This window comes from Humulus lupulus, chromosome 7 (genome assembly GCF_963169125.1).
Source record: "Humulus lupulus chromosome 7, drHumLupu1.1, whole genome shotgun sequence".
Taxonomy (NCBI): domain Eukaryota; kingdom Viridiplantae; phylum Streptophyta; class Magnoliopsida; order Rosales; family Cannabaceae; genus Humulus; species Humulus lupulus.
In genome coordinates this window covers 165,340,380-165,412,468 of record NC_084799.1, presented here as the reverse complement: position 1 = coordinate 165,412,468, position 72,089 = coordinate 165,340,380, and the positions used below count along the sequence as shown (strand labels likewise).

Below are 72,089 nucleotides of genomic sequence, written 5' to 3'. Positions count from 1 at the left end.
ATTGTTTCTTACTTGGGTCCTGTGGCATTCGAGCGTATATCGAGGATCCTGGCCTATCCACAAGCAAGCAGGCCAATAGTCTCTTCATTGAGAGAAACCTTCACTTATATGGGTAGTTGGCTCCTAGTCAGATAGTTTCCTTGTGCTCTGTCTTGTTCATGCTTTCTGATCCTGAGGGTGCAGATAACGAGACGACGATGAAGACTATCGCTATTCTAAGGATGATTTGATGGATACAGAGGACGAGGTCGAGGTGGACTCAGATGATTACTCATGCTTAAGGTCCTCAACTAATAGGGGTATGGAGGAGACATATGATGGATGTGCCGATGACATTACCCCTCAAATCCCATCATCAGCAACAGGTGACGAGTTTGTCTTCATCGCTCCTACGCCTTCTTCCTCTATCCAAAGAGAAACTTTGTCCTGCCTTCTTTTGATGTTACTCTCTTGCCTTCGGGGGTGCACTTGGGATGGGTATCCCCAGGCACCTCACTTCCGAAAGGAGGTGACACGTCACCCTTCCACCCCCGCACTTATATTGATGGGTCAGGACCCTCTCGATCCCCTTCTCTGTCTAGGCACAGATTTATAGGTGTGTGCACTTTGCCTCATCAGACCTATACCTCCACCTCTTGAGAGCATCCTCTGGCGATCCAGTATGGAGAGACCATGAGCCACCACACGGGGAGGATTCCTAAGGTTGAATGGAAATCCATGTACGATGTTTCAGACACCGATTTGGGCGAGGCTTATTTGTGAGCTTCTATTCAGGTATGCGTCGAGACACTCACTATATGACTTTCATTTTTATTAGCACCCATTTGTTGACATTTTTTTTTATTTTCTTATTTTTAATCAGGCTTCCATCTTGGGACATCGTTTCGCTGCCTCAAGTTCTTCCTCGATGCATCGCTCGCAGTCCGAGCTTGAGGTGGCGATGAGGGGCCTTTCCTTGGCTAGGATATAGACTGAGATGACTGCGCGGGTTAGTGAATTGAATAGCCAGCTTGATGAAGCTTTTCACAAGAGGGACGCTATGATAGATAAGGCTACCATCAAGTCCCACAATGAGAAAATCGTTGTTCTTGAAACCGAGCTAGTGAAAGCCGAGAATATCATAGTAGAATAAACATTGCATGTTGTTTGGAGGACCGAACCTGACATTAACCTATGTCCCTTTAAAGACCATGCCGCTGAGAAGGATGATGAATGGAGAAGTGAGGTGGGAATCCATAGGTTCTTCTTCGAGGTTTTTCTCTCGTCTTCCTAGAAGAGATGTCGCGTGACCCTTTCCCTTTTTATCTTAAGCTCTTTGATTTATGATTTTTGGTCATGTATGAAAATTTCAAAGTCCGCTATCATGTGTGAAACTTTTATGTTTGGGAAATGTGGATGTCAATATTCCACACCAAGGGTGAATATAGAAAATTTGTAAAGGCGCATAGCATGTAGTCCCAACGTGACACTCTCCCAAGGTAGTATTGGGGGACCTTGGGTTGAATGGTGAGACCTTCGCCCCTCGCAACACTGGTTGCATCTTCGCAAGGTCTCGGGCATGTCCCCATCTCGTACGTAGCGAGACCCTAATCTCATGCCAGGGGTTGCACCTCGGGTCTGGGTGGCACCTCACGTCGGCAAGGGATGTAGCGCCAGACGGATGGACTCACGCCCAGGGGGCACCTCATGGCCAAGTGGTGCCTCGCGCTAGCAGAAAGAACTCGTACCAAGGTGGCATGCGCTAGGAGAGAGCTGCATGCCCAAGGAGAGCCTTGCGCCAGCTGAGGGGCCTCGCACCCAGGAGGTGCCTCGCGCTCAGGTACCTTTAAACAACTTGGGTCTAGATTGTTTTACCCAAGTTAAGAATATTATTTTAAATAATATTATAGTTGTTGGAGTTTATTTCCATGAGTTATTGCTAGCCAAATTATGACTTGTGTGATTAAAAGTCAAGATAAGACTTTTGGTCTTGGACCGACACAAAAATCCTAAACGGGTAAAAATCTTGAAAAATAAAATGAAGAACTATGAAAAAAATATTTTGGGCATAAAATACATTCATAAAAATTTAAGTTTGGTAAAAAAAAATAATAAACCTAAGAGGAAATGTAAATTTTAGGGCATTTTGTGTTAAATGCTTACTTTTTTCCGAATTGTAGAATTTTATTCCATAAATGGACCTTAGGTTAAATTGTATTGTGTGATTAATTAAATTAACTGTGAGAGACATTTAATTTAATTATTATGTGTTATATTTTATTTTTTTAAAAGCTTTATATGAGTTAAAAATGTTATAGAGATTTATTTTTGGATTTTTGGAAAAAGACATTCTTAAGGAAATGTTTATTAACCTTTTATAATATATATATATATATATACATACAAACTAATACAAGAGTGGCCGGCCATAAGGAGTTAAAATGGTGTGGTTCAAATAAATTTAATCTTTTAATCACATCTCATTAATGTTAATGACACCAATGTGACGTAAAGTAAAAACACTCGTGTTTAGATTTTTTTTAGTTGATATACTCTTCCATTTACCTCTCCCAAACTGCCCACTCTCTCTACTCTCACTATCATCTTCTTCAAAAATTTCCTCTAAAGTTTCTCACCATTTTAAAACTACCAAGAACATTAAGAAAACTTGGAATCTTAAGCTTTGGTCTTGGAAGAGTTTTTCCCTAAGGTAAACATTTCAAAAACTTGACTTTTGTGAAGTTTTTAATAATAGATCCTTCAATAATGAACTATATGTGTTCTTGGGGGGTTGGTTTAAGGATTTGAAAGAGTATTTGAAGGTGATAAAGCTAGTAGAAAAATAAAAAACCCAAGCAAGAACAACAAGAGGTCAAAAGTTTACTTTTTATGGTTGTTTTTGTATAGTTTTATTTTTAAGCATTATTTTGTGTATTTAATGCTTAAAGTTTCTTATTGGTGATGTAATAAGGCTATGGTAGTTTCTTCATAATTTTTATTATGCTTGTATGTTTATTTTAGAAAATTGGGACCCAAAATCCCCAAGGGTTTTGTTGAAAATCCTAAAACAAAAATACAAGGTTTGAGCCGTGATTTGAAAGGGGTCAAGCATCCACTATATACTTGTAACACCCTACTACCTTAGAGTCGTTACTAAGTGAGTTTAAAATGTGCAATTAGCTTACTAAATGAGGTTTTAATAATAAAAGTGTGATTAAATAGAAATCTAGGCTGTAATCATTGAAAATCCCTTAATTCATTGAAAATTTTAAGTGTCTTACATTTGGGATCCCAAAACTTTGTTTATAAAATATTTACAACTCAGAACAAGTTTATAAGTAATTAACCACCAAAATTAGGGTTTATACAGCCATTTCTCAAAAATACCCCCAACCAAAGTAGTTGGGCAGGCCAAACATGTACGCGCCGCCCCCATGCTCTCCGTACTCATGGCTGGTTGACTTTCTCTATGCCCATACCTGCAACACAGAGCACCCGTGAGCCGAAGCCCAGCAAGAAAACTCATACAGAAAATAACATACGCATAACATATAACCATTATGTCAGATAATCCACAGACAAACAGATAGTCTATAAGATTTAAACACAAATACGACCATGCCGTCCCAGAAGCGTTACCAAAGCCTGGGTTCTCGGTCCACACCGTAAGGATATCCCATGTATCCATTGGGGTCTCACGCTAACCACAAGCACTCCATGTGCTAAGTGATATTCCCGGCCCCACTTCCGTTCTCGGCCTTTGCCGTTCTCGGCCCTTCGCCGTTCTTGGCTCCTTTGCCGTTCATTCTGCTATAACCACATATAGCATTCTCAAACAATAATCAGACATATAATAATTCATTTAAAGCTACACCCTAACAATAATACAAACTAGGGCCGTGCCCTGCAACAACACTATGGGCCCATGCCCTGTTCTACGGGTGTTACAGTTTTCTTACCTGTATCCTGAGCTTTTCGATGCACCAAGGTCACAAGTACGGTCCTCTATCCCGAGCCTCTCCGAAATCCTAGTCACAACACATATAAAACAATTTTAATACTAACCAATCCCAAAACCACTTCCCGGAGCCAATCCCGTACTCTCGGGACCTTTAATTCCCTAAAACAATGTGTTGGAACCATTCCCCGAGCCCCCGGGAAAAAGCCCTAAAAATGCAAAATTTGACTGTCAAAAATAGCCTAGGGCCGCGGCACTCCCATCAAGGGATGCGGCGCCCAGAAGAATTTCCCTGATCCTTATGCAAGCCTGCGCCGCGTCACCAAAGAACAGGGCCGCGGCGCCCCTACGCGAACCCAGATTTCTGGATTTTCCCCTGCATTTTTCCCGAGCCAAAACAACTCCAATTCAACCCAAACAAGTACCTAAGCCCCAAAATCAATTTAAAACCCCAATTGAACCCTTTAACAACCTATAAACATAAAAAACAAACTCAATTACACAATCACACTCAAAATCCATTCTTGAGTTTCAGATTTTAGAAGTTCAAACCATGGCTTTTAAAACATAATCCAAAGCCTAAAAACTGCAAACCATACTTCTAAAATCTTAAACCACACTAGGTACGAAATTTAAACATGCTAAGGATTCATACCTCAATCAAAACTCAGCTTGAACTCTTCTCAATTCCAGCTTCAAGCCTCTTTCCTTTTGATTATCCTAACTGAATCTCCAAGTAAAACCAACCATATTTCCTTTAGGTTCCCACACCTAATCTCTGTAAATTCAAGCTTTATTTCAACAAAAACAGAGCACAAATTCTTACCTTTGATCAATCCTTGCTCAAATTCGAATTTGGTTGCCTCAAACTCCCTTAATTCTCTCCTAGGTTTCAAGAATTCAGTTTTCCTCTTCTTCTCCTCTTTTCCTCTAGCTTTTCCCCCAATTTTAGCAAAAACCAATTTCTAACTAAGTGTTATACGTGAATCCTTCAGCTGAAGCTATCTATCCCTTGCCAAATGACTATTCTACCCTCCCATAAATATCATTTCCTAACTAAACCTAAAGGGCACTTTTGTCATTTCATCTCTATTACAATTCTACCATTTTCCCATCACAACTTGTTACTCTCAGCAGTTACTAATGGTTACTCAAGTTACTCAATTACCAGTAACCATTAACTCACAAAAACTCAATTTACAAAATCCCCAAAATACCCCTAGGCTCCTCCCGAGCCGGGTATTTAATCCCGTTGTGACTTTTAAACTAATTAGCTCCCTAGGACCGTCTCGATACGTGCATCACAGTAATATCACCACTCACACGTGGTATCAATCACATAATTCAATTATTACAATTATGCCCTCAACGGGCTAAAATTACCAATTTACTCTTATTATGCAAACGGGGTCCACATGCATATTTATACCACCTAAACATGCATTCTAATCACATACTCATTTAAATTCATATATTATCATGTTAGTTCACGTATTGCCCTCCAGGCACACTAATCCAGGTCCTAGACCTTATTAGCAAATTGGGGTGTTACAATTATCCCCTCCTTACAAGAATTTCGTCTTCGAAATTACCTGAACAACTCGGGATGCCGCTCCCGCATATCAGACTCAAGCTCCCACGTCACCTCTTCAACCTTTTTGTTCCTCCATAACACTTTAACCAAGGCGATAGTCTTGCTCCGAAAGACTTTGTCCTTCCTATCAAGGATCTGAGCAGGCTTTTCCTCGTATGATAAATCCTGATCTAACTCCAAGTTCTCATAACTCAGCACATGAGTAGTATCTGATACATATTTCCAGAGCATGGATACATGAAACACATCATGAACTCCTGATAGAGCTGGAGGCATTGCTAACCTGTAAGCCACCTCTCCTGTAACGCCCTGGTTAACCCAGAACAGTTACGGTGAACGGTGAACCGGAAATTTGACTCGCTACCCGAGTCCTTTGGTTAAAAACGTGATCTAAGTGTTGTTATCAGGTTAAGGTGAAAACCAATAAAAAGGAAATGGTACATTTCACTAAGTAAATAAACTGCTCATGAGCCTTTTCAAAATGTTTACAAGTAGTTTGTAATACAAAAGAGTCGCTACTGTTTCAAATTTACAATTCCCGCCGGCCTAAGCGGCAAAAATAGGGTAAACCCCTAGTCCCTCTGAGAACTCCTTGACCGTGGCGGTCAAGCGGCCCTGTATGTACATCACATCGCCCAAGCTCTCCACTTAGGGTTAGTTAAGCTTCTCCTTTCCTTTACCTGCACCATATAGCACCCATGAGCCAAGGCCCAGCAAGAAAACACAATAAATCATGATATAATATCAACAACGATCATAATAACCATTAAGGACTATCAATCCAGCAAGTAGGTGACAATAGCCAAAAGTCACAATAATGAGCGTCGCTCCCTCCAGCCATGTGACGATAGGGTCACCAGGGCTTAACTGATAAGTGATTCTCTCATAAGTTGATCAGAACAGGTGTATGGTGATTAGTCACCAACATAACCTTCCTCACGACTCTAGAGTCGAAACTATGGACAACGTCCCTTAGCCATGTGACAAACGGTCACCGGGGTCATATACCTTGGCTATAATCATCTGGTCGTAGACCAGGCAAACGCTTATAAGTTCCTCGACCCTAGGGTCGGTCTAGCATTAATGCCATAGAGCCATTCAATGCATGATTCTCGACTTTAGAGTCGGTCCCTGACTAGTCAGTGTCTTAAACAGGTAATCAGTGCTCAATAGCATTTATTATGAAATCCATATCCACATTTATCAACCAACATGCCTCAAATATCAAACCATGCATGTCATATACCTATACAGGGTGCAACTGTATTCATACACTATTTTCTTACCTCAAGTTCGAGCGAGAAGTATGATAAAGACGACCCCTGAGAACGATCGACCTTTTAGTTCCTTAGCGGTTACCTAATCACAACCAATTATAACCTCCATTAATGAGAATCCACAATAATAGGGTCTTAACCTAAGCACCACCCTCGGGACCTCGAAACATGCCCACACGGTGAGTAGATTCGATCCCGGGCCTTAAGGATTGAAACCCCAAGTAAAAAACCCTTAAAAAACACTCAAAACGGGACTTAGAAGGAACAGGGTAGCGCTACAGTGCTCAACCCCTAGCGCCACAGCGCTATACACAGAACCGCCCAAGTGCCAGAAACCCTCCTGAGGAGCGCTGTAGCGCCCTAAGGTGGGCGCTATAGCGCTACCTCCAGACCCAAACTCCCCTGAACCGACCTTCTTCAACTCCTTCGATTCTAACTCGATCTCCAAGCTTCCAAATCCTATTCTTGATGCCAAAAGAACCCAAAAACCATTCTAACACACCCCAAACATCACAAGCATGAGAACCCTAGCCAAAACTCCCAACAAGATCATGAATTCACCCTAGAAATCTCAGCTACAAAACAAAACCAAAACAGGCCAAACCAGAGAAAGCCATGGTTAGAAACTTACCCAAAGCTTGGCTTAGGATGCTCTTCAATGGTGGAACACACTCCCAAACTCCCAAGGCTTGCTTCCCAAGCTTGAATCCTCAAAATTGATTCAAAAACCACAAAGAAAAGATGAAGAGAAGAAGATACGGGAGAGCTCTTTTTGCATACTCTGTTTTCCACTACTTTCTTCAGCTAACAAAGGATATATCTATCCTAGGGGTGAAATGTCCATTTTACCCCCAGGCCATTTAATACTTTCTAAAGGCTCCCAAGGGTATATTTGGTACTTTCCTCCTATCTCGTTAATCATAATTAATGCTCTCCAATTCCCGCTATTCTCAATAATCTCAAACACCAATAATTCACAACCTGTTACCCTTTATTACCCGGTAACGCTCTAATCATCAAAACCACCCCGAGACTCAACCCAAGCCCCGGCACTTAAACCTGTTGTGACTAAACCGCTAATCAATATTCTACGATCGTCTCACATCGAACAGCTCGAACAAACCCACATCATAATGTGGTCTCAACACATATCATCAGCATGCATACAATTAACATTATATTATAATATAATTCTCATAAACATGCATAAACACATTTAATGGCATAATTAAACAATTATGGCCCTCCCGGCCTACTAATCTGACCATTAAACCATATTAGGGAATCTGGGGCATTACATCTCCAACTCGCTCCAAAACCTCAAAGGGGCCAACAAACCTGGGACTCAGCTTGCCCCGAACACAGAATCGTTTCACCCCTCTCAGGGGTGAAACCCTGAGGAATACATGATCACCGACCTGAAACTCTACACTCCTGCGTCTCAGATCTGAGTAACTCTTCTGACGACTCTGGGAGGCGAGCATACGAGCTCTAATCTTCTCAATTGCCTCATTAGTCCTTTGTACCATCTCTGGACCCAGATATCTTCCCTCATCTGTCTCATCCCAGTGTATCGTTGACTTGCACTTTCTCCCATACAGCATCTCATACGGAGCCACTCCGATAGTCGCCTGATAGCTATTATTGTACGAAAACTCAATCAATGGGAGATACTTACTCCAAGATCCCCCAAAGTCCAACACACAGGCTCGTAACATATCCTCCAATATCTGAATCGTCCTCTCAGACTGCCCATCAGTCTGAGGATGATAATTGGTACTGAACCGTAGCTGTGTGCCCATTGCCTTCTACAGGCTCTCCCAAAACTTGGAGGTGAAGGTGGGGTCCCTGTCAGAGACTATCGACCTCAGAGCCCCATGAAGTCGAACAATTTCCTTCACATAAAGCTCAGCATACTGCTCCACAGTATAAGTTGTTCTCACAGGTAAAAAGTGGGCGGACTTAGTATACCTGTCTACAATCACCCACAACGAATCATGCTAACCCACGGTCTTCGGCAATCCAACCACAAAGTCCATGGTGATATCTTCCCATTTCCACTTAGGAATCCCTAGAGGCTGCAATAACCCTGCTGGCCTCTGATGTTCCGCCTTAATTTGCTGACAAGTTAGGCACCTTGCCACATAGTTTACCACATCCCTCTTCATGCCTGTCCACCAATACAAAACTCTCAAATCTTGGTACATCTTCGTAGTACCTGGGTGTAAAGAGTAGGGAGTGGTATGAGACTCATCCAGAATCTCTCGCCGAATATCTGGATCAATCGGAACACAAATCCGTCCCTTGTACTTCAATAAGCCCATCTCTAAGATAAAACATTTTCCCTACGTTCAACTAACTGGGGATCCCTTCCATGTGCTTCCTTAATCCTCTCTAGGAGCGTTGAGTGAAGAGTTATGTTGGCTAACCTACCAACCACTAACTCTATACCTGCCCTAGTCATCTCCTCAGCTAGTCTGTCTGATACCTGCCTCGAACTAAACAACTGTCTTGGGCTCTTCTGGCTTAATGCATCAGCCACTACATTAGCCTTCCCAGGATGATATAGGATATCACAGTCATAATCCTTTACCAACTTTAGCCACTGCCTTTGGCGCATATTCAGGTCCTTCTGGGTAAATAAATGGTTTAAACTTTTGTGATCCGTGTATATCTCGCACCTTTCACCATACACGTAATGTCTCCAAACCTTAAGTGCGAATACCACCGCAGCCAATTCCAGATCATGCGTGGGATATCTTTGTTCATACTCATTTAGTTGCCTTGATGCATAAGCTATCACTTTCCCAGCTTGCATCAACACACATCCCAAACCCTGTCTAGAAGCGTCACAATAAACCACAAACTTCTCATTGTCTGTCGGCAGGCTCAACACTGGTGCAGTAATTAATCGTCGTTTCAACTCCTTGAAACTGTTCTCACACCGATCTGTCCACACATACTTGGTCTTTGTAACGACCCAAATTCGCTAATAAGGCTTAAGGGCCTTGATTAGCGTGCCAGGAGGGCAAGATGGGATTTATGTGTGATTTTATGAGTTAAATGCATGGTTATGATTTAAAGCATGTTATTTGGCTATTTGTTTATCTGAGATGCATGACTATGTATATTAGTATGCATGTAGGCCCGGATCGTGTTAGAAGGGCGTAATTGTAATTTTGGCCATGTTGGGCATAACTGTATTGATATGTGAATTGTACCACGTGAGTGTGGTGTTATTATTGTGATGCACGTGTCGAGAGGGTCCTAGAGAGCTAGTTAACTTAAGAGTCACAACAGGATTTCTATACCCGGCTCGGGAGGAGCCCAGGGGTACCTCGGGAATTTTATGGCTAAGTTGAGATTTAGTGGGTAATGGTTATTGGAGATTTAGTAACCTGGGTAACCATTAGTTACTGCTGAGAGTAACAAGTTAGGTGAAAGAAATGGTAGAATTGCAATATAGGAGAAAGGACTAGAGTGCCCTTGAGGTGTAGTTAGCAAAGGGTTTTGATGAAGGGGTAAAATGGTCATTTGGCTGGGAAATTGATATATTGCAGCTGGGTATTAAGGGGTACACGGTTTGGGGGCTTGGTCAATTGATGCTTTGATAAATTGAAGAAAAGAAAAAGGAGAGGGAAAAAGCTAGGGCATGAAGAAGAAGAAGGGAGCTGAAACTTGAAGACTTAGGGGATGAACCAAGGAAGCTTAAGGTTGGATTCTTCATTCAAGGTAAGGTTCTATGCAATTTTAAGATTTGTTTCTGTTGTGGTTTAGGAATTTGAAGCATGATTTAAGCTTTTCAAGCTTTGGTTTATGTTTTTGGTTTATGGGTTTAGATTTCTTAAGTTGAGATCAAATGGGTGGATTTTGAGTATGATTGTGTTATTGAGTTGGGTTATGATGTTTATGGGTTGATGTATGGTCTATTTGAAGTTTGAAATTGGTTTTGGGGTTTAGGTAATTGTTTGGGATGATTTGGAGGGGTTTAAGTTCGGGAAAAACGCAAGAGAAAACCCAGAAAATCTGGGTTCGCGTATGAGCGCCGCGGCGCGTATGAGCGCCGCGGCGCGATGTTGCATCAGGAGAGGGGCAAGTCGCTGGGCGCCGCGGCCCTTGAGGGGAGCGCCGCGGCCCTAGGCCATTTTGGCAGGCAAAAATTCTGGTTTTTAGGGCTTTTGCCCGAGGACTAGGGGGATGGTTCCAATGTATTGTTTTAGGGAATTAGAGGTCCCGAGAGTGCGGAATTGGTCCCGGGAAGTGTTTCTGGGTTGGTTAGTATTGAAGGATGTTTTATGTGTGTTGTGACTAGGCTATTGGAGAGGCTCGTGCTAGAGGACCGTGCTCGCGGCTTTAGTGCATCAGGAAGCTCGGAGTACAGGTAAGAAAACTATAACACCCGTAGGATAGGGCATGGGCCCATAGTGTGATTGCGGGGCACGGCCCTATATTGCATGATGAGATGATTTCAGGGCACGACCCTATATTGCATTACATGTTAGGGTGCAGATTTAAATAAATTGGTATTTGTTTGAATGTTGCTTGGTTTGTGCTATATATGATTATAATGAAATGTACGGCATGGCCGAGGGCGGCAAGGCCGAGAACGGCAGCGGGGCCGGAAGTAACACTTAGCACATGGGATGCTTATAGTCAGGGTAGGGCCCGGTGGATACATGTGATATCCTTACGGTGAGGACCGATACCCCAGGCTTTGGTAAGGCTTCTGGGGCGGCATGGCCGTGTTTGCTTAGTCAAATGGTTGACTTACTTATCTGTGGATTATCTGATATGATTAACTGTATATTTTGCATATGTTATAAAATACATGAGTTTTCTTGCTGGGCTTTGGCTCACGGGTGCTCCGTGTTGCAGGTAAGGGCAAAGGCTGAGTCAACCAACCATGAGTACGGAGAGCGTGAAGCGACGCGTACATGTTTGGCCTGCCCGACTGCTTTGGTTGGGGGTTTATTTGAAAATGGCTGTAATAATCTATGATTTTTAGAACTGATCAACTGTAAACTCATTTCAAGATGTAAATAGTTTTCAAACCTTATTTTGGGATCCCAATTGTTTAATACTAGAAGTTTTTATTAAGTCAACGCATTTTCAATGATTACAGCCTTAACTTTTATTAGTCACACTTTTGTTTCAAAACCTTGGTAAGTGAGTTCATTGCACTGTTTTGTCTTAAAACTCACTTAGTAACGGCTCTAAGGAAGTAGGGCGTTACAGTCTTCTTTCTTGTCAACTCTGTCAATGGAGTAGCAATTCTGGAGAACCCCTCCACAAATCGTCGGTAGTAACCCGCCAAACCGAGAAAACTTCTGACTTCAGGAACACTACTCGGTCTAGGCCAATCCCTCACTGCCTCTATCTTACTCGGGTCAACCAGTATCCCCTCCTTACTAACAATATGACCCAGAAATGTAACTTGCGGTAACCAGAACTCGAACTTGCTAAACTTAGCATATAACTTATGCTCCCTCAATCGCTGCAATACCAGGTGCAGATGATGCTCATGCTCTGTCTCTGACTGGGAGTATACCAGTATATCATCGATAAACACAATCACAAACTTATCCAGGTAGTCCTTGAAAATTCTATTCATCATATCCATGAAAGCTGCTGGGGCATTGGTTAATCCAAAGGACATAACCAGAAATTCATAATGCCCATACCTTGTCCGAAAAGCAGTCTTTGGTATGTCCTCCTCCTTAATCCTCAACTGATGATAGCCTGACCGGAGATCAATCTTCGAAAACACCGTACTCCCTTATAGCTGATCAAATAAATCATCAATCCTAGGCAGTGGATACTTATTCTTAATGGTCAGCTTATTCAACTCTCTGTAATCAATGCACATCCTAAGTGACCCATCCTTCTTCTTAACAAATAGCACTGGAGCACCCCATGGTGAGAAACTCAGTCTAATGAACCCCAAATCCAGTAGCTCCTGTAACTGAATCTTCAATTCTTTTAACTCTGCCGGAGCCATTCTATAGGGTGCCCTGGAAACTGGCTCCACCCCCGGTGCCAACTCTATGACGAACTCAATCTGTCGCTGTGGCGGCAACCCCAGCAAGTCCACTGGAAATAAGTCTGGAAACTCACATACCAGTCTGGTTTCATTCGGTCCCATTGTCACCACCTTAGAGGTATCTACAACACTCACTAGGTATCCTATGCAACCTTCCTGCATCAAGTTTCTAGCCTTTAGTGTTGAGATCATAGGCACTCGCGGTCCATTCACTGTCCCCACAAACACAAAGGGTACCTCGCCTTCTGATTCAAAAATCACCATCCGCCGCTTGCAATCAATCGTTGCTCCATACCTCGTTAACCAATCCATCCCTAATATCATGTCAAATTCATCCATGTTTAATTCAATCAAATCAACAAACAATTCTCTACCATCTATCTCTACTGGTAATGCTCTAACCCACCTCCTAGAGACTACCAGTTCCCCTGTTGGCAACAAAGTTTGAAAACCCCTAGCATACACAATACTACGTCTACAAATCTGGTCTATCACCCTAGTAGATACAAATGAGTGGGTAGCCCCTGAGTCAATCAATGCAGTATACAAGGAACCAGTGCTAGAGATCTGACCTGTCACAACTGAGGGACTAGCCTCCGCCTCAGTCTGAGTCAAAGCGAATACCCTGGCAGGAGCGAGACTGTCTCCCTGCTTTGGCTCCTCTTTCTTAGCTTATGGGCAGTCTTTCTTCAGATGGTTGGCACTCCCATAGATAAAACATGCCCTAATCTGGCACTCACCCTGATGTCGTCGCCTACACCGAGGACACACTGGAAAACTCCTCCAGTTATCACCTCCGCCCTGACGACCACCAATAGAACCTCGTACCCTCCTATCAGAACTTGGAGGAACAAATGAATCTGGAACCCTTCTTTTCTACTCACTGGGGCCACTGCCCTGACTAGACCCAGCAAAAGGAGGCACCGTCCTCCTGGCATCGTGCCTAGCAGCGCTGTCCTTCCATATCTGATCCTCAGCCCTCTCTGCAGTAAGGGCCTTATCCACTGCTTGAGCACAAGTAGTAGTCTCTGGAATCAATGTAATATTCACATCACGGGCGATCATCACATTCAACCCCCATATGAATCTATCTCTCTTGGCCGCATCCGTTGGTGCTAAGTCTGGTGCAAACTTCGCCAGTCTTTCAAATCTCAGGGCATACTCAATAACTGATAACCTGTTCTGAGTCAGGTTGATAAACCCATCAACCTTCGCAGCTCGAACTGCTATGCTGTAGTATTTCTCATTAAATATACTCTTAAATTCTTCCCATGTCATGGTTGTAACATTCCTCCGCTGACTCACTACATCCCACAAGACGCGGGCATCCTCCCTAAGCATGTAGCTAGCACAAGCTACCCTTTCATTTCCTTCAACCCTCATGAAATCTAGGATCAAGGAAATCATATTCATCCACTGCTCGGCTCGCAGTGGGTTTGATCCACCCTCAAAGGTGGGAGGTTGCTGCTTTCTGAATCTTTCATACAAGGGTTCCCACCTGTTCTCAACCACAGGCTGAATCGATACTGGCGCTACATTCTGCTGAATTGGTAACCCTGTGACCTGTGAAGGGGCCTGTTGCCTCATCTGACGAAGTTCTTCCTCTGTTCTATGCAATCTAGCCTCCATTTCAGCTAATATATGTTGCCAGTTCTGTGGGGCAGGTGGAGGGTCCTGACCTTGATTGTCATCCTCGGCCCGACTGCCGCGGAGTCTAGATGATTGCCGAGGCATTACAACTATATGCCTGTAATCAGTGACACCGCTCATTAGGCATGATAACAAGATCCAATTCCACCTCTCAATCTCAACAATAAACCAAGATCAACAATCCAAATAACATGCATATAGCATATAGCACACAACAAGCCTTGCCCTGACATCATGCATATGTTATTTCACTCATCCTGCTCTTTATAAAATAAGCAGGCGAACAAGGCATTAAAACACATATTCAAGCATATTAATCAACCATACCAATCAACCCTGAGTCGAGCTTTTCAATGGCAGCGTGCATACATGTTTGGTCAATCTCCAAAACCAATAAACCTTGGCTGGCTCTGATACCAAGTTGTAACACCCTACTACCTCAGAGCCATTACTAAGTGAGTTTAAAATGTTCAATTAGCTCGCTAAACGAGGTTTTAATAATAAAAGTGTGATTAAATAGAAATCTAGGCTGTAATCATTGAAAATCCCTTAATTCATTGAAAATTTCAAGTGTCTTACATTTGGGATCGCAAAACTTGGTTTATAAAATATTTACAACTCAAAACAAGTTTATAAGTAATTAACCACCAAAATTAGGGTTTATACAGCCATTTCTCAAAAATTCCCCCAACCAAAGCAGTCGGGTAGGCCAAACATGTACGCGCTGCCCCCACGCTCTCCGTACTCATGGCTGGTTGACTTTCTCTTTGCCCTTACCTGCAACACAGAGCACCCGTGAGCCAAAGCCCAGCAAGAAAACTCATACAGCAAATAACATACGCATAACATATAATCATTATGTCAGATAATCAACAGACAAACAAATTGTCTATAAGATTTAAACACAAATACGGCCATGCTGTCCTAGAAGCGTTACCAAAGCCTAGGTTCTCGGTCCACACCGTAAGGATATCCCATGTATCCATTGGGGTCTCACCCTAACCACAAGCACTCTATGTGATAAGTGATAATCCCGGCCCCACTGCCTTTCTCGGCCTTTGCCGTTCTCGACCCTTTGCCGTTCCCGGCTCCTTTGCCGTTCATTCTGCTATAACCACATATAGTATTCTCAAACAACAATCAGGCATATAATACTTCATTTTAAGCTACACCCTAACAATAATACAATCTAGGGTCGTGCCCTACAACAACACTATGGGCCCATGCCCTGCTCTACGGGTGTTACAGTTTTCTTACCTGTATCCCGAGCTTTTCGATGCACCAAGGTCACAAGTACGGTCCTCTATCCCGAGCCTCTCCGAAATCCTAGTCATAACACATATAAAACACTTTTAATACTAACCAATCCCAAAACCACTTCACGGAGCCAATCCTGTACTCTCGGGACCTCTAATTCCCTAAAACAATGTGTTGGAACCATCCCCCGAGCCCTCGGGCAAAAGCCCTAAAAATGCAAAAGCCTAGGGCCGCGACACTCCCATCAAGGGCCGCGGCGCCCAGAAGCATTTCCCTGATCTTGATGCAAGCCTGCGCCGCGGCACCATAGAACAGGGCCGCGGCGCCCCTACGCAAACCCATATTTCAGGGTTTTCCCCTGAATTTTTCCTTAGCCAAAAACTACTCCAATTCAACCCAAACAAGTACCTAAGCCCCAAAATCAATTTAAAACCCCAATTGAACCCTTTAACAACCTATAAACATAAAAAACAAACTCAATTACACAATCACACTCAAGATCCATTCTTGAGTTTCAAATTTCAGAAGTTCAAACCATGGCTTTTAAAACATAATCCAAAGCCTAAAAACTGCAAACCATACTTATAAAATCTTAAACCACACTAGGTACGAAATTTAAACATGCTAAGGATTCATACCTCAATCAATACTCAACTTGAACTTTTCTCAATTCCAGCTTCAAGCCTCTTTCCTTTTGATTATCCTAACTGAATTTCCAAGTAAAACCAGCCATATTTCCTTTCGGTTCCCACACCTAATCTCTGTAAATTCAAGCTTAATTTCAACAAAAACAGAGCACAAATTCTTACCTTTGATCAATCCTTGCTCAAATTCAAATTTGGTTGCCTCAAACTCCCTTCATTCTCTCCTAGGTTTCAAGAATTCAGTTTTCTTCTTCTTCTCCTCTTTTCCTCTATCTTTTCCCCCAATTTCAACATAAACCACTTTCTAACTAAGTGTTATACGTGAATCCTTCAGTTGAAGCTGTCTATCCCTTGCCAAATGACTATTCTACCCTTCCATAAATATCCTTTCCTAACTAAACCTCAAGGGAACTTTTGTAATTTCATCTCTATTACAATTCTATCATTTTCCCATCACAACTTGTTACTCTCAGCAATTACTAATGGTTACTCAAGTTACTCAATTACCAGTAACCATTAACTCACAAAAACTCAATTTACAAAATCCCCAAAATACCCCTAGGCTCCTCCCGAGTCGGGTATTCAATCCCATTGCGACTTTTAAACTAATTAGCTCCCTAGGACTGTCTCGATATGTTGTAAAGAACGCCCTAGACTAATACTTACAAAACATTCGCATAACATGATTTATAAAAGAATACCATCCATTATTAAAGTCTCAGGGGGACTTATTTAAAATCATGCAAGTTGGCGCCATAAGTTTAAAATAAAACATAGGTTTTTATGCAAAGTTCAAAGAAAAAACCAAATAATTTAAATACAGAGTCCCACTGATAATTTTAGGAAAGTCTCTTAAAAACAAAACATAATTTAAATGGCGTTCTACGTTGATCGTTTTATCGTCCATAGGATTGCCCCACGCCATACACCCCATGATGAAAGAACTCCTCACGTCACCACGTGTGCCATAGAGAAAACCTATTTGCTACCTGGAAGGAAAGTAAGGGGGTGAGCTAAAAGCCCAGTAAGGAAGTACAAGCAAATAAGCAAGTAAGAAAACAACAAACAACCAAACACTAACGTTCATCTAACACATCATGGTATATCATAACATAATCGTAACATTTCATCACATCATAACATAAACGTAACGTTTCATCATATCATAACATAAATGTGACATATCATCATATCATAACATAAATGTGACATATCATCATATCATAACATAAATGTGACATATCATCATATCATAACATAAATGTGACATATCATCATATCACAAACATACAGCATACATGATGAGCATGGAACGCTAGTTGTTCATGTCACCCTATGAGGTAAACAGGAGATCACTGGTCCTTGAATAACCTCGGCGCGTCCGCCCTAGGAGTCACGTCTCAATGTCCTTAGTAACTCGTTCGATGTATCTGACATCGAAATCTGTTTGATGTATCTAACATCGTATTCTATTTGATGTATCTAACATCCATACACATATCACATTCAACAGATCATCACATTAAGGCATTCATAATTTCATAACAGTTCATTCATATAACAGCCTTACCATTCATAGCATAAAATCATAAAATCTATCTAACTTCCTTACCTCAGGTCCAAGCTAAGAATTTCACAATCTTTCAACGAGCCTATATCATAATCAAAATAACGTTTCTTAGGTTCATAAAATTACTATTTTGCCCTTCCATACAACTCATGTGTGCATGGGCCATGCACTCATGATAATAGTTACACTAAACATGCAATTATTGCCAAAAAGAATAATGCTCGTTCTACCCATTTTACTAACATGATTGTTTTATAAAAATCTCATAGTTAAATAATAATCATGATTTTGGACGTAAAAGTTGATTTGCATGTAACATGCATACGTGGGAACATTGCGTAATAAAGACGTTTTCAAAAACGATAATTCTACATTTCTTTTATTATTTTAAAATCAATAGACATATTACATGCTTTATTTTTCTTAAAATTTCTAAGTTGATTAAATTTCTCAAAACTTTATTTTATTTTATAAATTTATTTTATTTTAGCTCAAAATAAAATATGTGACATTTTCATTAAATAAGTATTAATTTACCAAGAATTACCCAACAAGCTTGGATTTAATTAAAATACCTATTTTAATATGTTTCTTTAGAAAAATATATTTTATCATTGTGTTACAAAAATGATGTGAAAAATATATTTTAAGTGTGGAAAAATACATTTTGATTTAATTTATTTAAGACTTAGTTTTTAAGTAGCAAAAATCCATATGTGACAATTTAATAACATTTGTTAACCTTTTTAAAACAAACTTTCAGCCACCATTTATTTTATTCAAAAATCACAAATAAATAGAGTCTAAATATTTTTCTCAATCAAAATAAAGAAAAATCATTATTTAACAAAATATGCATTCATACCATTAAAATATCATTTTTCAATATTACCATAACTTAGGAAAAATAATTTATTCCAAAAATTACTCAAATTCATTTTTAGTGAAACTTACTTCATATTTTATTACAAAATTCCAGCAACTATTATCATCATTAAAAATCACCATATTCAAGTTTATAAACCCATATTTTCCCAAAATTCAATAAAAATTCTGTAGGAAATTAATTGAGTAAAATATCATAACATGAGACTTAAAATCCTCTTTTAATTTCATAAAAATTAACATATTCATCAAGAACATTATTTATGCATGCAACTCATCTTTTTATCAACTTTTACCCAATTATTTACAAAAAAAAACAGCAAGCTTAATTCTTTATAAAACTCAACTTTTGTCTCAAAAATTACATAAAATCATACATGCTTAAAATCTCATTATACTCTTATAATATGCATGATTCTAATATCACTAACATATTCACATGAATCCTTTTAAAAACCATTTGTTGCAATTCCATGAAAACCAACAAAACACTATCAATAAAATAACATATAGTAATTTATAAGCACCATATTCACATATGCCTTATATTAACCTAACATGTTTCTATCATTATTTCATGCATCTTATAATTTAATCATTCAAAATATAACATGCATCTAACAAAATTTCATGATCAAGATATCAAGATTGCCACTTATTCTCTTACCCATATAACATAGGTCCTAAAACATGGATCTAATATATTGTAAATCACACAACATATCAAGAACACCCTTGGGTGTACCTAGGCCGAAATCACCAAACATGCACTCATAGATTATTACAATTTTTTATGCATAGCAAAATCAACATCACAACCCTTAAACACAAATCATACTCTCACAAAATCCAAATCCTATACATCAATCCTACCAAAATCAACCATTAGCACCATTAACAAAACCTCATATACAACCCACCCAAAAACAATATAAGGGCTAAGAAAAGGCCATTACCTCTCTTGATTGTAAAATCAAGAACACAAAAGATCAATACCCAAACTCCACACCCTTGTTCAAGCCTAGGGTTTTTATGGGAAAGCCACCATGAGGAGAAGGAAGAACCCAAACACACACAAGAAAATAACACAAATCAATAACATATTATCAAATAAAGAGATTATGCAAAAGAGAAAACGAGAAGACATACTCTAGGGGGTTCCTCTTCACCTTCTCCTTCCTTCTTCCTTTCTTTCTTTCTTCCTCTCTCTCTCTCTCTCTCTACACGCCACTCTCTCTCTCTCTCTCTCTAGGTCACGGCAGCCACACACAAGAGCAATGGCTCTTCTCTCCTTTCATAACCCTTTTATCAAAAATCCTCCCATAAAGTCTCCCCTAACACAATAAGGTAAGTTTCCATTTCCCTTTTATTTTTCTTAATTTCTCTTTATTTTAAAAAGATATAAAGGAATAAAAATATGATCATGCCTATCCCCAAAATGATTATGGTCTTCAATTTTTGATTTTTACCATCTTAAGGAAATTATTCCTTTCCCACTAGGTCACACGCCCAACTCCCTATTTCCCTTTTCTTTTCTTTTTTTTTTTTATAAATAAATTAACCCAAATAAAATCTAAAATAAGGAAACATAAAATGTGTAGAAAATCTACACATGTGCACCATGCTACCATGCACTAGCACACACTAAATCACTAGGGTGCATTACTATCTACCATGCACCTTAGTGCATTCCACCATAGCTCACATAATTACCTCAATTGTCACACTTAATTAAAATGTAACACTAATAGTAAAATAACATGTTACACAATTATTCACTTATTAAATTAATTAACCAAAACATTTCTAACAATTAAATAAAATAACACACAATCAAATAAAACAAATAATCAACCAAATAAAATAACAACACTTAAATAAAACAATTCATCACACTTAACATTTAAATCAAATAAATCACAAAAATTTAAATAATCTAAAAATTTTTTTTTGGTGCACTACATATGTGCATCACAGTAATATCACCACTCACACGTGGTATTAATCACATAATTCAATTATTACAATTTTGCCCTCAACGGGCTAAAATTACCAATTTACCCCTATCATGCAAATGGGGTCCACATGCATATTTATACCACCTAAACATGCATTCTAATCACATACTCATTTAATTATCATGTTAGTTCACGTATTGCCCTCCAGGTACACTAATCCAGGTCCTAAACCTTATTAGCAAATTGGGGTGTTACAATTATCCCCTCCTTACAAGAATTTCGTCCTCGAAATTACCTGAACAACTCGGGATGCCGCTCCCGCATATCAGACTCAAGCTCCCACATCACCTCTTCAACCTTGATGTTCCTCCATAACACTTTAACCAAGGCAATAGTGTAACGACCCGGATTTTCAAGACTCGATAATGCGGAAATATAAATGTTTTCATTTAACAAAATGTCTCAAAAACCCATAGAAAAAAAAACTTTTTAAAAAGTCGTATGGCCATACTTAACATTTAATTACAAACATGTTTTATAAAGATTAGAGTGAGCCTAGTTTAGGAAAATTACACAACATTTCCAAAAATAAAAAGGCTTCCCAAAAGGTCGGTCCACATGTACATTTGCAAGGAAGACTCCAGCGCTCACTGCTCTGCCTTGCCCTTGCACTGACCTACAACATGAAACAACTAGGTAAGCGAAAACGCTTAGTAAGATCAACTTTCAAACAAAGCATGTAGAGAATTAGGGTTCCGGACCCATCCGGACCCTAAACAATCAATTTCAAGAACGCTAAAGCGTCCTGGCAAACTTATGGTCATGCCTGATAACCAATGATAAATTAATTCGTAACTAGATAAAAATCCTGCACTCAGAAAATCTCAGAACAAGCAGATATATTATATCACAACTATATCTTACCAACAATTATATCCCTGCACTCAGAAAATCCCAGAGCAAGCAGATATATTATATCACCAAATAATTCGAGACCAACGCTCGACAATTTCCAACAATTCATGCGTAACGCGCCCTCCAACATAATTGCTAATCTGTAAAAGAGAACTGAGTCCCCACACTAAGATCTAGCCAATAAATATTCTCATCAAGGGTAACTATCGTGTTACCTAGGGCATCGCTACATATTCAAGAGTGTAATCCAATTTACACGATTTTATGGAGACTTCTATGTTAATCAGTGGTGCTGGTGAGCAGCTGCCCCTAGGGTGTTCAACCTCACTCTATCTTGGCAACCCCTAGTATCTCTAGGCACTCTCACGGAATGGCCAATATTCACGGCTGCTATCCGGGAATAACTTATCAGAGCACTTGCTCGGATTCTAACCGTCCAATGATTAAGTAAGCATGAGGGCCCCTAGGTCCCATTTATCTTGGCGCCCCTAGGTTTAACCAACTTATCCTCATCTCATGGCCACTCGTCTCGGTAATGAACCGGACATAAATAAAATCAAGCAGTGTGACGGGGATCAACCGTCTAGGATATGACGGACTTCTACCGTTCATATTTTCTAAATCAGCACTCACTAGACTAACGTCTCTAAGCAACTTTCTATGACAGCCTATGTATATGCATGTATCCCTATACTAACATATAAGACAATAATCATTTCATGTTGCAGCCATACAATATAAGTTGACTTACTTGGAGTCCTTAGCGCTCAGCAAGTTTTCACCCTCCAACGTTCAGTCCAGTTACGCTTAGCCAATACTGTAGTTATCCATACAGTATACTCGGATTAATTATGGCACTCATAATTCATTATTATTATTTTGGGCAGTTTGGTCATTTTAATAAAAGTCATTTGTAAGGATTTACAATCCTTATTTGGTTTTAAACCTATTAAGGAAAGTTATACAAAATATTCGAGACTAAACCCTAAGTCTCGGGGAGACCTATCCTAAGGTCTCGATACCTAGGCTCGGGTATCACAATGGTATTTCCCACAATCCGCTAAAAATCTTATTCTTTCAAGGTATCGCTATTAACCCGCACTTTCGACTAGTCGGTTAAAATATGTAAGATTTTAGCCGGTATTATATCCAGAAAATACAAATAAATTCCTTAATTATTTTTAAAGAAAATAAACTCTTTAAATTTTCCTTTTATTTTTCTTAAGGTTTTAATATCTAAAAACCGTTTTAAGAAAATTGCCTAATTTGTCTTAATTAGGAAAACCGTTATAAATTTCTCATCTTGACTAATTAATTTTCCAAAAGCAATTAATCAATTTTACTTACTAGGAAAATAATTTATTTAATTATTTTCTCAAAATATAGGGTTTTAAACCCTCTTTTAATTTATTAACTATTAATAAATTAAATCTCTTATTTTTAGAAAGAATAAAAACTCTTTAATAAAAATAATTCATTTAAACTCAAAGGGTAAATTTTAGTGAAAATATGATTTCAAGACTTACCATTTTATATCTTGAAATAAGCAAAATTTTACTTTTTACCTTATGTTCCAAAATCTCATTTTTACACTAAGTGTGAAAAACCTATTTTTCACATTTTTAACTACATACTTCGTTAGTTCATAACTTGAAATTTACTTACCCAATTGTTACCAAAATTTCCCAATTCCATTTTTGTTATGCCATTTAGGCCTTTGTAAAATCTTAGGTCAAAATGAGCATTTTTGATTGGTGAAATCATTTTCCAACAATGAGGTAAAAATGACCTTATTTTCAAGTCCTTATTTTTTCCAAACTTTGACAGTTAATAACTTTCAAACCGTTCAATATTTTCTTACCAAATTTTACAGTGGAATAATATGTTATGCCAGTAATATGTCCACAAAATTTTAGAAAAAACTGGGTTCATTTGCCCTATACAGTGGCTGTCCAAACTTGGTTCCGAAAATAAGAATACGAAAAAACAGTTTTTTACCTCAACTTTGAAATAGCATAACTTACTCATTTCTAAACATTTTTTTGTGTTTCAAAAGCTCAATTTTATGTACTCAATCTCAACAACATCACAGTACAATTAAATTTTACAAAACCAATATACAGTGGCTGCTTGACCCATTGGAAGTCACAGCTCAAAACATGTTTTGTTTTAGGGTATCCTACAAAACCCTTGGGGGTTTTGGTTCCCATTTTCAAAAATCAATACACATGCATCATAAAAATTATTAAACAACTACCATAACCTTATTACATCACCAACAAGAAACTTTAAGCATTAGATATACAAAATAATGCTTAAAACTAAAAACCCTACAACCAAAATCATCAAAAGTAAACTTTTTACCTCTTTGGTGTTCTTGCTTAAGGTTTGGACCTTCCTATTAGCTTTGGCTCCTCCAAAACCTTTCAAAAACCCTAACCAACTTCCCCCAACAACATAGTTAATTAGCTATTTGAAACTCTAAGCTTAAAACTTTACAAAAGCCTAGATTAGTGAAGGTTTACCTTAGGGAAAATACTTCCTAGACCAAGACTTAGCCTCCAAGTTTTCCTTGGTGTTCTTGAGGTTGAATATTGAGAGAACACTTTGAATGGTCTTAAAAAATCAGATGAGAGTGAATGAGAGAGGGAGAGTGGTCGGATTTGGGGGTTAGAATGGCTCACACAACTCTTCAAAATATCACAAAACACTTGAGTGCTTTTCTACCCACTTGCCCACTTGACTTCTTAATTAAAATGGGAGTTAAACTTTATAGAATTGGGTTCACACCACTCTAAAACACCACATGGCTGGCCACCCTTTGCCATATATGATCATTTCATTATTTTTAAATTTTTTTTATTATTATTAAAGGTTAATAAAGGTTTCATAAAAAGAAAAGTCCAAATTGGCTTTTGACACCTTTTTTTTTCACTCTTATTAAGTTTTAATCACCAAACTTAACATTAATTAATTAAATTAAATGTCTCTCACATTTAATTTAATTAATCACATAGTAAAATTTAACCTAAGGTCCATTCATGGAATAAAATTCCCCATTTCGGTAAAATTAGGCATTTAACACAAAATGCCCTAAAATTTCCATTTTCTTTTAGGTTTATTATTTTTGACCAAACTTTAACTTTTATGAATGTATTTTATGCCCAAAATATAATTTCCATGATTTTTCATTTTATTTTCCGAGATTTTTACCCGATCAGGGTTTTTGTGTCGGTCCAGGACCGAAAGTCTTATCTTGACTTTTAAAATCACAAAATTCATATTTTGGCTAGTAATAACTCATGGAATACTTACAAACAAAATATAATATTATTTAAAATAATATTCTTAACCCGGGGGAAAAATCCCGACCCGAGTCGTTTAAAGGTACCCGAAAATGCAGGACGTTACAAATAGTCTTACTCCGCAAGACTTTGTCCTTCCTATCAAGGATCTGAACAGGCTTTTCCTCGTATGATAAATCCTGATCTAACTCCAAGTTCTCATAACTCAGGACATGAGTAGTATTTGATACATATTTCCGGAGCATGGATACATGAAACACGTCATGAACCCCTGATAGAGCTGGAGGCATTGCTAACCTGTAAGCCACCTCTCCAACTCGCTCCAAAACCTCAAAGGGGCCAACAAACCTGGGACTCAGCATGCCCTGAACACCGAATCGTTTCACCCCTCTCAGGGGTGAACCCTGAGGAATACATGACCACTAACCTGAAACTCTACACTCCTGCGTCTCAGATCTGAGTAACTCTTCTGACGACTCTGGGAGGTGAGCATACGAGCTCTAATCTTCTCAATTGCCTCATTAGTCCTTTGTACCATCTCTGGACCCAGATATCTTCCCTCACCTATCTCATCCTAGTGTATCGGTGACCTGCACTTTCTCCCATACAGCATCTCATACGGAGCCACTCCGATAGTCGCCTGATAGCTATTATTGTATGAAAACTCAATCAATGGGAGATACTTACTCCAAGATCCCCCAAAGTCCAACACACATGCTCGTAACATATCCTCCAATATCTGAATCGTCCTCTCAGACTGCCCATCAGTCTGAGGATGATAAGCAGTACTGAACCGTAGCTGTGTGCCCATTGCCTTCTGCAGGCTCTCCCAAAACTTGGAGGTGAAGGTGGGGTCCCTGTCGGAGACTATCAACCTCGGAGCCCCATGAAGTCGAATAATTTCCTTCACATAAAGCTCAGCATACTGCTCCACAGTATAAGTTGTTCTCACAGGTAAAAAGTGGGTGGACGAAGTATACCTGTCTACAATCACCCACATCGAATCATGCTGACCCACGGTCTTCGGCAATCCAACCACAAAGTCCATGGTGATATCTTCCCAATTCCACTCAGGAATCCCTAGAGGCTGCAATAACCCTGCTGGCCTCTGATGTTCCGCCTTAATTTGCTGACAAGTTAGGCACCTTGCCACATAGTCTACCACATCCCTCTTCATGCTTGTCCACCAATACAAAACTCTCAAATCTTGGTACATCTTCGTAGTACCTGGGTGTAAAGAGTAGGGAGTGGTATGAGACTCATCCAGAATCTCTCGCCGAATATCTGGATCAATCACCCTTATCATGCAAACGGGGTCCACATGCATATTTATACCACATAAACATGCATTCTAATCACATACTCATTTAAATTCATATATTATCATGTTAGTTCACGTATTGCCCTACAGGCACACTAATCCAGGTCCTAAACCTTATTAGCAAATTGGGGTGTTACAATACTGATTTTGTAAAAATAAATTTACTGTGATGTTTTTGAGAAGGATTACATGAGTTTGAACTTTTGAAACACTAAAAAACGTTTAGAAATGGGTGAGTTATGCTATTTCAATGTTTAGATAAAAAATGTTTTTTTTCTTATTTTTAATTTCGGGTCCAAGTTTGGACAACTACTGTATAAGGCTAATGAAACTAGTTTTTTTCTAAGGTTTGGTGAATATATTCTTGGCATACCCTAGTATGCCTATGTAATATTTGGTAACAAAGTACTGAATAGTTTTAGAGTTATTAAGTACCAAATTTTGGAAAAAAATAAGGACTTGAAAATAATGTCATTTTTACCTCAATGTTTGAAAATTGTTTTCACCAATAAAAGATGCTCATATTAACGTAATATTTTACATAGACCTAAATGGCATACCAAAGATGGAATTGGAAAATTTTTGTAATAATTGGATAAGTAAATTTCAAGTTATGACCTAACAAAGTATGTAGTTAAAAATGTGAAAAATGAGGTTTTCACACTCAGTGCAAAAATGGGATTTTGGAACTGAAGATAAAAGTACATTTGTGCATATAGCAAGATAAAAACTTGGTAAGTCTTATAAAATTTTTGACCTTTAATACCACTTTAAGATTAGTGAGAATTATTATTATTATTAAAGAATTTTTATTCTTTCTAAAAATAAAAGATTTAATTTATTAATAAGTTAATAAATTAAATGAGGGTTTAAAACTCTATATTTTGAGAAAATAATTAAGTAAATTATTTTTCTAGGAAGTACACTTGATTAATTGACTTCGAAGAATTTAGTAGTCAAGATAAGAAATTTAGTAGTTTTTTGTAATTAAGTCAACATTAGGCTATTTTCTTAAAACAATTTTTAGAGATTAAAACCTTAAGAAAAATAAAAGGAAAACTAAGAGATTATTTTTCTTGAAAAATAAGTGAGTAATTTAATTAGTATTTTCTAGATATAATATTGGAAACAATCTTTATATATTTAACTGACTTGTTAAAAGCATGGGTTAATAGCGAAGCTTTTAAAGAATAATATTTTTAGCGTATTATGGGAAATACAATTGAGATACCTAAGCCTAGGTATTGAGACCATAGGATATGTCTCCTCGAGACTTAGGGTTTAGTCTCAAATTTTTGGGTACGAATTTTTTGAATGGGTTTCAAACCAAATAAGGATATGTAATCCTTACAAATGATCTTGAAAATGACCAAACTTCCCAAAATAACAATAATGAATTATGAAGTGCCATAATTAATTAGAGTATACTGTACGAATAATTACAGCATTGGCTAAGTATAACAGGACTATACGTTGGAGGGGGAAATCCTGCTAAAAGCTAAGGACTCCAAGTAAGTCAACTTCTATTGTGTGACTACAACATGAAACAACTAGTGTAATGTATGCTAGTTTAGAGACAAATGCACATGTATACACTTCCGTAGAAAGTTTTCATAGAGACGTTAGTCTAGTAGGTGCTGATTCAGATATGCTAGACGGCAGATCCCCGTCACATTGCTTGTTTGATTTTATTATGTCCAGTTCACTACCGCGATGAGTGGCCAATAGGTGGGGATTGCTGGTTTAAACCTAGGGGGCACCACAAGAATGGGACGTAAGGGCCCTCATTCTTACTTAATCATTGAACGGTTAGAACCCGAGCAAGTGCTCTGATAAGTTATTCCTGGATAATAGCCGTGAATATTGGCCATTCAGTGAGAGTGCCTAGAGATACTAGGGGTTGCCAAGTTTGAGTGAGGTTGAAGACCCTAGGGGAAACTTCTCTCCAGTACCACTGATTAACATAGAAGTCTCTGTAAGCTTGTGTGTTGACCCTCAATCTGTCCAACGACACAGAGTTAGAATAACGGCAAAGAAATAAGAAGGCAATCAAGAATGGAATCAAATGGTGAAGAAATGACACAAGTGATTTATAGTGGTTCGGCCCCAACTGGGTGATAAAAACCTACGTCCACTTAGAGATATTATTGATGTTGAATCCTAATGCCGTGATCAAATAACTAGGGTTCTTGAGTTTCACAAGCCTTAGGAGAATTACAATGTTTCGGTGGATAATCGCAATATGCTCTGTCTATGAGTATTCAGAGAAAAGGTTCAAAAGTTCCCTCCTTGAGCCTTCTCTTTCATATTTATAGGCTCAAGGGGGTTACATGGGCCAATGGGCCTTAATTATCCTTAATATTAGCGTATCGAGGTAATAAAGAGAAAATAATAAATGTAGTTATTACAATATTACATATCACTAAAGGAAAAAAACCAAAGCATGCTACCAGGCTGGTCGCATCTAATCGTGAGATGTGATGAAGCAACAAGGAACTGGTCAATAGTCGAACAACACCTCTCTACTTTGACACTGCCACGTGGAAACCGCGTGTAATAAATTCTTGCCACGTCATCAGGAGCCATTTTTGGGTAAACATTTGCCCCCCAAGTTTATTTTACTGCGACCAACATAAAGTAAACTTAGGAAACTAACCCTTCGCGTACCCCACCAAATCTGTCAGAGCCGTCCATCCTTCTCAAAAAAGGAAACCAATTATGTCTTTTTAGTTTCCCAAAAAGTTGTCTGACAGCTATCGTGCTTCCCCATGCCTTGAAAAGTTAATCCCATCATTACCTCTTTTACAACGCCACGATCAATATAAATAACTCCTCCTTTTTACACTTCTCTTTTCCTCAAGAACTTCTGAAGAACAAAGCAAAACAGACCCAGAAAAGATCCCCAATCCAAGGTGTGCCTGCCCAATCGCTTGAATCAATGCTCCAAACTTTTATACAAGTAAGTTTTCTGACCGATTCTTTTCTGTTACGCTGTGCGGATTTCCCTTTATTTTAGATTTATGAGTTTCTAAGTTCTTGAAAAATCATTTTGGGGTAAATTGGTATGTTGATCTGTGCTTAAGATGGTGGGAAAATAACACCTTGCTGGTGTTAGGAATCAGTTTGGTAGTCAGGATAATCGATTTAGGGCGCAAAATCGAAGTAAAAATTTGATTTTTAAGCATGTAGAAAAACTGGGTTTTTCCCGCTCCTTCGGAGTTGAAAAAGTTTCTTCTAAAAAAAAACTTTTTACTTCTATTTTTTGATCCGTTTTTCAAACAGTTCGCATAAGACTTATTGTTTTTGTCAGAATGTTGCTGGTCGTATAAAAGCTTAACTATTATACACGAGCAACATTATTCCAACACTTAACACCTCCTGGTCTTTTGGGCCGTAGATTCTCATCTCCCCTTCTCTGTTTGCAGATTTTCATGAAAGATCCATGGGGAGGTGAGAGGCCAATTCACGATGACCTGCTCGCTCAGTTGCTCTTGGATGAAGAAAAGTCATCGCTACTCATCCCGGAGATTCCATTTTCTCGTACTTCAACCAATAGACCTCAAACCAGTCCATCAATTATGGGTAGAGTCAAATCCACGGCCCAGAAAAAGAGAACGACCAGACCCTCTCCAAACCGGCCCGCTCCTCAAGCTGGAATTCCCTTGAGCAGTGGTCGAGGCAAAAACTTGCAACTCGAAATCCAAAGATAGACCCATCCCGGCAGCATCCTCCGACCATCCGTCGAATGGTATGTTGCTCCTCCTAGCCAAATCACAGCTAGGATGGTAAGCAACTACCTTAGAAAGTATGGACTTTCTGGGGTGACTTTATTCTTACCCACCACCGACCAGCGGGCAAACCTGCCCGGAGGCGCCTTCAGCGCCTGGTCGAGGTATCACATTGAGGCTGGGGCAATCCTGCCTCTCCATCCTTTCTTCCAAGGAGTGGCCAATTATTTTGGGGTCGCTCCTTTCCAAATAATACCAAACGGGTATAGAATGCTTTCCACACTCTGTATCCTTTATACCCATAAAAAGTGGCCTATTCCTACGCCACACGAGGTCAACTACCTGTTCGACCTCAAATCTAACCCCAACCAGGACAACACGAGGTTTTTTCTTTTTTACCACCAGGAATCGACCCGCACGTTCCTGAGTGAGACCACCTTCAAATCTAATGTGGGGAAGTACCACCAAGAGTACTTCTTAACTACCGACTTGGTTGCCAACAACCTAGCCTTCACCCAAGGAGGTAATTTCTTTGTTCTCTGGTCGTTTATTTCGTTTTGTTTTATCTGCGTCATCCTTAGAACATTAGCACTCTTCAGGTCCATGGCTGTGACCAGCTCCTACTCCGAACATGGTGATTTGAGCTGCTCTATTAGCTAGCATGACTGACGTAGAAAAAAGCGTCAAGCAGCTGGTCAATGAAGCCAACCTAAGGCTGGTCGGGCTTCTGGCATCTCACCAGGACGTGAGGGAGTCAACGGCTGGGAGTGCCACTAGCGAGGAAATTCCCGAGCAGCATTCGGACGTGTCGCAACCTCCAAGGAGGAGGGCAACTGGGGTGACTATCAGGGAACCCTCCAGCACCCCATGAACAGATGCTCCCCTTGCCCCTTCGGGAAAAGGAAAAAAGAAGGTTTCCAAACCCCCAGCACCCACCAAAGAGTTTTCAGATGAGAACAATATTATCTTCTCACTATTAGACAGTTTGCCCATTCCCTGTCATTTATTTGACGGGGAAGGCAACTTTACATACACTCCAAATTTAAATTCAGAATTCTTCCAGGCAGAGAATGAGTGTAACACTAGTAAAGTAAATAGTGTAGCGACCAGTAATTATAGCACAGGTACTTTACTTATAATTTCCTTGTTTTCCTTTTTAGCTCCATCTATACATATTGTCTCACTACTCGCAATGTTTCCTGACATGCAGATATGTCGTCTGGAGACATGTTCAATCATTACACTGCATCTGCTGCTCCCTCGAGCAGGAAGAAGGAGAGCAAGCGACACCGCGGAGAAAGCAGCAAGGCTCCCTCGACCAAGAAGGCCCAAACTGAGGATCTCCCAACAACTGTTGCTCCTTCGAAAGAAACAATGCCCCCTTCGGCACCACTCAACCAGAAGTCCCCTCCTGCACCAGCCGACCAACACTCTACCCCTCCAACGCCAATCGACCAGACACCCCAAGGCCAACTGGAAGATGCCCTGACCAGTACTGTGGTTGGCTCAGCCAGAGAGAGAATATACAAACTCTCGAAGCACAAACGAAGCCAAGAGGCCATTGTCGGCACAAGCTCCATGGAGGTCGACCAGATCATAAACTGAGGGCTGAATGAGATAGCCAGTGTAAGCTGCTTTCTATTGCTGAGTGACTTTACTTTGTCATTTTCTTTTATCATCTGATCTCGTTATCTGATCATAGGGATTGTTGACTATAATCGCTGACTGGCGCCGTACGGGGACTTTGGTCACCCAAACCAAAGACTCCGACACCAAGCACAATGAGGCGATGAAGGTGCTCGAGGGGAAAAATGCTGAGCTGCTCGAGGCAAACACAGAACTGCTAAAAAAGAACACCGACATGATCGAGCAAAACTCCCAGTTGACCGAAGAGCTGTGGGAGTTCCGAACTACCCTGGCCAAATATAATGAAGACAAAGAAAAGTTTAGGGAGTTTGCTAAACTTAACTACCAGGAGGCCAAATAGCTTGAAGTCGATCTGATCGCAAGCAGAAAGGAGACTGAGGAGCTGGAGGGGCATGTCAAGGAGCTTGAGGAGACTAACGCCAGCAACTTGGTGAAATATAGGGAAGCCACCCACCTTTGCTTCTACGAGTTCTGGAAGCACAACCGTGGGGCCAACTTCAACTACCTTTCCGAGCACCTGAGGCGAACTCAATTAGCTTGGTGCACTGCTCGCCTGGAGGAAGAAGAAAGAGCCAAGATTCCTGCCTCCCCAGAAATCTCCTTAGCAACGGGGATTGATGGCACGGAAAATGAAGCCGGAATCACCGTCGACCAGAACACTCCTCAGAACACTCCCCAAGACCCTCCTACCTCATAGTCTTTTTATTTTTCTTTCTTTATCTTTTAGATACACGACCTGTGGGTCGTGATGTAAAGACAATGTTTAACTTTTATTGCTGCAAGGGCAGCTTTTTCCCTTTTAACATACAATTACATCCGAGCAGCATCTCACGGTGTAAAGGAATCGTTTTTGATATTATAATATATTTACACTTTATTATAACATCTGTCCGAATGACCGAACTTAGCGTAGTACTTTGGTTTGATTTAACAAAATACAAAATTTTGAAAAATACTCTAAGTACCGTAGCATGCTTTCACTTATTTTGCTCATGTGTTTACATACCTTTCGATCTGATTTGCTTACTAGATACCTTATATGCCCTCCAAGTGATTGAGGAGCTTTAGGTCCTCGGTCACTTGCCTTGACTGGGACTTGCTCGAACATTTCTGCTCGTAGAAGGAATTTAAAACAATAATATAGAAAAACAACACACGTAATGAGCAAGTACTTGTAATAAATACAATAGTTGACAAGAATGACTGGTTGCGCACAGTCCCTTTTATTTCTCGTAATAAATGGACAAATTGTGTCTATACAAGTGATCACCGAAATGATCTTACACTTATAAGCGATTGGTCACATAAAATGACCAACCCTTTTTCATAACTTGTAAAAAGTAAAATTAATACAAGCTAATTCTTTAAGAAGAATTGTTTATTAATAGTACTTGCATAGGTATTCTCCACGCCAATAGTGAAGAATGAGATCTCCATTTAAGCGAGCAAGTTTATAGGTGCCTGGTTGAAGGACTTCTTCAAGTTGGTACGGTCCTTCCCAATTAGTTCTGAGTACTCCAACAGCCTGGTCGCGGGTGTTGAGGAAAACCCTTTGAAGTACTAGATCTCCGACATTGAATTTCCTTTCGAGTACTTTAGAATTGAAATACTGGATGACCTTTTGCTGGTAAGCAGTTTCTCGGAGTTGGGCTTGCTCTCGCTTTCCATCGACCAAATCAAGAGATTCACTACACCAAATACCTATTTCTATAATGCATAATTATAAGCTAATTGGAAAAGTATTATAATAGGTAACTAAAAAGTTAGAAAGCGGTAAAGTTAAAATGGAGGGAAAAAAAAAGCTGGGTAAAGTTAAAAAGGAGGGAAACAAAAAAAAATGGCAAATGTAAAAGCATTTTTTTAGTAAACGTAAAAGGCAAAGGCTCCGAAAGCTCCTCCGCACCAATTTTCTCTGATTGCTCTTCTTGCTCCGCCGCAAGAGCTGCTTCGATTGTCCCTCAGGTGTGGACTAAGGCTCGACGACTATGGGACGTAGGCAGGGACTGAAGGTTGACGTTGATGGGATGCATATGGTGCTTTGGTGATGAGGGCTAGATCAGTGCAGGTGGTGGTCGACTGTGTCTGTTGCAAAGGTCGGGGATAGATGGGGACAGAAGGGTGACGAATGGGTAAGATTTTTTCTCACCTGTTTTTTTTTTTGTTGTTAATATCTCGATTGAAAACAAAGATATTGAATATGATATTTGTGTATTTATTTTGTGTTTTGAGATCTTTGTATATATCTGGGTTGAAGATAGATTCAAATCATTGGATTAATCATTTTCCTCTATTTGTGTGAGTGTTTGTTCTTCTGTGAGATTTAATGGCTAGAACCCGATTCAATACCCTCATCATCTCACACACATCTCTTCTCCACTGCAATTTTCTTTTGGTCAGCAACCCACCATCACCTTCATCATTCTCCATCTCAGTCACGGCAGCCGCACCACTCCCAGCCACCCCCAAGCCCCTGCTCTCCGCCTCTGTTATGTTGCACTTGCACCCACCCACCACCACCACTAGTCCCTCCTCCTCTCTCTCTCCCCCTCTCTAACGATCTGAGCCCAAGGTCAGTAAACATTTTCTTCGTCACAATTTTTTTTTCTTTTGTGGGTGTATATCTTTCATGATGGTTTTGGCTTTGGGATACATTTGGTGTTCTTAACTTGTGATCTCATACTGTTTTTGGATTTTTGTACTGGAAGAAGATTACACTGTTTGATTCTGGGTTTATTTATTTATTTTTGAGAGTGCAGAGTATTCTTGGATCTGTGGGGTTTTTTCTATCGAAGAAGACAAAAATTCAGATACTTAAAGATGTTAGTGGAAGAGTCAAACCTTCCAGGTATTGATATAGCAAACATACTAAAATATTAATAAATGATGACAATCAATAATACTATTATAATATGAAAAAGCTATAGTTTCTTTTTTTAATTTGATTTTTGTAATCTTCTAGGATGACTCTACTTCTAGGCCCTCCAGGAGCAGGGAAAACGACCTTGTTGCTGGCGCTAGCCGGAAAGCTTGATCAAGATTTGAGGGTCTAGCTTGATTTTTAATTTATAATAAATTTTAGTTAATAATTGCTTACTTTTACACATATTACTTTTTCTGTTTATTAATTCTAAACAGAAAATCTAGTGTTGAAGGATTTCAATATTGAGAATGAGGCTGGTGGAGTTGGTAAAGAAATTATAAAAAGTTTTACTGCCACTGTTAGTAGTAACATCCTTGAAATTCGATTCTATTGGGCTGGGAAAGGAACCGTTGCTATTCCTCTAAGAGGAGTTTATGGTCCTCTCATATCAGCAATTTCTGTCGATCCTGGTACGTTGTATCATGCCATAATCAGCTTCTCATTAATTATTGCTAATTTCAATTCCTTAATTAATTCTCATATAATTTTCATCAATTTACCATGCATCTACCATTTATATGTATCTTATTCATTTTCTAATTCCATTTTGTTTGATTATCCATTTGCATATGCTCTTTTTTTTACCATCTATTTTATTTTTGTTGATTTGATTTAAGATTTAATAACAGAATCCATTACAACTACATACTTGGCACAGTGGCACACACACTTTAAAATATATTCAAGTGAAGATAAAATGATGTATATATCTTTGGTTATTGTTTTCTGTATATGAACGAAATCCTTTAAACAGTTACATTATTTATCTTCATGCATTAATTTGAGCAGAATCAACGTGAAAGTGTGCTTTTAAAAATTATATTTTCTTGTATTGCTAGTGTAATTTTCTTACGATTTTCCTCTTTTGTTTAATTTGGCAGGTTTTGTTGCTGCAGTAGTGTTTGTCGTATTTATTTAATTTGGCAGATTTTGTGGCTGCAGCTGCTAGTAGGTAATGTGAGGCTAACAACTTTTTTAACAATATAAATTTGAGTTATCCTAGAACTTGTGTTTATTGCTGATCATTATTGATTCAAATATTCATGTACATATTTGTCCTTTTGCTTACAGTTTCCTCTTTTGTCTCTTTCTTTCTTAAAATATATATTTTTTAAACAATTCTTGGCTTACTTCTGCTTGCATCAGAACCTAAAACACTACTATTTCTGATGCCTTTTTTTGTAGGCCACATGAAGAGAAATCCTCATCTTGGAGATGAACCTATAGATATCAAGGATTTGGTCAATATTGGAAAATCATTTGGGCCGTAGGTTCTCTTTTGATAATTCTTTGTTTCTATTTTATACCACTGTATAGTCTAATCCTACCGCTTTTTCCTTTTTGATGTTCCTAGAAGCTATTGCCATTATTGGTACGGAGCTTGTGTGTTTCTATATGTATATGCAAGTGCATAATTTCTTTTTACCTATTTCCTGCAGGTGCCCCTATTATATGTCACGGGAGATTCATAAGGTTGTTGATATATTATTTGCACCTTATAACTATCTCATTGATCGTGGATATATGAAATCTCTAACAATAAATTGGCAGAACAATGTACTCATATTTGATGAAGCTCACAACTTGGTAAGTTGAAGAAATATATCTAACAAAGGAAAGTTTTTCTTCTGTACTCTGAAATTGGTTTGTGGTTATCCATTTTTTTTCTTTTTGAATCCATTTTAATGTTAATGCAGTACATTGATCTTATTTGCCTAAATATAACGCAGGAAGGCCTATGTGTTGATGCAGATTCTTTTGACTTGCCTTCTTACGACTTGCATTTCTGAAGCAAAAAATTGTATTGATATTTTTGTAAAAAGAAGGCAAGTTTCTGATGATAAGTCAAATAACCCAGGTAATTTTGCAATTCCTAGAAGTAAACTTTACTGGTAATATTATTCAAGTAGTAGTGTAAATAGAATATTCCATTCGCCACCAGTACCTTTTAGTGCTTAGTCAACATTCTTATTGATATATAGATATAAATTTATAAATGATATATCCAACAGTGCTAGCATGCCAGCAGTACTTTGCACATGGGTCCGTATTATTCTGTACTATTCATTTTACCCTGCATTTGCATTTCTTTCCTATTTTCTTTTAGAAATTCTTCAGGCATTTTAGCAGACTTCACGAACATGCTTATAATTGTTTATAAATGTATATCTTGCAACACTTCTTTTAAAGCTTGAGAAGCGGTTTGCGGAAGTGCCTATTGGATCCAAGGAATTAGGCTTCACTAAACCTGGACCTTACATGTATGAATTACTAGCTGATTTAAATATCACTCCTAAGACTTCATCCAAACTTGTTGAGATAATTGATGAAGCAACTGAACTTTTGGAAGAAAATAATCAGCAACAAGGCAAAAGCAGTGCCTGTCGATTGGAAAGCATTAGCAACATGCTTAATATAATTTTCAGACATGACAATGCTCATGCAAAATACTATCGTGTAAGTTCCAAATATTGACTGTGTGTGTGTGAGAGAGAAGTATGATAAAGTTATTAACTAAGAATATAAGTCTTTTCTGTTTTAGGTTAATGTGCAGGAAGTTGAAGCTAGTGCATCAGATGGTTTAAAAGGTAACTTTGGAGACTTATCCTACTAATTTAGGCCTCCTTTCAGTCATGCTTTTTGTAGTTGTGAAGTTTAGGTATCTCTTTTTCCATTATTTCAGGTAAGGCATCTAGGACACTTAGCTGGTGGTGCTTTAACCCGGGAATTGCGATGGGGGAATTCTCTAAATTGTTTGTTGGTTCTATTATATTAACATATGGCACATTATCTCCAATGGATTCATTTGCTCAAGAATTGAAATTGTAAGTATATATTTGGTTTAAAATTTTACTATTTGATTTTGGTGTGAATGTGATTGATATAATTTTTAATATTTTCTTTTTGTTTTTACCTCAGAGACTTTCCAGTGAGGTTGGAGAACCCTCATGTTATAAACTCTAGGTAGATATGGGCTGGAGTTGTACCAGTTGGTCCATTGGGCTACTCTTTCAATTCCTCTTATAGGAGTTGTGATACTCTTGAATACAAGCAAGAGCTTGGTAATGCTATAGGTATGTAGCATAGCTTTTGTGATTTTTTACAATAAATGATTTAGCTAAATAGGACACACTAGCTCTTCTGAAGCTATCTTCCTGTAGAAAATTTACTTCGTTATTTTAAATAAATTTTTTGTAAAGCTATGAATTTGTGTTTTGATTCCACTACTCTTAAGACCATTGAGATTGATTCAATTATGTTATGATGATCCAGATAAATATCGGAACTTGAGTTTTGTTCATTGTATTGATGCATAGATAAGCAGTCTGAGGTGTATTTAATGCTTCCATGATTTAGAGACAGAATGAAATTCTTTTTCTTCTCAAAGTTCTCTGCTTAGTTTTGTACAAAGTCATTTGTTAATCAACATACCTATTTTTATGGATTTAGGAACTGGAAGTTGTCCAATCCAAATCAGTAGCGCGTGAACTTGATTACTAATCATCATCCTTGATTTTTTGTGTTTGATTTCAATGTTTCAGTCAATTTTGCTTGAATTGTTCCTGATGGGCTGCTTGCATTCTTTCCATCTTACTACCTTTTGGACCAATGCATTGGGTGCTGGAAGAAAATGGTAAGCAATATAAATCAATTAGTGAAGGGTTCAACTCTATTTATTTTAGTCTAAAAAATTATTGTTCCAATGTTGCAAAGTTATGCCAATTCAACAACATTATGGGAAAGAATCTGTAGGCATAAGAAACCTATTGTAGAACCTAGACAATCTTCTTTGTTTTCTGAGTCAATTGAGGTTACTTAGATTAGTTCCAAGCACTAAAATATGTCCACAGACATCACTTCCTCTACTTAAATGGTCTATCTGATGCTTTTCTTTACTCTTGTTTTGTCAGGATTACATGGCTAAGCTGAAGGACTCCTCAACTTCTGGTGCAATATTTTTTGCTGTGTGCCGTGGTAAGGTATGTCTAGAGATCTCCTTGGCTAGTGAAAACACTTTATTGTCTTACAGTGACAGATCTTTGGTTTATGTGTTGATGGATGGATTTACAAACAGTTTTCTTATGCATGGTCATGTCACTTAAATTTCCCAAAGTAATTTAATTCTCAACATTTATCTGCATTTTGGCATCCTGGTAATTATTTAGTACTGGTGCATCGTTTATCTGATAGGGTCTATTAAGTGTGCACTTTGTTTTATTATTTATTGAGTTTAAATGGTTTCTAAGATGGTTATAGATATGCTCTAAAATGACAAGATTTTAGTTTATAGAATTAGCCAGCTGTTGCAAAGTTTTTTGTATTGCCTGAGATGAACTGAAAAAAAAGAAGTAAACTTATTTGCATATTGATTTACTAGATATTGGAATTATCATTGTTAGTGATATATCTTTATGCGACCTACAACCTGTGAATCTAGCAGTTACATTTGCTCATATGTTTAGCACTGTCAATATTGTTGTTTGATTACAAGCCCTTCCTCAAATTCCACGATTCTTATGGAATTTTAATTGTTGAATCTTACTCTTGGAATTGTATACTTTACTGGCTTAAGCATAAAACACCTTAATGTAAATGAGGTTTTCCAGTGCATATTTTTTGTTAGATTTTGAATTTGAATGTCCTGCTTGAGTGAAAGCTTGTTCATAGTGGTTGATTGTCACTGATTTTCCAGGTAAGTGAAGGATTAGATTTTACTGATCATGCCGGAAGAGTTGTAATCGTCACTGGTATGCCATTTGCCACAATGACAGATCATAAGGTTTGATATCCTGTTTTCCTCCAAAGTCTTTTGGTACTTGCATATAATGTGTGTCATTGGAAGTTGAGTTCTTGTTTATTTTTTCTTTAAAATCTGCAGTTGGAACTTTAATCGGTTTAGGCAATAAAAATAGATCATTTTGATTTCTTGATAGACACAACACGATGCTTGTATCTACTTTCCTTTCTAAATGGCTGGACTTAAGCTGATGCTTGCATTCATGTAGGCATTGTTGGAGGATATTTTATATTGGAGAAGATGTTTTCAACAGCATGACATGCTTAAATTTTATTTTTTCTTGAGTTATGTTGATAAAGAGTGAATTTATAATAATTTAGGATCAAAATATTGTATTCTTCTGTGATTCTATAGTAGTTTATAGTAGTTCACGAGGTATGTTGATTTATTGTTATGCACTCTACAATCAAATTCTTTATTTCACAATCTCTTGTGAATTTATTTAATCAAATGATGGCAGAGCTATATTTATGAATTTATATTTGTATATTGTCTTTATATCTTTGTTTGCTTGTTGAATTATTGAGTGGACACGGCTAGTGCTTTCTAGGTGTGTATTATAGCATGGATTAATACATTTAAGTGTACTCAATTTTTTTTAACATACCATCTGTTTGAGGAAAAGTCTGAGCTAAAATCATTATTCTTTCATTTTGACATTCTTCATTTTATTTGTAGCTCTACAATTAGCCATTTTGGAAAATATAGCATATAGCATATAACATACATATATTTTTATGTATATATGTGTAAGATGCGAGTTTGCGCACTATTTAATATTGCTTTAACATTATTTGATTGCTGTCCTAAGTTACCATTTCTAATATAGGTAGTAGAACTAACTACTTTTGATGCTAATATTCTAGTGGAACTATATCTTATGAATTAATCTATCATTTCCCAAAAATTGCATCTATTTACTGATTTATACCTATGTCGCTGATGCCTCATTCTTGATTATATTTCATGAATTATTGAGAAGAACCACTTAATTATAGAACAATGTCCTCTCTTTTTCCAATGCTCATATCTTATGACTTTTTGCTTTTGATGTATGGTAAACTTGCTTTCTTTATTATCTAGATATGCATACTTATAATTATAAGACCTACTTCATTTCTCACTCTCCAATTTTATTTCATACTTATATTATTTTATATAATATTTTAGTCTGCCTATATTGATGATGTCTTTTAGTTTTTTAATGTGACTACTTGAGTGAGCTCCACAGTGATTGCAACATATTTCTATCATTTATTTCTACTATGTAAATATACAGTAGCAAATAAAATGAGATGAGGGATGTTCCCAATACTTGGAACTACTTGTTTATCTTTATTTGTAAAAGGGAAATACTTGTTTATAATTAGATACCATACAATATAGAATTTTGTCACTACAATAATATAATAAAAAATAAATATGAAGAGACAAAAAATAAGAAGGTTGAAAATATATTGTATCTTTAATTACACATTTTTTGCTGTATTGTATCTATTTTTGCTGTATTGTATCTTTGCCACTGAACTAACAAGAGACAAAAAAATATGAAGGTTGAAAATATAGAACTGGCTGTCAAGTTTTTTGAAAGAAATGATTGAGAAAGACTTGAACCTGATCATGTTAGACTATATATTTTGACCACGATTCTTGGCAAAAGGCTTTAGTTATGTGTACAATGACTCTTTATGAAGTAACATGTTGAATGACTAATAATTTAAATTTATGCCTTTTGTGGCTGACAATTGAAATTTAATTGTCACATTGTAGATTTTGAAGGATAAGTCCCTAAGAGAGATGCACGATAATGCATTCACACAAAAGGAGGAGGTAAAATTATATATATATATTGTGATGATATCAATCTTTTATATATGCCTATGTTTCTTTATTTGTGACTCATTCCATGTTTGGATCATTATATGTATTTGTCTTCTAAGGTTCTTGAACTTTCTACCTTCAAGTATCTATGTATTGTCATTATTTGTCATTTTTTATTCTTTTAGAATTTCAATAGCTTAATCAGTTTTGACAAGTCTTGGATCTTCGCTTGTAATCGATAAGGCATATGAGTTAGTATCTCATACTCCATGTCATCTCATACCTACCAAATATCTATAAATAATAATAAATTACATATGTATATGTATAGATAGAATTCACTACTTTTTGTGCGATTGATTGAATGAATTGAATTGAAAGTTCATGCATATAGAGAATAACCCATTGATAATTATGTATGCAAGTTAAAATTTTTGTGTAAATATTTTGATATATCTATGTGGGAACTCCAAGTTATATGTTCCTTAAACATTATGGTTCACATAGTTGTAGTAATGTGTGTAATATTGTAACGACCCCAAATTTCCTAATAAGGTTTAGGACCTTGATTAGGAGGCCTGGAGGGCCATAATTGATTATTTGAGCTATTATATGATTATATGCATGTTTATGCGGATCATATTATTATATGATGGTGAATGCATGCATATGGGTATATATTTTGTTATGGGTGCATTTTGGTAATTTGGTCGTTGAGGACATAATTGTATAATTATTTGTATATTGGTAGTTATTGTTGAGGCTACATTATAATGTGGATTTGTTCGAGCTTTTGGACATGAGACGATCGTTGAGTATTAGTTAGTAGTTTGGTCATAACGGGGTTAAGTTTGGGGCTTGGAGTGAGTCTCGGGGTAATTTGGTGATTAGAACGTACTCGGGAGTTAAGGGGTAATGGGATATGAATTATTGGTATTTGAGAATATTGAGAATAACGAGAATTGAGGGTGTTGATTATGATTAACGAGATAGGTACGAAAGGACGATTTTGCCCTTGGTGGCTGTTAAAGATTTTAATTAAGCTTGAGGGCATTTAGGTCATTTTACCTCTAAGGATATATATCAATATTTAGGCTGGAAAATAGTAGAAGGCTGTAGGAGAAAACAGAGCATTATCTTTTGCCTCCACTGTTCACCATTTTCTTCATTTTTCTTCAATTTTGAAGCTTCTTTTGAAGAATTAAGCTGGGGAATCAAGTGTTGAAGATCTAGGGTATCGTTTCATCATTGAAGAGGAGTTCATACCGAGCTTGAGGTAAGATTCCAACCACTAGAACTCTGATTTTCTGCTCTGTTTTGTTACTGAGTTTAGTTGGGATTTTGGGTTTGAAAGTAGAGAATTCAATGGGGGTTTTTGGCAAAGTTTGGGTAGGTTATGATGCCTAGGACTAGTATAGGTGGTATTTGGGTTCATTTTGGGAGTTTAAATGGTGTTTGGAAGCTTTTGAAACAAGTTGAAAATGGAAAACTCGAAGGAAGAAGAACCAGGGCCATGTCTGCCTGGTCCTAGCGCTATAGCGCCCAGAGGGTAGCCAGGGAAAAATGTCCCTGGTTGTAGCGTTGGGGCGCTAGGGGGGTAGCGCTGTAGCGCTACCCTACTTTCTCAGATGCATATTTTGGGTGTTTTTTAGGGTTTTTGGCTCGGGGTTTCAATCCTTAAGGCTTGGGATCGAATCTACTCACCGTTTGGGTACAATTCGAGGTCCCGGGAGTGAGGTTTAGGTTAAGACTCATTTATTGGTATTTTCATTAATTGGATTCCATATTTGGTTATGACTAGGTGACTGCTAAGGGATTAAAAGATCGATCGCTCTCAAGGGTCATTCGTAAAGTGTTTCTCGCTCGAACAAGAGGTAAGAAAACTACACCCGAATATGTGGTTAGGTTGGGACTAAGTGTTCCCTATATTTGTATGCATTATTATGTGATTGTGATGGGACTAAGGGCTTCCTATATCTGTATATGATGTCATAGATGGTATTATGCCATGGGACATATAATAAACGACCTAAGGGTGCCGTAAATAATATTTGCGCACATGGCGCGGCTTGGACACTTGTAGCCGAGGACAACTTATTAATCACTGAGCTCGGTTAAGCTGGCCAGAGTCAGTGGGTATTACACTGGGGGCGGCCTAAGTGAGCCAGAGATAGTGGGTTAAACAGAAGGAGCGACCTAAGGGTGCCGACCCTAAATATTGTGTAATGATTGAAATGAATTGTTGATTATGATCATGACAGTTGTTGTAATCTAATAAATATGATATGTTAATTATCTGGATGACAAATTGTTAGTTTGTCGATTGTATTCACTGAGTAGGTGAATGTTGTGAATTGCTGATTACTTGGTTATGAGTTGTGAAATACCTGGTTATTGAAATTAATCATGCTATATATATTATGTTTCCTTCCTGGGCTTCGGCTCACGAGTGCTACGTGGTGCAGGTAAGAGCAAGGGTATGTAGATTCAACCATGAGTTGGAGAGCTCTGGGGGCGAGGTGTACATTGCTAGCTGCTCGGCCACCACGGTCGAGGGATTGTACAGGGACGAAAACCTAAAATGAGTATTTTGCCATTAGAGTGGCTTGAGTTGTTTATAACATCTGGAATTTTTGTAAATAAGTCATTCAAACCCTGTTTTGAGAGTCTATGTATTAAACTTCCATTTTTATCAAAAATAACTTATTTATGACCAAAATATTTCATTCCTAATCAATTGATGACTTTCGATTCACAATTTGTTTAAATGACTTGATTAGTGAGTCTTGCACTATTCTAAATACAAAGTGTAACGATCTTGGTTACCCAGGGTGTTACAAATATAATAACTTGTTTATTATTCAAACTCAAATATTGTAAATTTGGTTATGCGTCATGATATTATTGACTATTTTAGATGAATGATATGATATTTCATGACCTCATTAGTTTTTCTTTTATGTTTAATTTACCAGATTCAATAAGTGAAGTGCAAAAGAAAATCTGATTTGGAAGGCTTTGGTTTGCTGACATTTCAAAGATCATGAATTCCTACCTTTACTTTTGAATATGCAACTGTTTAAGACTATTTTGTTGACTTTTGTGAGAATGTTTTTGTAACGACCCAAAATTACTAATAAGACTTAAGGGCCTTGATTAGTGTGCTGGGAGGGCATAATTGGAGGTTAAGAGAATTAATGGTAAGAAAGTGTGAAATGGGTATTGAGTAAGTATGCGGGCTCTGTTTGGCTGGTAAGGGCATAATGGTAATCTTGGCTCGTTAGGGCATAAATGTGAATGTGTGTGATAAATTGTTGAGACCACATTATTATGTGGGTAGATTGATAAATATATATGCGTGTACAGGTGTGAGCAATCGTAATTATCGGCACGAGGCGATCCTAGGGAGCAAGTAGCGGGAAAGTCACAACGGGGTTTAATAGTTGACTTTGGATACGTCAGACTATCGGGTTATGAAAATAAATATATGGAGATATATTTGAGGTCAGGGTGTTTAGGTGGGAATAATGGGAGATTTTACCATTTTGGCCTCGGGGACGATTCCGGCACCTCGAGCCTTGGGTTTGACTTAAATGATAAGGTTAGACTTAAGAAGATAAGGGAAACACAGATAGACCGACTCTTATTTTCTCTCTCTCAAGAAAACTAAGAATTTAGGCTGGGATTTCAGAGGATTTCAGTGGGGATTTAAAAGCTTAGCTCAAAGATTATCCAAGGAACATTTAATCAAAGCCAAGGTGAGAATCCAACTGTGTTATAAGGTTAGAAGCTCTGAGTTTTTCTGAGTAATAAGATAATTATAATTTTGGTGTTTAAGGTTGAATTGGAGTTAGGAACTTGGGAACTAGCTGGAATTCTGTTTGGAGAAGGGGTTCAGCTGAAAAGGTAAACCTTAATTTATGATTTAAGAGTTTAAATCTGAGTTTTGAATGGCTGGTTGTGGTGTTTGATGTTCTTGAGTTTCAAAGATTGAAACATGGATTGCAAAGAGTTTTAGATTGGGTTTCTTGTTGAATTATGATGTTAAAGTTGTCTTAAAAGTGTTGGGAGTGATTGATATTGAAGTAGGGAGCTTTGGGATGATTTTGGGTAAGGTTTGGAGGTTGAAAATGGTGGAAATTCTGGGTTCGACGGGAAGGGCCGCGGCTCTGTTCTAGAGCGCTGCGGCCCTAGCTTGCAAAGGAGCCAAGAAGGCTCGGCCAAAGGCAAGTGCCGCGGCGCCCAAAGCAAGGGCCGCGGCGCGTGTCCCTTTCAGGTGTGGTGTTGGCTCTGTTTTGGAGAAGGGCCGCGGCTAGGCTTTGGGGGCCGCAGCCCTTGGTTGCACACTTGAGATTTTGAGGGTTTTGAGCACGGGGAGTGGTCTAGTGTGCTCGGGTTTGGTTTCACCACCGTGCTTGGTGGAATTAGGAGTCCCGGGAGTTAGTTTTGTAACTGGAAACCTATATTTTATTATTCATGAAAACCCATACGTGAATATTAATAGAATTCGTTATCTTGGTTGTGACTAGGTGATGAGCTAGGGCTCGGGAATGGATCGTGCTCGGGGGTCGTCCTTTCCAATTAAAGCGTTTGGCATCAAGGTAAGAAAACTGCACCTGTGTATGTGGATAGGATGGGACTAAGTGTTCCCTGTGTTTGAATGTATTATTGTGTGATGGTGATACACCATGTGAATATGTTGGGACTAAGAGTTCCCTATAATGGTATGAATGTCATAAGGTGGTATTATGCCACGGGGACATGTGGTAGTGGCCTAAGGGTGCCAAAATCCACACTTGCGCGTAGGGCGCGGCTCGGACACTGGTATCCGAGGACAACTTATTATGCACTGAGCTCGGTTAAGCTGGCCGGAGTCAGTGGGCATGTCACTGTAGTTGGCATAAGCGTGCCAAAGGCAGTGAGTTAAACAGAGGGTGCGGCCTGCGGGCGTTAACCCTAGTTATTGCTTGATATGTGTTTATTGTGGATTAATGTCTGTGACCTAATGAGTGTCTGGAGCTAGATTAATGGTTGTTGGTCAGTGTGTTGCTTTGAATGAATTTTATGGCCTGATGGTACTGAATAGTATATTGTGGTTAATGGACTATGCTCTGTGAACTGCTAGCTGTTAAAACTGTTATGTCGAGATATTATGTTTTCTTGCTGGGCTTCGGCTCACGAGTGCTACATGGTGCAGGTAAGGCAAGTTGGCCATGGGTTGGAGAGCTCTGGGGGCGAGGTGTACATTGTCAGCTGCTCGGCCGCCACGGTCGAGGATTTGTACAGGAACGGGAACCTAAAACGTATATTTTGCCATTAGAGTGGCTGGGTCATTTATTTATAATTAAGAGTTTTGTATTTACATTTTTAAACCCTGATTTGGGATCCCATACAATAAACGTCAGCTTTCAATAAAGTTTAACCGTTTATAATCAAATTTTGTTTAACCTAATCCCTTGTGTCAGTAGATACACAGTTCAAATTAAATGACTTGATTAGCTAGTCTTGCACTATTTCAAACATACAGTCTAACGGTCTTGGTTATCCAGGGCGTTACAGTTTTGTTTATGTTAATTAGGCAGTGTTGAATATCTTAAGACTTTTGGATTGTTTTTTAGATAATCTTGAATGTATTTTGACACAGTTATTTGGTTATATGTGTTATGAACCATATAATTGGTACTAAAAAAATATATTTGTACAATGTTAAGGGTGTCTTAAGTATATTAAATGAAGCTTGTTTGAATTAAGGCAATAAGAAATAATTATAATGTGCAGGTTTATATAATAATAATTTAAGTTTATCCAAATATTAGAATAATACAAAAAATGTGTTATTGTATCTTTTACAATAACACTGGTTTATAAGCATAAAATAATGTTATGCAAACTATTTTCTATAATGCAGAAAGTGTGTTATTATAAAGTGTATCATAACACTACTTTATAAGTACAAAAAAGTGTTATATAATCTATTTATAAATAGCATAATAAAATACTTATCTAACTATTAAAATAACAAAACAAAAGTGTTATCGTAGGTTATACCACAACACATGTCTAACTATGGAAAAGTGTTATGTAAAGTGCTCCGACCTACTATAACACCGCTTTCCTTATCAAATGTTATGCAAAGTGTTATGGTATATATTTGATAATACTTTTTCGGTCTTATTGAAAGTATTTTTTCTTGTAGTGATTCCATCAATAGCTGGCTATTAGAGCCTTGATCATACGTTATTCTTCGATGCGATGGCGGATCTAACTCAACAGGCAGCATAGCCTCAGATCCATAAGCTAAGGAAAATGGGGGTATGGCCTGTTGTTGTTCGATGGGAAGTTCTGTACGACCAAAGGACTTCAGGCAATTGCTTTGGCCATGCCCCCTTTGCTTCCTCAAGTCTTTTCTTCAGAGTATCCTTTAGCGTTTTATTGACTGCTTCGACTTGTCTATTTGCTTGAGGATGAGCAACTGAAGAAAAGCTCTTGATAATTCCATGTCGCTTGCAAAAATCTGTGAATAGATCACTATCAAACTGGGTGCCGTTGTCTGAGACAATCTTTCTAGGCAATCCATAGCGACACACGATGTTTTTGACCACGAAATCTAGCACTTTCTTGGTCGTTATGGTTGCGAGTGGCTCAGCTTCAGCCCATTTAGTGAAGTAATCGACGACCACTACAGTGTACTTGACGCTGCCCTTTCTTGTGGGGAGAGATCCGATTAGATCTATACCCCAGACTGCGAATGGCCACATACTCTACATTTGTTTTAGCTCATTAGGGGTTGCTCGTGGAATTTTGGAGAACCTTTGGCATTTGTCACACCTCCGCACAAATTCCATCGAGTCTTCATTCATTGTTGGCCAGAAGTATCCTTGCCTTAGGATCTTTTTTGATAAACTCTGCCCCTAGCATGGTCCCCACAAAAGACTTTTTGGACCTCTCTCATAAATTCTTTGGCTTTCTCTTTCGAAATACACCTGAGGAGTGGCATTGAGTATCCCCATCGGTACAAGACTCCATCGACTAGGATATACCTAGCAGTCTGCCGCTGAAGGGTCCTGGCTTTGTTTCTGTCTGTCGGTAACACGCCCTGCATCAAGTACTCTATGTAAGGTGCCATCCATGTGTTCGCTGTTTGGATCACCAAAGAGGTCTCTTCTGCTTTCATGCCTGGTGCAGATAGTCACTCAACTAGCACTATGTTTAGAGTGTCAGCATCTTTGGCACTTACCAGCTTGGCCAAAGCATCAGCGTTTGAATTTTTGTCTCGAGGTACTTGCTGGAGAGTGTACTTATCAAACTGTGCCAATAGATCCTTTGATTTATTCAAGTAAGAGACCATTTTTGAACCTCGGGCCTGGTACTCTCCAATGATTTGATTGACCACTAACTGAGAGTCACTGTAGACTTCGAGCGACTTTATGTTCATGTCTCTGGCCAATTGTAATCCTGCGAGCAATGCCTCATATTCTGCTTCGTTGTTAGAAGCAGTGAAGTAAAATCTAATTACGCAGTGAAATCGATGCCCCTCAGGCATTATCAAAATCACTCTGGCTCCAGCGTGATGCTCATTAGAAGAGTTGTGGGTGAACAACTTCCATGAGGGAGTTTGGTTTTGAGGCTCAGGCTCTTCAGGTGCTTCTGGCTGCTCGCTATCTGGAAGCCCAATGAGTTTTGTGACGAAGTCTGCTAGGGCTTGTCCTTTTATCGCTGCTCGCGGTTAGTAAGAGATATCAAACTGCCTAAGTTCGATCACTCATTTCAACAATCTGCCTGCAGCTTCTGGCTTCTGTAGAACTTGCTGTAGAGGCTGGTCGGTCAAAACTATGATTGGGTGAGCTTGGAAGTAGGGCCGCAGCTTCCTGGAGGCTAAGATCAAGCAATAGGCTAGTTTTTCAATAGGTGGATACCGCAGCTCCACTCCTATTAGCCTCTTGCTTACATAATAAACAACCTTTTGCATGCCTCCTTCTCTCACTAGGACAGCACTAGCAGTGTATTTTCGTGATCGCCAAGTAGATGAACAAAGTTTCTTTATCAACCAACTTTGATAGAATCGGTGGTTGCTATATGTGCATCTCCAAAGCTTGAAAAGCCTGTTCGCACTCCTCCGTCCACTCGAATTTCTTGTTGCCTCTGAATAGATTAAAAAATGGGACACATTTGTCAGTCGATTTGGAAATAAATCTACTGAGAGCAGCAATTGTTTCAGTCAAGCTTTGAACATCTTTAATTTTTGTTGGTGATTTTATATCGACCAGGGCTTTGATCTTCTCGAGATTGGCCTCAATTCCTCGCGAGTTTACTATAAATCCCAAGAACTTCCCTGATCCTACTCCGAACGAGCACTTGAGGGGATTCAACTTCATCTGATATTTCTTCAAGACGTTGAAGCATTCTTGCAAGTCCCCTATATGCCCTTCTGCCTTCTTCGACTTAACCAGCATGTCATCGACATATACTTCCATGTTTGTGCTGATCAGCTCCTTGAACATGTGGTTGACCAGTCCTTGGTAAGTCGCACCATCGTTTTTCAAACTGAAAGGCATTACTTTGTAACAATAAAGCCTTGTATCGGTCCGAAAGCTAGTGTGATCCTCATCAGGTGGATGCATACTGATCTGATTGTACCCGGAGTATGCATCCATGAATGAGAGAATCTCATGCCCTGCAGTGGCATCAACTAGTTGGTCGATTCTAGGGAGTGGGAAACAATCTTTAGGGCAAACTTTATTAAGGTCTATGAAATCCACGCATGTTCGCCACTTGCCATTCATCTTGGGAACGAGCACGGGATTATAGACCCATGATGGATAAAATGCTACCCTGATGAATCCATTCTCCTTCAGCTTCTCGACTTCTTCCTTTAGAGCCTTTAATCTATCTTTGTCGAGAAGCCTCCTTTTCTGTTGTACTGGTAGAACACTCTTGTCTACGTTCATTACATGGCTAATAACCGCAGGGTCTATTCCAACCATGTCTTTATGCGACCAGGCAAAGACTTCTTGATTTTTTCTCAAAAATTCCACCAGTGCTTGCTTCGTTGTTATCTCTAAATTTTTACCGACTTTCACAACCCTGGTCGGATCTTCCTCATCGAGTTGGACCTCCTCGAGGTCCTCGATGGGTCCTATCTCTTCATCAAAATTCCCAAAGTGAGGATCTAAATCTCTGTCCTCACTTTGGGCAGCGTCTTATTTGGTGACCTCATCACCTGATTGGGCTTGTACATCAATAGCCATTAGCAACTCTTTTCTGGCAACTTCCCTCGATACAAGGTGTTGTAGCACTCCCTTGCTTCGTGCTAATTTCCCAACATGCATCCTATCCCTACATCGGTTGGGAATTTCATGGCAAGGTGCCATATCGAGGTAACAGCTCGTAGGTCGACCAAAATTGGCCTTCCAATTACAACATTATATGCTGAAGGACAATCAACTACTGTAAAAGTAGTGAGTAATGTCCTGTTTGCAGGTGCAGTTCCTGCCGTAACTGGGAGCCTAATCGACCCAGTTGGGGCGAGCCCTTTGCCGGAAAAAACATAAATGGTTTGGTTGCATGGCTCCAGGTCCTTGATGGACAATTTCATTCTTTCCAGTGAAGACTTGTAGAAGATGTTGACTAAGCTTCCTGTGTCAACCAACACCCTTTTAACCATCATGTTGGCGATTTGAACGTCAACGACTAGCGAATCGGAGTGTGGGAATCGTACATGCCGGGCATCGTCCTCAGAGAAGGTTATCAATACCTCCTCTATTCGAGCCTTCTTGGGTGCTCGATCCTCCACACTCATCATCTCGATGTCCTAGTCATGGCGTAGGGTTTGAGCATATTGCTCCCTTGCCTTCCCACTGTCCCCTGCAAGGTGTGGGCCACCACAGATGGTGAGAAACGTACTTGCCATAAGAGCTGGCTGTAAAGGTGGCGAGCGTTGACGTGCAAGCGCCTGCTCGTTGCCACCCTGAGCCTCTTGCTGAGACCCTCCTGTGGCTTGCACATATCTCCTTAGATGTCCCTACCTGATCAGGAACTCAATTTTGTCCTTCAACTGGTTGCACTCATTGTTGTCATGTCCGTAGTCATTGTCCTTCCTTATAGGTGTGGGTCGCTTATAAGGAACATTAGAGCTGGTTGCCTGGTAGACCTCTGCTTGACTTTTGACAAGGGCCGTATAGTTGGTGAATCTCGGCTCATATCTATTGCGTTTGGGACGTTTATTGTCAGACGTTGACGGCTCATTGCCCACCCTTTTTCCACCATTCCTGCCATTTCCATTCTCGTTGCCCTTGCCGTTGCCATTGGGTTTATCCGACTTGTTGGCAGCCTTGGCGGGTTCTTCTTTCGGTCCCTTATCTTTTGTAGGCGATTTGCCTTTGCTGGAAATCGCATCCTCGAGCTTGATGTATCGATCAGATCGATCCAAAAACTCATGGGTACTCTTTACCCCATTTTTCCTTAGGCTATTCTAGAGGGGAGAATGGCGTCTGACCCTGGCAGTTAGGGCCATCATCTTTCCCTCATCGCCTACTGTTTTGGCTCCAGCTGCTGCTCACATGAAGCGCTAGACAGACTCTTTCAAGGGCTCTCCCTCCTTTTGACGTATCTCGACCAGCTGGTTGGCTTCAGTGGGGTGTACGCGACCCGCATAAAATTTTCCGTAAAATTCCTTCACGAACATCTCCCAGGATACTATACTAGCAGGAGGGAACTTAAAGAACCACACTTGGGTGGTATTAGATAGTGTAGCGGGGAAGATCCTGCAACGGGCATCGTCTGACACCTTCTGAATATCCATTTGTATCTCAAATTTGTTGACAAGAGATATTTGGTCTCCGTACCCATCAAAGTTTGGTAGTACATGCATTTTGAGTTTGCTGGGGGTTTCTATCACAACAATCCTCTGCACAAATGGAGTGCCCCTCCTCCGGTCGTACTCTATGTGGGAAGTCCGGCCCTCGACTAGCTGTTGTACTGCCTAGTTCAGAGCATCAATTTGAGCCTGAACCGCTTCTGGGATCGCTGGGGCGGCCGGTGCCGGAGGAGCGTACTCGTCGTGCCTTTCATGCCGCTCGTTGAGTACGTTCCTCAAGTCATCATCCCTACGCCTTTGCTCACTGGCGCCCAGCCGATCAAAGACGTTGTGTTGTCAGGGTTGCCCCCCAACGTTATGGCTTGCCGACCTATTTTCTCTAGGTGGGGGGTTTTTGTCTCCACCTCTTTCCTAATTCCTCCGACCAACATTCCCTTTGCCAGAATCAGCTTCGTTATAGTCATGGCCATCTCTAAATTGTGGTCGACTATGGCGTGACCGGCTGTTCACGTTGTTTCCTCCTCGGGCTGGCATTTCCCAAGCGTCAGGGGGAGGCCTGCGCTGGTCGTTGGGTCCCTGTGCATTATTATGCCGTGGTGGGCCCATGACCGCAGAGCCTGACTCATTATTCATTCTGTTGGTAGAAGGACGTTGCCCCTTGCTCGGTGGATTTGGCTCTTCGTCCCCTAGGCGTCTAGGGCTGTGGGGTGGCTGCCCGGCCTTATTCTGCCTCTGGCGCTAAGGATTTCCTCGTCTAGCTTGAGATGGAGGCTGCTGCTCAGGATGCCGAATTGGGACATCATCCTGAGCCACAGGTAGCTGCTCCGGCCTTTGAGGGCTTGCTGGCTGGAGCGGAGGACTTGGACTGGGAGGCCACTGTGGTGGTGCACTCGGTGGCTAATCCGGTTGAGAGGCCAGCACAGCCTGTCCTCGAGCCAATTGAATGGCTGCTTCAAGAGCGGCCGTGACATCCCTCTACCGATGGTCCATGTCCACCTACCGCTCATTCAGCTCCTGGCGTTGATGCTCAATCTCCCTTTGCTGCAGCGCCATGGTCTCCGCTGCATTCTCCAGATTGGCCAACTCATCCTGCAACACCCCCAGTGTTGCCCTCAACGTTTCCGAATCCAACTCCTCCTCCTCAAACTCTAAATGTGGTTCATTCTCAGCCACATTTGGAGGAGGAGGTTGAGATGATGCAGCGCCAGCGACCTGTCCAGCTCTCTTGGATGTCTTTGCCATTTGATTTACTTAAAGCTTCTTGATCAAACTCTCAATGAAAGCACCAGAATGTTGACCCTCGATTTGGCCAACGACACAGAGTCAGAATAACGACAAAGAAATAAGAAGGCAATCAAGAATGGAATCAAATGGTGAAGAAATGACACAAGTGATTTATAGTGGTTCGACCCTAACTGTGTGGTAAAAACCTTCGTCCACTTAGCGATATTATTGATGTTGAATCCTAATGCCATGATCAAATAACTAGGGTTCTTGATTTTCACAAGCCTTAGGAGAATTACAATGTTTCGGTGGATAATCGCACTATGCTCTCTCTATGAGTATTTAGAAAAAAGGTTCAAAAATCCCCTCCTTGAGCCTTCTCTTTCATATTTATAGGCTCAAGGGGGTTACATGGGCCAATGGGCCTTAATTATCCTTAATATAGCATATCAAGGTAATAAAGGGAAAATAATAAATGTAGTTATTACAAGATTACATATCTTTAAAAGAAATAAACCGAAGCATGCGACCAGGCTGCTCGTATCTAATTGTGAGATCTGATGAAGCAACAAGGAGCTGGTCGATAGTCAAACATCACCTCTCTACTCCACGTGCCAACTGCGTGTAATAAATTCTTGCCACGTCATCAGGAGCCATTTTTGTGTAAACACTGTGTAACTTCGATTACGCTCTTGAATAGTAACAATGCCTTAGGTTACTTGATGGTTACCATTGTGAGGGATTTACTTTTGGATAAGTAGCGATGCCTTAGGTAACTTGATAGTTACACTGGATGGGGATATTTATTGGCTAGATCTTAGTGTTGAGACTCGGTTCTCCTATTGATTAGCAAAATTGTTGGAGGGCGTGGTATGCTCAAATTGTTGGAAATTGTTTAGCATTGTTCATGAATTATTTTGATATATATTTAGGGTAGGTAACCATTTGGTACCCTGTGTTTTTGTAAAGTATCATTTTGGTACCCTGTGTTTACAATAATGTTCATTTGGTACCCAATATTATGAAATCGTACATATTTGGTACCTTGTATTTTAAAATCGTACATATTTGGTACACTAAACTCAAATTTAATTAATAAATTTTTACCAATTTAATCAAACTGCTGTCAATTATATAAGTTCCAAATTTATATTTAATTACTTAATTACATATAGCTGATGACAGTTTGATCATATTGACAAAATTTTATCTATCAAATCTGAGTCTAGGGTATCAAATATGTATAATTTTAAAATACAGGGTACCATATGAGCATTATTGAAAACAGAGGGTACCAAAATGATACTTTGCAAAAACATAAGGTACCAAATGAGTAAATTCCCTATATTATATCTATTTTCTCTTGGATTTTCTTAGTGCATGGATTTATCTAAAATAGTTTGACATTGGTTATCAGACATGACCATAAGTTTGCCAGGACACTTTTGCGTTCTTGAAATTTATTTTTTAGGGTCCGGATGGATCCGAAACCCTAATTCTGTTGAAATATTGTTACCAGTGGTCAGTGACTTGGTCAGTTACCACCTGTCTTCTCTACATACTTTTGTTTTAAAGTTGAACTTACTAAGCGTTTTCGTTTACCTAGTTGTTTCCTGTTGTAGGTAAGAACAAGGGCAAAGTAGAGCAGTGAGCGCTGTAGTCTAATTTGTGGGAAGCTGTTTTGTTTTTGGTAATGTTGTTTTATTTTCATAAGCAAGGCTTATTTTACTTTTCATAAACTATGTTTGTATTAAATATTAAGTATGGCCATACGACTTTTAAAAAGTCTTTTTATACGGATTTTTGAGACATTTTAGTTAAATGAAGACGTTTATATTTCCGCATTAACAAGTCTTAAAAATCCAGGATGTTACATTTGGTATCAGAGCTCAAGTTGAACCGGTTCTGTAGACAATCCCCATGTACATTTCACAAAGATAGACCGACACTCACTGTAAGTACTGTCTTTTCATGTCTATTTCCTTTGCTTTCTTTTATTTACCCCAATTCTATAAATTGTAGGTTATGGCTGATATACCTGAGATAGGTGACCCTATGACAGAGAAACTACCCATGATCCCTTCGCCTAGGATCGATTACTATAGACTCTTTAACGATAAGAATCCTTGACGCTTTGAGTACGATAAATGGCATCAGCATGTCGTTTGGAAATGGACACATTACATGATAGAAGTCTTTGATAGGGCCAACACACCCGAGTGAGGAGAGTGCGATATGCCAGCACTTGTCTGAGAGGATCGACACAGAGATGGTTTCATCATAGCTGTTGGCGACTGGTTTGCGACACCTAGGATGTCTTCCGTATGCAAGGCAGTAGAGCCAGAGGAGGATCCCAAGAAGTTGGACGAGGATATCAACATAAAGGTGGATATCCTGATGGATAGCCTAGATTAGGTTATGTTGTGAGGATCTTGTTGATACTTTTTGTAAAGACTTCGCAAACCTATTAGGTTTTAGGACTTTTATATATTTGTAACAGGCGTATGTAGAAACTTGACGTGTAGCTAGGGTTCTATTTTGTATTTATCGATCTACTAACTAAAAATTTATGGCATGATCTATTATGATCATTTTGTATTTTTAGGTTATATCCCTGAATGTTATGGCTACCTCTTTTGAGTTAAATCATTGTGAATTATTTTCTTTTCCTTTCTCTTTTCCTTGTGTATGGGAAACTAGTATACTCAAATATCTTAGACATTGTTGTATAGAAATTCACGATGGTGCCTGGCACCCGAGCCAGGGGAGATTGAGGCCGAGGACAAAGAGCACAGCAAGAACCAAATCTAGCAACTCTGATAGACGATCTGAGAAGGACTGTGCATTAGCAGAATGTAGAAAATGCTAAGATGTTTGAGGCATTGATGCGAAGAATTTCGGAGGTGCAACACATCCCTGCACCCCGGGAAGACATTCCCAAACAACAGGAATTCTCGGCACATGAAAACCCACTGGTGGGAGAGAATACGCCAACGAATGCACCTAGAGCTGAACTGTGAAAACCAATCTTAAAATGGTTTAGCAGATAAAACCCACCCGTGTTCGAAGGGACTTCGGAGCCCTGGTGGTAGAAGAATGGGTCAGGGTGCTGGAGAGGATCTTTGACTTTGTGGCAGTTATCAAAAGGGAAAAGATAATCTATGTTGGTATTATCTTTTCGTCTCTATGCGCTTATGAGCTTTTTGATTTTAAATCAAACAAATGGAAAGGACAAGAACTCAGAATGTGTCTACTGCTAGAGCTCCAACCCAAGCTGTAAGAGTTTGCAAGATAGCGGAATAGAAGAATAATCTGCAAAGGCTAGTGGAGACGCATGGAGCCACAATTGAAAGAGGGCAAAAGAGATAGGAGGACTCTGATGCCCTCTAAGCTGAAAGGTTTAATAACCTTTTGGGACGACTCCCCATGCCACCCAATAATGCTCAAAATAACGAAATACCACCTACAAACAACGAAATACCACCTGAAAACAATGAAGAACAGAACCCTGGCCCACAGGTTGTCATTGAGCAATTTGTACTGCTAGTAAAAGCACCAATAGTTGCCCGAGCAAAACCTATCTTAGAAAGGTTCGAAAACCAGAATCCACCTACGTTCGAGGGGACCACTGACCCATCAATGGTGAAGAAATAGATCAGTATATTGGAAAGAATCTTTAACTTTATTAGAACTACCAAGAGAGAGAAGGTAGTTTGCGTGACCTATATGCTGAGAAAAGATGTCTGCGTCTGATGGGATGCAGGCAAGAAAGGCCTGGATATGCAACTCTTAGTGGCAGTTCAAAGGTGGTACATGGCAGAGCCTCCTCCAACATGCTTCTGACGTTCGTACTAGACAAGTGGTGGAGGTACGACATGGTATGTTTGTAGGAGTGTCTTTGCAGGCCTCTTGTACATATAGGAGCTGACCACCACTCCTCCAGCACAACTACCACTTGTTCCACGATGACTTGCAACTTGGATATGCAACTCTTTGTCCTGTTGGGACCATAATGCACCAAGAGCCAATAATGCTCACCTATAAATAAGACCTCACTTCATCATTGAAGGGGTCTGAAAATTTTACATTGTAACCAGAGATTGTTGAGTAATACGAATATTCTTTCCATTTTCACTTAGCAACTTGATTCTAAGTTCATATAACTATCGTAAGTTCTTTTAAAATTCTTCATTTACTTTTAAGCTCATAAGTTTTCTGATCTAACTTGGTTGACGAGTTCTTATCATCAACAGTTTGGCGCCGTTTGTGGGAAAGACAAGTATCAAGCCGTTGTTCTTCCATAAATTCTGACAAGAAGAAATTCCAAGGCGTTCAAGACGCCTACGTGAATCTTAGGGTGTTTAGATCCACCTTGACGAAGACAAACTAAGAGCCTCCAGAACAGACCCTTCGCCACCTGAGAATGGAGATATGCCTAAGGAACATCCAACTCCTTAAGAGGAGAGGGAGGCATCATCCCCAACTATCCAACCTAACGAAGGTCATCCTGAACCATCTACCGCCCTTATGGGTGGCTTGGGCACACTCCCTCCTTCTCGACCACATATTGCACTTTACTTCGACCACTGGGATACAAGTTTTTCTATGAGCAGGCCCAGCAAGAGTTCGCAAGTACACTCTGTGAGCGCCGACTCTAGAACTCGCTTTTATGAGGATGAGATACGCGAGTTACACAAAAAGAATCAAAGGCTGGAAGCCACACTTGAGAACATGCAAGAGGTGCTGAACGACGTGCTGGAAGGGGAGTCAAGTATGCCCCTTCCCAAGCATAAGGAGAAGTAACATGTACGAGTGGAAACTATCATACCCTTGGACAACCACAAAACACAACTCTCCACTAGTAATACCCTTCGCCCAGGACGCAAGGAAGATCTTACAAAATGACACAACCTAGCACTAACCCCACCTACGGAAGGTGCGAACCCAAGACCACCTCCAAAATAACTCCACCTAATTTAAGGGAAAAGCTTAACCAGAGAGGCTCTGAGGTAAGAACCGTACCCCCTGCAGCTTCCCTGGAGGATATAACTAAAGTAAGGATTCGCCATGAGAACCTAACAGACTCCTTAAATAAAAGAAGAAGGGAACTAGACACTGAAATCCAAAGCCTATGAAGCAAGATGGTCACTATTTCTGGGGGGGCATAGAGGTGATTATGAGTTCGACTATGAGTTATCATTTGCAAGGGAAATTCAGGTTGAGTGACTTCCCACCAACTTCAAGGAGCCTCGTATGACTCCGTATAAGGGCACTATAGACCTTAAGTGTCTCTTAGATGCCTTCAATTACTTGATTAACTACAGGGGTCAACAACAGGGCAAGGTGCCATTGTTTCGCCGTTACACTCAAAGGAGCAACATACAAGTGGTTTAAGAGGATGAACAATTAGGTCATGGCAGCAGTTCTCTGGCGAATTTCTTCAGCATCACCACACAGTTCGTGATTATGTTGTGTCGAGTACCAACCTCGCTAACAAAAAACAAGGCAAAAGTGAAAGCTTGAAGAGCTATATCCATAGATTCAATATGTAAGCAGCTAAAGGTGGGAAGTTCAGCCAAAGGAGAAACGTACAAGTGATATCCTCCCATTTCCACTCTAGAATTCCAAAAGGCTGCAACAACTTTGCTGGCCTCTGCTGTTTAGCCTTTACCTGCTGACAAGTCAAACACTTGGCCCATAATCCACCACATCCCTCTTCATTCCCGACCACCAATACAAGGTTCTCAAATCCTGGTATATCTTCTTCTTACAAGGATGTAAGGAATAGGGAGTGGTATGAGACTCATTTAGAATCTCTCGTCGTATACCGAAATCCATCGAAATGCAAATCCAACCTTTGTACCTCAGTAAACCCATCTTCGAAATAGAAAATTCCTTAGCTGCTTCGGATAAGATGTCCTCTGTGTGTTCTCTCAACTAGGGATCCTCTCTCTGTGCTTCCTCGATCCTCTCAAGAATTTTGGAGTGATGAGTGGTGTTGGATAGCTAAATAACTACCAACTCAATACATACTCTAGTCATCTCCTCAGCTAACCTATCAGATATCTGCCTCGAACTGAATAGCTGTTTTGGGCCCTTCCGACTCAACACATCGGCCACCACATTGGCCTTCCCAGGATGGTATAGAATATCACAGTTGTAATCCTTTACCAATTCCAACCAACATGTTTGGTGCATATTCAGATCCTTCTGAGTAAAGAAGTACTTCAAACTCTTATGGTCGGTGTTTATTTTGGACTTCTCGCCATACAAATAATGCCTCCAAACCTTTAGTGAAAATACCATCGCTGCCAATTTTAGATCGTGAGTGGGATACCTTTGCTCATACTTCTTCAACTATCTCCACGCGTATGTTATTACATTTCCGGATTTAATCAATACACTCCCCAAACCCTTTTTGAAAGCATCGCAGTAGACTACAAACTTCTCATTGTATGACGACAGACTCAATATTGGAGCTGTGATCAGTCGCTATTCAATTCCTTGAAACTATTTTCACACCTATTTGTCCACACATACTTAGTCTTCTTACGCATCAATTCAGTCAACAGTGTGGCTATCTTGGAGAATCCCTTCACGAACCGCCGATAGTACCCTGCCTAGCCCAAGAAGCTCCTAACCTCTGATACACTGTTTGGCCTAGGCCAATCCCTCACTGCCTCAAAATCCCCTCTTTATCGAAAATATGACCGAGAAATGTTACTTAGGGTAACCAAAACTCACACTTGCTGAACTTAGCATATAACTTGTGATCTCTCAACCATTGTAGTAGCAGGCGAAGATGTTGCTCGTTTTCTGTCTCTGATTGAGAGTATACCAGTATGTAATCAATGAATACGATCATAAACTTGTCTAGATAATCCCTAAAGACCCTATTCATCAAGTCCATAAAGGATGTTGGGGCATTGGTTAATCCAAAGGACATTACCAGGAATTCATAGTGTCCATACCTTGTGCGGAAAGCAGTCTTTGGTATGTCCTCCTCTTTAATCCTTAACTGGTGGTAGCCTGACTGAAGGTCAATCTTGGAGAACACTGTCTTCCCCTGTAGTTGGTAAAGCAAGTTGTCAATCCTAGGCAGTGGGTACTTATTCTTGATGGTCAACTTATTCTATTCTCTGTAATCAATGCACATCCTTAAGGATCCATCCTTCTTCTTGATGAACAAAACTGGAGCACCCCACAACAAAAAACTCAATATGATGAATCCTGAATCCCATAACTCCTGGAACAGAATCTTCAGTTCCTTCAACTCTGCCAGAGCCATTCTATAAGGTGTTCTAGACATTGGCTCCGCCACTGGCACCAATTCTATGACAAACTCGATCTCTCAGTGTGGTAACAACCCTGGCAAGTTTGTTGGTTACACATTAGGAAATTCACATACTAATCTGGTCCCATCCGGTACAACTGAAGCAACTCTAGAAGTATCCACAATGTTCCTAGGAATCTTATGCAACCCTCTTGCATTAGGTCTCTAGCCTTCAGTGTCAAAATCATAGGTACTCGCGGTCCACCCACTATTCCCACAAATACAAAGGGTGGCTCCCCTTCCGGTTGAAAGGTCACCATCCTGTGCTTGCAGTCAATTGTTGCCTCGTAATTTGATAACCAATCCATCCCTAGGATCATATCAAAGTCATCCATTACTAACTCAATCAGGTCCACATACAACTCTCTACTTTCCATCTCTACTGGCAATGCTCTAACACATCTCCTAGAGACTACCAGTTCCCCAGTCCGCAACAAAGTCCTGAATCCCCTAGCATACAAATCACTAGGTCTGCACAACTGATCTATCACTCTAGCAGATACAAATAAATGAGTAGCCCCAGAATCCATCAATGGAGTAAAAGAAGAACCAGCACTAGAAATCTGACCTGTGATGACCAAGGGGCTAGCCTTAGCCTAAGTCTGGGTTAAGGTAAATACTCTGGCAGGAGTGAGGCTGCCGCTCTGTTTCAGCTCTTCCTTCCTGGCTTGTGCGTAGTCCTTCCTCAAATGACTAATGCACTCTCCTTGATGTGAGGCTGCCTCTAATTGCTTATTATGAAATGTATATTTGTGATTATATCTATTTTTAAGGCCGGCCTAAGGGCGTTGGGGGCCGATAGTAAGCGTTTGAAACATAGCCCGGCCTAAGCATGCATGTAACGACCCAAAATTACTAATAAGGCTTAAGGGCCTTGATTAGTGTGTCGGGAGGGCATAACTGGATTATGTGTGATTTAAATGATTAAATGCATGATGATGTGATAAGCATGCTTATATGATTATTTGAATATATGTGATGCATGTCTATGTGTACTAGTATGCATGTAGGCCCTGATTAGGTTATAAGGGCATATTCGTAATTTTGGCCCGTTGAGGGCATAAATGTAATTACTTGTGATTAATTGTTGAGACCACATTATTATGTGGATATATTTGCAACTTGTGACTCGAGGCGATCCTAGTGAGCGGTTTAGCGGAAAAGTCACGGCGGGGATTTATACTTGGCTCGGGGTGAGTCTGGGGGTATTTCTACGAATTTAGAGAATATATTGGAGACTACTTGTTATTGAGAAATATAATTGGTGATTAGTTAGGTGTCAGGAAGTAAGTAGTAAATATTAAAGACACTCGAGGAATTAGCGGGAATTGGGAGTAATGACCAAAATGCCCTTAGAATGATTTAAAGGTTTAGTTATTATTGGGAGGGCAATGTGGTCATTTGGCTTAATAAGGGATAAGTTACACTCTGATTTTTAGCCTTAGTAGAATGTGTAGAATATTTGAGAAGCTGAAGGAAAACAAAAGAGACAGGAAGAAAGAAAAGAAGGAGAAAAAAAAGAAGGGAAAAACATGGTCTTTTCTCTTATGCGGTTTAGGCTTTTCTTCACCATTTCTTTTGGAATTTGAAGCTAAAATTCAGAGGAGGCTTTAGGCTAAGGCTTCACACTTGGGACCTTGATTAAGCTTGAGGATTCAGCAGGAATTAGTCATCCAATTAAGGTAAGCTTCAGGGTTGTTTTCAGTTTCTGGTTTTTGGTGTTGAAATGGTTTTGTAAGCTGAATTTTGATGGGAATTCTAGGGAATTAAGGATGAGGTTTTGAGGAGTGAAAGGTAAGGAGGTGTGGAGGATAACCTAGGGTCAAATTCCCCACTTGAGGTAAGAAATTTTGAGCTTGAACATTTGAGTTTCTGGACTGTTCTAGTTTTCTGGTTGGGTTCTTCAGTTTTTGAGTTCAACCTTGCTTTTCTTTGATTGATGGTGCATGTGGTTAGGTTTTGTGTTGTTGGGTTGTGTGGGGTGAGTTCTAGGTGTTGGTAGGTTTGTTCTGAAGTATGGTTGAGGTTTGGAAAGGTTTTAGGGGGTTTTGGTTTGAGGAAACTCGAAGGAGACAAATCTGGGCATTTTGGTTATGGAAGTAACCCTAGTCCTTGGGCGCTATAGTGCTAGGCTTGGTGCTTGGGGCATTTTGGCTCTGGTTTTAGCGCCATAGCACCCACTTTAGGGCACTGTAGCGCTACCCTAATTCCAGAAGAGGATTTTTGGGTTATTTCTTTGGTGTTGATTCTAATTTATGGCTGTGACTAGGTGTACGCTAGGGCTCAGACGGGATTGTTCTTGAGGGTCAGTTTCACTAATCAAGCTAACGGAATCTAAAGGTAAGAAACTGCACCCGGTTATGTGTTAATGATGGGACTAAGAGCTCCCTATACACATATGATGTCATAGATGGTATTATTCCATGGGACATACGATAAACGACCTAAGAGTGCTGGAATCAATCTTTGCACACATGGTGCAACTCAGCCACTGGTAGATGAGGACAACTTAATATTCACTGAGCTTGGTTTAAACGGGCCGGAGTAAGTGGGATGATTAGGGGATGCGACCTAAGGGTGTCGACCCTGGTTATTGTATGTGAATTGGTTGTTAATGTGAATTGATGAGCTTAGTATGCTGAATGCATGGATATGTGAATGGTTTGGATTGTTGAGTATATGGTTATACTGTACAAGGTATCTGACTGTTTGATTGTTGATTATGCTCTGTTATTGTGCTTTCTTGCTGGGCCTTGGCTCACGGGTGCTACGTGGTGCAGGTAAAGGCAATGGCAAAGTGGACCAGCCTTGAGTTGGAGAGCTTTGGGGCTGAATGTACATAGTTAGTTGATCGGCCGCCACGACCGAGGAGTGGTACAGGACGGGAAAAGCCTAAATGTCTGTTTTTCCCTTAGAGTGACTAGTAGCTGTACTTTTATCCTAAAATTTTGTAAACTGTCTTTTAAACGTTATTACTATTGGGATCCCATGTTTAAAATGTTTGATTATATGAAATGTAACTTTTGAGACTGAAATCTTTTATCCCTAGTTCAATTACAGTTTTAGTGACACGTTTCTAACTAAATGTCTTGATTAGCAAGTCTTGCATCTTTATAAACACACAATGTAGTAGTGTTGGCTATCCAGGGCATTACAACTTGGTATCAGAGTGTCCTAGGTGTAAGGGTTCCTAAAGACTGGCTGGACATGTACATTCGTTGCGAAAGACAAGCTCGACTCAGGGGTTGGTAATTGTGTATACATGATTATATGCTTAAATGATTAGAAAAGAGAATGAATGTTGATATTTGCTTGATTAATAGGGAGCGTGAGATACTGATAGGGCCTGGCCCTTGACTATTGTGTGATGATATTTGGGCATGCTTATTAGCATTGCTATGCATGTCAATGGATATATGGATGAATACTTGAATAAACTATTATATCTTGATTGTTTGTGAATGTTTGAGTTCCAATGGTGAATCATGGAAGAATTATTACCCTGTCATCATAGAATGATTGTTGAGTCATTGATTGCAGATTAATTTGGATATAGAGCCAGACTCCTCCGCTGGTCCCTGAGAACTAGCAGCAACTTATGGTAGACATGCAAGCACGGCTACAGAGCCAGGATGAGCAGATCTGACTTCTGCGACAGCAGGCTCCGTCAGGGAGTGCTGCCCTTATTATGCCACCTCCAGTTGTACAACCAGTAGAGGTTGGGAATAGATGGGAGCCGTTGTATCAGTGGTTCAGGAAGCAGTAGCCCCCAATCTTTGAGGGAGGACCTGATCCACTGAAGGTCGAGCAATGGATAACTATGATTACTTCTATCCTGGATTTCATTAGGGTAGAAGGACATGACAGAGTGGCGTGTGCCACATATATGTTGAGAGAGGATGCCCGTATCTGGTGGGCAGTGGCATCACAGACTAGAGATGTTACTACATTGACTTGGGAAGGATTCAAGGACTTATTCAGCCAGAAGTATTACAGTGTTGCCATCAGAGCAGCGAAGGTAAATGAGTTTGTGGGGCTGGTTCAGGGCAGCATGACAGTTACAGAATATGCCCTAAAGTTTGACAGACTTGCGAAGTTCGCACCAGATCTTGTGCCTACTGATGCAGCTAGGCAGGACAGATTTATTAGAGGGCTGAATGCTATGATAGCCTAAGATGTAAGGATTACAACAGTTCCTGGGGAGACAACTTATGCCCAAGCTGTGGAGAAGGCTCTTACCGCTGAGGAAGCGAAGAATAAGATATGGAGGGAGAGTGTAGTAAGGCGGGAGGGCCGCAAGGCAGTGCCTCCATACTTGGGATCTGGTAGGGGTGGAGGCCCCAGTGATCTGAAGAGGAAGACCCTTGATATTTCAACTGCTCCTGGTCCTGATAGGAGAGGTCGAGGTACTTAGGGTAGCCCTCAGGGAGGCGGTGATTCATGGAGAAGTTATCTTGAGTGCACGAGGTGCAGAAGACGCCATCCGAGCGAATGTCGGGCTAAGGCCTGTTATGTGCGTGGGGTGGTAGGACACCTCAAGAATGACTGCCTGATAGTGAAGAAAGCAGATGCAGGGAAGGTGGATAGCTTGACTCCAGCTCGAGTGTTCACCCTGACGCAGGCAGAGGCTCAGGGTAGTCCCTCGGTAGTGACAGGTCAGCTTGCTAGCACTGGTTCTTCTTTTACTGTATTGATTGACTCTGATGCTAAGCATTCCTTTGTTTCTAGCAAGGTGATTGATAGATTGTGTAGACCTAGTGAGTACCACACTGCAGGGTTTGGGATTATACTGCCTACTGCGGAACTGGTAGTTTCTAGGAGATGGGTTAGAGCACTGCCAGTGATACTTGACGGTAGGGAACTTTTAGTAGATTTGATTGAGCGAGTAATGGAGGACTTTGACATGGTTGTAAGGATGTATTGGCTGGTTAGATATGGGGCTACTATTGATTGTAGGAAGAAGATGGTGACCTTTGAGCTGGAGGGCGAGGATCCATTTGTCTTTGTGGGAGCGGTAAGTGAACCCCGCGTACCCAGGATATCAGCGCTGAGAGCTAGAGACTTATTACAGGGTGCATGTACAGGCTTCCTGGCTAGTGTGGTGGATACCACTAGAGTTTCTCCAGTAGGGCCGGAGAAGACTAGATTGGTTTGTGAGTTCTTGGATGTGTTCCCTAAGAACTTACTAGGGTTGCCGCCGCGTAGGGAGATTCAATTTGTTATCGAGTTGGCGTCAGGGACAGAGCCAGTGTCAAGGGAACCATATAGAATGGCACCGGCATAACTGGAGGAATTGAAGATACAATTACAAGAGCTTTTGGATTTGGGGTTCATCATGCCTAGTTACTCGCCATGGGGTGCTCCAGTTTTTTTTGTGAAGAAGAAGGATGGGACGCAGAGAATGTGTATAGACTATAGGGAATTGAACAAGTTGACTATCAAGAATAAGTATCCCCTACCAAGGATTGACGACTTGTTTGATCAGCTGCAGGGTAAGACGCTGTTCTCAAAGATTGATCTTTGATCTGGTTATCACCAGTTGAGGATCAAGGATGAGGATATTCCGAAGATGGCCTTTCGAACGCGGTATGGGCACTATGAGTTTCTGGTCATGTCATTCAGTTTGACTAATGCCCTAGAAGCATTTATGGACCTAATGAACAAGGTGTTCAAGGAATTTTTGGATCAATTCATTATTGTCTTCATCGACGACATTTTAGTGTACTCCAGATCAGAGGCAGAGCACGAGTTTCATCTTCAACAGGTTCTACAGAGGTTGAGAGAGCACCTACAGAGGTTGAGAGAGCACCAGTTGTACGCCAAGTTTAAGAAATGTGAGTTTTGGTTATCAGAAGTGACATTCCTTGGACATATTGTTGGTGCAGATGGGATTAAGGTGGATCCATCTAAGGTGGAGGCAGTTAAGGATTGGCCAAGGAACGCCTCAGAGGTTCGGAGTTTTCTTGGTTTACCGGGTTACTACAGACGGTTTGTGGAAGGCTTCTCAAAGTTAGCAGCATCGATGACATAATTGACACGAAATAATTTGAAGTTCGTTTGTTCAGAAAAGTGTGAGAACAACTTTCAAGAGTTGAAGAGGCCACTTATTACTAAACCTGTGTTAAGTCTTCCTTCGGAGGAAGGAAAGTTTGCAGTCTATTATGATGCATCAAGGTTAGGTTTGGGCTGTGTGTTGATGCAGAATGATAAGGTTATAGCTAATGTGTCACGACAACTGAAGGAGTATGAGCAGCAGTATCCTACCCACGATTTGGAGCTAGCGGCGGTGGTATTCGTACTGAAGGTTTGGCAACATTACTTGTATGGGGAGAAGTCCGAGATATACACCGATCACAAGAGTTTGAAGTACTTCTTCACACAGAAGGACTTGAACATGAGGCAGAGAAATTGGCTAGAGCTGGTAAAAGACTATGATTGTGATATTCTTTACCATCCGGGGAAAGCCAATGTAGTGGCGGATGCGTTGAGCCGGAGGGGCCCGGGTCAGTTGTATAGTTCCACCCAGATCTCGAGAGAGTTAGCAGATGATATGGCTAGAGTAGGAATAAAATTGATGGTGGGCCGGTAGGCCAACATTACTCTGCAGTCGACCTTGCTAGAGAGGATTAAGGAAGGGCAGTTGGTAGATGCTTAGTTACAAGAGGTTAGAGTGAATGTCTTAGTTGGAATAGCTAAGGACTATTCTATTTCAGAGGTTGGTTTGCTATGGTATCAGGGGCGGATTTGTGTTTCGGCTGATATGGGGATCAGACGAGAGATATTAGATGAGTCGCATACCACATCGTACTCACTACATCCGAGTACCATGAAGATGTATCAGGATCTACGGACGTTATGTTGGTGACCCGGAATGAAAATGGATGTAGTGGAGTACGTGGCCAAATGTTTAACCTATCAGTAGGTGAAGGCTGAGCATCAGCGACCAGCAGGGTTGTTTCAGCCGTTGGGTATTATCGAGTTGAAATGGGAGGATATTACGATGGACTATGTGGGAGGTTTACCCAGGACTGTAGGGCTTCATGATTGTGGACAGATACACCAAGTCAGCTCATTTTCTTCCAGTGAAGATGACATATACAGTGGATCAGTATGCAGAGTTATATGTGAGGGAGACAGTACGTCTCCATGGGGTTCCTAAATCTCTTGTGTCAGACTGGGATCCTATCTTTACATCTAAGCTTTTGGGTAGTTTGTAGAAAGCTACGGGAACTCAGCTGAAGTTCAGCACGACCTTTCATCCTCAGATTGATTGACAGTCTGAGAGGACGATTCAGGTATTAGAGGATATGCTCCGGGCGTGTGTGATCGATTTTGAGGGATCTTGGAGTAAGTATCTCCCGTTGATTGAGTTTTCATATAACAATAGTTATCAATCAATAATTGGAGTGGCTGCCTATGAGATGTTATATGGGAGGAGATGTAGATCACCCATTCATTGGGATGAGATGGGTGAGAGGAAGTACTTGGGGTCGGACATGGTTCAGAAGACGAATGAAGTTATTGAGAAGATCCGAGCTAGGATGCTCGCCTCACAGAGTAGACAGAAGAGCTACGCTGATCCTAAGCGTAGAGACGTGGATTTCCAGGTTGGGGACCATGAGTTTCTTCGAGTTTCACCACAACGAGGGGTGAGAAGATTTGAGAAGAAGGGCAAGCTGAGCCCTATGTTCATCGGACCTTTTGAGATCCTATAAAGGATTAGTCAGGTGACTTATAGGTTGGCTTTACCACCATCACTGTTAGGAGTCCATGACGTGTTCCATGTTTCTATGCTCCAAAAGTACGTCTTAGATATGACACATGTGTTAAAGTATGAAGATCTGGAATTGCAGACAAATCTGTCTTATAAGGAACGACGGGTTCAGATTTTGGATCGGAAGGATAAAGTTCTACGGAATAAGACGATTCCTCTAGTTAAAGTGTTATGGATGAATAGTAGGGTCGAGGAGGCGGCCTGGGAGTTGAGTCAGCAATGCGGGATCAGAATCCCGAGTTATTCAGGTAAATTTCGAGGACAAAATTCTCATTAGGAGGGGACAGTTGTAACGACCCAAAATTACTAATAAGGCTTAAGGGCCTTGATTAGTGTGCCGAGAGGGCATAGCTAGATTATGTGTGATATAAATGATTAAATGCATGATGATGTGATAAGCATGCTTATATGATTATTTGGATATATGTGATGCATGACTATGTGTACTACTATGCATGTAGGCCCTGATTAGGTTATAAGGGCATATTCGTAATTTTGGCCCGTTGAGGGCATAAATGTAATTACTTGTGATTAATTGTTGAGACCACATTACTTTGTGGATATATTTGCAGCTTGTGACTTGAGGCGATCCTAGTGAGCGGTTTAGCGGAAAAGTCACGGCGGGGATTTATACCCGGCTCGGGGTGAGTCTGGGGGTATTTCTGGGAATTTAGAGAATATATTGGAGAATACTTGTTATTGAGGAATATAATTGGTGATTAGTAAGTGTGGATGCTCAAATTCCACCAAGGGAAAATATGGAGGCTTACCCTCATTAGCCTCAGGCAATCCAAGCGACCTTGTATTTTTCCCCACAACCCCTGTCTCGTAGGAGGCCTTAACAAAGATGCCCCGAGAGACCCGAGAGCCTTGCGATGTGAGGGTACCCAACATGCGCGAGTATCCGCCAAGGCCACAAGGGGCTCACTATACACCGCCATCCGTGACCCGCGTCCATATGACAACTTGGCTGTGCAACCCAGTCCTGCACGCGAGGTCCTGCCTCGCGTGATCCACGCGCACCCGAGCGTCCCACGCGAGGCCCCGCCTCGCCTCGGCCGCGTGCACCCGAGGGGCCACAGAGGCCCCACCATCACCCCGCCCTGCGCATCAGCCGCGCCAGGGGCCTCGCGAGACCATGTCCTCGCCCCTCGCCTCGCCTGCACATCAGCCGCGCCAGGAGCCTCGTGAAGGAGAGGCCTTGCGCCACTATGGGCCCCGCGAGGGAAGCCGCGCACCACGGAGCTACGCCTCCAAGGGCCTCGCGAAGGAGAGGCCTTGCACTACGATGGGCCTCGTGAGGGAAGCCGTGCACCTCCAGAGCTACGCCTCCGAGGGCCTCGTGAAGGAGAGGCCTCACGCCGCGCCAGGGGCCTCGCAAAGGGGAGGCCTCGCACCACTATGGGCCTCACGAGGGAAGCCGCGCACCACGGAGCTACGCCTCTGAGGGCCTCGCGAAGGAGAGGCCTCGCGCCACGATGGGCCTCGCGAGAGAAGCCGCGCACTGCAGGAGCTGCGTCTCTGAGGGCCTTGCGAGGGTGGCCTCGCGCCACGACCCTTACGGGCGTCAAATGCTTCACTCCCTATACCTCGGAGCGGTATATCTTACGAAGACCCATGGAGACCCTAGTGCTTAGAGGCTCCAATACAAGTCGAGAAGACCGTACTGGTACGATATTGTATGGGGTACGACCTTCGGAATCCCGTATGCCTGATCCAAGCACTCATACCAGACGAGTAGTAGGAGTACTAGGAGAGAGGACATGGCCAGCATGCTCCTAACCAGATGTCAGAGTCGACACCACTACCATCTGCACCACTCCTCTTACATTCGTACGGTCGAGTAGTGGAAACATCTTCATGGTACCTGTCCATGTACTAGTTGTAACACCACTACCTCTGAAACCACTCTCCTGGTAGTGTATCTATGTACCGCTTGGTCCCCTGGACCACCATGTATCCAGGGCCATTAGAGCCCACTATAAAATGAACCCCAATTCCACATGGAAGAGGGTAAAAAAATTACTATAGCATTGCACCATAATCAATACAAACTTATTTCGCCAATTTTCTCCTGCAATTATTCTTGGAGTTCCAACTTAGATTTCTAAAGCTTTTCTTTTGATAATCTCTACGTTGCAATTTTTCTAACTTAACTTAGTTGACGAGTTCTCACCGTCAACAATTTGGCGCCGTCTGTGGGAAGCTAAGTACCAAGCTACTATTCTACCATTACTCCCTTTAAGAAGAAATGCCGAGATGTTCAAAGCGACTCCGGGAGCCACGAGAGGTGGAAGTCCACCTTAATGGAGTTCAGCTGAAGGCCTCCATGAAGGATCCTCCTCCACCCAGGGATATGGAGCCCCCAAGGGACCCTGAGGTTCACGGGGTGATAGGGAGGTCTCATCACCAGCCATCTCGCCTGGTGAGAATCCTCCAAGGACAACCACCGCACCACCTGGGAATGCGAATGAGTTCCCACTTCCTAAACCACCACAAGTACCGAACTCCGGCCGGCAAGACCCAGGCCCCTCGACGCGTAGATATGATAAACATCCCCAGGTCCATTCCGTGAGCTCGAGTTCTAAATCTTGGTTCTATGAAGAGGAAATATGTGAGCTGCACCGTAAGAACCAAAGGTTGGAGACCACCCTGGAGAATATGCAAGAGGTGCTGAATGGCCTGTTGCAAGGTAAGTCAAGCGTGACCCTGCCCAAGAGAAAAGAGAAAGGTCAGGAGGGGGCAGAGACCACCGTTCCAGTAGACAATGGAAGGACTCGACACTCCACTAGTAACACCCCCCGAATGAAGCAACGAGAACATCCTGAACCACCGAAGCAGGCCCAGAAACCAGAGCCGAAGACCAATGCTGCCCCTCGCAACGATGATGAGGTCACCTCAAAGAGAGGACCCTCAGATTTACGGGAGGAGCTCAAAAAGAAGAGGGCGGGTAAAAGGACCATGCCCCGTATGGCGCCTTGAGAGGGCAAAGGAAAGGGGGATCTTAACCCGTCCGCTTTAAGGGACTCCCTAAGCAAGAGGAGGCAGGACCTGGACACAGAAATGAGGAGCCTGCGAAGCAAGATCATCACCGCCTTTGGAGGTCAAGCTTTTGAGGAAGAGTTCGACCATGAGTCCCCCTTCGTGAGGGAGATCCAAGCCATCCTGCTCCCTGCCAATTTTTAGGAGCCCCATATGACCCCCTACGAAGGGAACACATATCCAAAGTACCATCTAGATACATATAACGACCTGATGAAGCTGAGGGGAATTAGCAATGGGGTGAGATGTCATTTCTTCATTGTCACATTAAAAGGACCTGCGTACAAATGGTTCAAAAGACTTAGACCAGAATCCATCAGATATTGGCAATAGCTTTCTGATGAATTCCTCTAGCAACACCACGCTGTGCGAGACTACACGATGCCAGGCACCAGCCTCGCAAATGTGAAGCAAGGAGAAAATGAGAGTCTGAAGAGCTATATTCACAGGTTCAATATGGAGGCAGCTAAAGTGGGGAGCCTGACCCACCTCGAGCTGAAAATGGCCATCACAGCTGGAGTACGCCCAGAAAGCAAGTTATGGGATAACATGCTCAAGAGGGAGGTAACAGACTTGGATGATTTCTATGAGCGGGCACAAAAATAAATTCACGTGGAGGATGGTCACGAGAAC

The 72,089-nt window shown here is 40.5% G+C and overlaps 2 long non-coding RNA genes and 1 pseudogene across 2 annotated transcripts; 2 read left to right on the top strand and 1 right to left on the bottom strand.

Annotated features, from left to right (window-relative positions):
- Positions 1 to 21,285: 21,285 nt before the first annotated feature.
- On the bottom strand, positions 21,286 to 24,561 carry LOC133789987 (uncharacterized). The gene is made up of 3 exons (XR_009873830.1): positions 24,253 to 24,561; positions 24,092 to 24,170; positions 21,286 to 21,488 (listed from the first exon to the last, which is right to left on the bottom strand). It is a non-coding gene; the product is annotated as an uncharacterized LOC133789987 (long non-coding RNA).
- Positions 24,562 to 33,540: 8,979 nt separating this feature from the next.
- On the top strand, positions 33,541 to 44,027 carry LOC133788778 (regulator of telomere elongation helicase 1 homolog; annotated as a pseudogene).
- A 10,461-nt stretch (positions 44,028 to 54,488) lies between these two features.
- LOC133789986 (uncharacterized) lies at positions 54,489 to 55,937 on the top strand. Its single transcript, XR_009873829.1, has 3 exons — positions 54,489 to 54,997; positions 55,174 to 55,261; positions 55,330 to 55,937. It is a non-coding gene; the product is annotated as an uncharacterized LOC133789986 (long non-coding RNA).
- Positions 55,938 to 72,089: the final 16,152 nt, after the last annotated feature.